Source organism: Oncorhynchus gorbuscha, linkage group LG20, assembly GCF_021184085.1.
Source record: "Oncorhynchus gorbuscha isolate QuinsamMale2020 ecotype Even-year linkage group LG20, OgorEven_v1.0, whole genome shotgun sequence".
In the NCBI taxonomy this organism is placed as follows: Eukaryota; Metazoa; Chordata; class Actinopteri; order Salmoniformes; family Salmonidae; genus Oncorhynchus; species Oncorhynchus gorbuscha.
Genome location: NC_060192.1, coordinates 30,007,362 through 30,067,809, shown reverse-complemented (window position 1 = coordinate 30,067,809; position 60,448 = coordinate 30,007,362). Strand labels below are relative to the sequence as shown.

The 60,448-nt window shown below is 43.5% G+C and overlaps 2 protein-coding genes and 1 pseudogene across 3 annotated transcripts in view; 2 read left to right on the top strand and 1 right to left on the bottom strand.

Moving 5' to 3' along the window:
• LOC124007236 (fibroblast growth factor 13-like) overlaps positions 1-1,857 on the top strand; it is a 14,400-nt gene extending 12,543 nt beyond the window's left edge. For both annotated transcript variants that reach the window (XM_046317653.1, XM_046317652.1), the window contains exon 5: positions 1-1,857. This exon is cut by the window's left edge and continues 56 nt beyond it. In XM_046317653.1, coding sequence (XP_046173609.1) covers positions 1-87 — 87 coding nt within the window. In that variant the 3' untranslated portion in view covers positions 88-1,857.
• A 23,058-nt stretch (positions 1,858-24,915) lies between these two features.
• Positions 24,916-26,530, top strand: LOC124006888 (zinc finger protein ZIC 3-like). Its single transcript, XM_046317079.1, has 2 exons — positions 24,916-26,118; positions 26,346-26,530. The coding sequence occupies exons 1-2, from the start codon at positions 25,398-25,400 to the stop codon at positions 26,528-26,530; spliced, it is 906 nt and encodes a 301-aa protein (XP_046173035.1). The 5' UTR covers positions 24,916-25,397.
• Positions 26,531-32,581: 6,051 nt separating this feature from the next.
• LOC124006887 lies at positions 32,582-38,515 on the bottom strand (annotated as a pseudogene).
• Between the last annotated feature and the right edge of the window lie 21,933 nt (positions 38,516-60,448).

The following is a 60,448-nucleotide window of genomic DNA, read 5'->3' as shown; positions in this document are numbered from 1 at the left end:
AGCGGCACTCCCACTAAGAGCCGTAGTGCATCAGCCCTGCTGAATGGAGGAGGGAAGACACTGAGCCAGAACGAGCAGTCCACATAGCTGTGGTGGTCAGTGTCAGGCAGAGGGCGGTTCTCACTGTAAGCAGACTCAACTGATCCTCATCAAACTGAACAGGTGGAGAGGAAGCAAAGTAGCTTAGCTTAGTGTGTACTGAAACCACGGTGACAGACTATGACATCATCAATTAAATAAATCCATGAGCGAGCTTCTGCGGGTCAACTTTGCTATGAACTTCCATACGAAAAGCCATTTTGCTGGTCTGGAATTTATATTCTTCCTTGTATTCTTGAGCATATGTAGTGTATTACCAATGTATATCTCTCTGAAGGTCTTGAGAGGGAGAGTTACTGGTCAGTATTTATGTGGTCCATCAACTGTTGCTTTCATGCCTCCTAAAAAAAAAAGCTTTTTTGTGCGTTTGAGTCCAAGGTGTACATATCTGCAAGCCTTCTGCCTCGTCTACCATATAAATTGCTTGCCAGCTATACTGATTGCGATCATTTGTTCCTGTGTACCAAAGAGTCAAGGGTGTTTCTCTAGTTTTACTCAAGGCAAAGAAAGAAAGGAAGAAAGAAATCAAATCACAAGCATAGGCCATGTCCTAAATCTGTCTTATCTACTACTTTAATGACACACTGTGTAGTGTGTCCCAATCGTACTACAAACTGTGTTGTGTGTACCAATCGTACTACAAACTGTGTTGTGTGTACCAATCGTACTACAAACTGTGTTGTGTGTACCAATCGTACTACAAACTGTGTTGTGTGTACCAATCGTACTACAAACTGTGTTGTGTGTACCAATCGTACTACAAACTGTGTTTGTACCAATCGTACTACAAACTGTGTAGTGTGTACTAATCGTACTACAAACTGTGTAGTGTGTACTAATTGTACTACATACTAATTAGAACGTACTGTTTAGTAAACATTTATGCAGTAAGCAACAAATATCGACATACTAGGCTCACCCATACTGAGAATGCATCATCTAATGCACAATTGCGTTGTTTTCCGACATTCATTCGTTTTGGTACAACCCATCCCCCCCTTTCTGATTATCAGCTGATATGTTGTCAAACACACGTGGGCCTAAAAAGACAAAATCTCTTCCTCAATAGCATGACATCCTGGCATTTAAAGCATTTTCAAAATGTGTGAAAGGCTCTATTTTGGCATACCCATCAGTCTACGAGTTACAACACATGGAGGCGAGGGGTAATCAGACACGGACAATGTGTGGTCTACAGCAACTTGTTTTAATAATACAATAGAGAAGCAGAGTAGTTGTTTAAACTTATGTCAACCCTTTTACAGTATTGTGTCATTAGTAGTCTCCTTTGACAAACTATAAACAACATTTCATATGGTATTTAGATGTATTCAGTCATTTGTTTGCGTGTGTGTGAAAGGATATTAACATAATCCTAGATTTTTTTTATTTTACCATCAAATGGGGATTATTAGTGAAATTGAGGGCTCTTACAGATTAAATGATTGTTTGTATTCTCCTGCATTGTTTTTTCCCCCTGGAGCCAAATAGATGCTTATGTCTATAATTTTGATTGATTGATTGATTGATTGACACTATTATTGCATGGAAGACTGTGGACCTCTGGGAAATAGCAGCATGATGTACTGTAGGTCTACTATGCCTATTATCTACCTGTTTTGGACACTGTGCTCCAGTCTATACCAGACTACAAGTGAATGATCCACAGAGCACAGATACACTTTTAATCTGGTACCTTCAGTAGGTTATTTGTTGTTCTAACGAAAATGCACTGAATAAAATGTTTATAAGGAAATACGATTTTTGTTAAATTGTGCTTTATTTTTGTCCTTCTTTCCCACCTGTTGATATTGGCTCCACCCCAGGCATGAAAGGGTTATTCATTAATCCACCATCATCAACACCTTCATATGGATGGTATAGCTAGATCATCATCAATTAATCCCTAGGGAACTGAGCCCATACTCATTCACAAAGCATCTCAGAGTAGGAGTGCTGATCCAGGACCAGTTTTGTATTTTAATCATAATGAATAAGATTATATGGGCAGGGGGGACCTGATCCTAGATCAGAACGCTTGCTCTGAGATGGTTTGTGAATGAATGTGATTAGGCCATTTTGCTGTGGTGCTAGCTAGAGGCTGAAAGGCCAATAATATTGATCGTAATGATGCCTCACATGTTGAAATACAAGGCCTTCTCAACAGAAGAGTGACTGAGCCAATCAGAGTGGAGCTCAACTCTAGAGCTCTGCTTGAGATGGTATAGACAGTACAAACACTATTATAAATGAGAGAGAGGGAGGAGAGAGAAAGGGTGCAGGAGAAATCGTGCAGTCCAAAGAACATTTGGTTGAGCATGTCTATTCGCCATAGAAAGAAAGAAATGCAGTACAAATGTGAGGCGAGCTCTTCAGTGCAGGGTGGGTGGCGAAAGCATAGCAGCACATGGCAAAAAACACAGCAGTAGTGGGCTGCGGGTCCTGACAGAGATCATTATAGCGTCTGTATTTGTAATGCTGCGGGTGGGAGAGGGCGGTCAGACCGACGACTGGAATGACAATATATTTTGTTGTCCCGCAGTTTATTTGGAAACGGTTGTCTTCCTGATTTGTATCCGTTAGCCTACGCCTATGTATTGTATTAAAAACACACCTTTGTCGCAATTATTCACACACTCAGAATTCGCTGCTTCAACTTCAATAGCCTACCTCTCCTCTCAATGTCGTCTCTATCTCTCCTAGTTGGGCGTGCGAGATCAAGTGCGCGTAGTAGTCTATATGTGTGGTCTCATTGAAATAGAGTAGGCTGCCTATGCATGGGCGGAGAATCACGTGGCACTTACCTTTCCAATGAAATTCACTTAAATATGATTAGACTAGTTTACTACAGTGTCTTAAATGTTGATAATGGAAAGAAGTGCAGGGCGCTCAACCGACGTGCAATCCAAAAATGTGATCATTTGAAAGGAGAAGTCGCAGGGCGCGCAATGACCACCATAGTGAGCGAGCTTTGGCCCATTTATTTGTCTCTGCCTGCAAATCGTCCCGCTCCTAAAAGGTAGGCTATATCATATAGAGTTGAAGTCGGAAGTTTACATGCACCTTAGCCAAAAACATTTAAACTCAGTTTTTCACAATTCCTTACATTTAATCAAAGTAAAAATTCCCCATCTTAGGTCAGTTAGGATCTTATTTTAAGAATGTGAAATGGCAGAATAATAGTAGAGAGAATTATTTATTTCAGCTTATATTTCTTTCATCACATTCCCAGTGGGTCAGAAGTTTACATACACTCAATTAGTATTCAGTAGCATTGCCTTTAAATTGTTTAACTTAGGTCAAACGTTCCAGGTAGTCTTCCACAAGCTTCCCACAATAAGTTGGGTGAATTTTGGCCCATTCCTCCTGACAGAGCTGCGGTAACTGAGTCAGGTTTGTAGGCCTTCTTGCTTGCACACACTTTTTCAGTTCTGCCCACACATTTTCTATAGGATTGAGGTCAGGGCTTTGTGATGGCCACTCCAATACCTTGACTTTGTTGTCCTTAAGCCATTTTGCCACAACTTTGGAAGTATGCTTGGGGTCATTGTCCGTTTGCGACCAAGCTTTAACTTCCTGACTGATGTCTTGAGATGTTGCTTCAATATATCCACATAATTTCCCTTCCTCATGAAGCCATCTATTTTGTGAAGTGCACCAGTCCCTCCTGAAGCAAAGCACACCTACAAAATGATGCTGCCACCCCCGTGCTTCCCGGTTGGGATGGTGTTCTTTGGCTTGCAAGCCTCCCCCTTTTTCCTCCAAACACAAAGATGGTCATTATGGACAAACAGTTCTATTTTTGTTACATCAGACCAGAGGACATTTCTCCAAAATGTACAATATTTGCCCCCATGTGCTGTTGCAAACTGTAGCCTGGCTTTTTAATGGTGGTCTTGGAGCAGTGGCTTCTACCTTGCTGAAAGGCCTTCTAGGTTATGTCGATATAGGACTCATTTTACTGTGGATATAGATACTTTTGTATCTGTTTCCTCCAGCATCTTCACAAGGTCCTTTGCTGTTGTTCTGGGATTGATTTTTCATCTCTAGGAGACAGAACGCGTCTCCTTCCTGAGCGGTATGACGACTGCGTGGTTCCATGGTGTTCATACTTGCGTACTATTGTTTGTACAGAGGAACGTGGTACCTTCAGGCGTTTGGAAATTGCTCCCAAGGATGAACCAGACTTGTGGAGGTCTACAATATTTTTCTGAGGTCTTGGCTGATTTCTTTAGATTTTCCCAAAGAGGCACTGAGTTTGAAGGTAGGCCTTGAAATACATCCACAGGTACACCTCCAATTGACTCAAATGATGTCAATTAGCCTATCAGAAGCTTCTAAAGCCATGACATAATTTTCTGGAATTTTCCAAGCTGTTTAAAGGCACAGTCAACTTAGTGCATGTAAACTTCTGACCCACTGGAATTGCGATACAGTGAATTATAAGTGAAATAATCTGTAAACAATTGTTGGAAAAATTACTTGTGTCATGCACAGAGTAGATGTCCTAACCGACTGGTCAAAACTATAGTTTGTTAATTAACAAGAAATTTGTGGAGTGTTTGAAAAACAAGTTTTAATGACTCCAACCTAAGTGTATGTAAACTTCCGACTTATCTTTCCAAGGAAATGTACTTCCTAAATATGATTAGGCTATAGTTTACTACATTGGCTAGAAATACATATTGATCACCCATATTTGTCTCCGTCTAACAATCGCCCATTCTTAAAATGGAGGCTATGAAAATAACTAAAAAGAAAGTGCAAGTCTCTCCAACTCTGCTCTCTTCAAAATATGTCTAGCATATTGGCTGATATAGCCCAGTAATACAGATAGCATAATAGAATGGGCCACTTGAATAGCCGAATACAATGGGCCACGTGAGGATCTCTGGTAACTTAACCTATTTGTTAGTTTTTTGCACATGAATGATATTGCCTATAGGGCGCAATATTGCAGGGATCATGGCTGGCAAGTGACATACGCCTAAAATAACATTGCGGGTATGCGTTTGGGTTGGGGACCAGTTCTTGCGTTTATGGGGTGGGAGTCGCACAGAAAGCCTGTGGATGCGGATGCGGGCGGGAGCGAGATGAAGAAGTCGGTCCTGCACAGACTGAGACTCTGGGCTTATAGACCTGCATTGGTAACGATTATGGTATTGATGACAACAGAGAGAACAGCGCACATCCTTGACAGCAGTCAATAGATGGATCTATAGCCCTGGTTTGAAGAATAAGGTAAACATGCAACACATGCAAGAGCAATGAATAATATACCACCCTTATCAATCACTCTTGAGGGGTCAAAAAAAGGGTCAATGGTAGGGAGAAGGGAACGTTATTTATCTGTTATATTTCTCAGCCGATGAGAATTCCATCTAGATAGCCATTACTATTAGGAGATACATATCACATGTCATGTAATTGATATCTAAATGGCCTACTCATTGACAGCTTAAGAGTGACTGATAAGAGTGGGATATTATTCACTGCTCTGGCCTGTGTGGCATGCTTGCCTTATCCTTGATGCTCATGACAATGGCTAACTTCCAACAATAATTGCATAATTGCAGATGAAGGGCCATGCTGTGGTACTTGCTAAGATCCTAACCCCTAAACCTCTGATCTGCTACTGGCCATTCATTTGACCCCTGTTGTCATGTTTGTTGGGGAATTTTTTCATGTCACACACACTCAGCCTCAGGATTAAATACAATAATTGAACTCTCCTTACTGTCTGTGAGGCCAGCTCTTAGATCATGTGTGAGGTCAACTCTTAACTCATGTGTGAGGTCAACTCTTAACTCATATGTGGCCTCCTGAGTGGCGCAGTGGTCTAAGGCACTGCATCACAGTGCTAGCTGTGCCAATAGAGATTCTGGTTGAGTCCAGGTTCTGTCGCAGCCTGGATTCTACACCGGCTTCGACGCTCGTCTTATGTGGCAGGCCTTGCAAATTATTACAGACTACAAAGGGATGCACGAGCTGCCCAGTGACACGAGCCTACCAGATTAGTTAAATCACTTCCATGCTCGCTTCGAGGCAAGCAACACTGAGGCATGCATGAAAGCATTAGCTGTTCCGGACAACTGTGTGATGATGCTCTCCGTAGCCGACGTGAGTAAGACCTTTAAACAGGTCAACATACACAAGGCTGCGAGGCCAGACAGATTACCAGGACGTGTGTTCCGGGCATGTGCTGACACACTGGCAGGTGTCTTCATTGACATTTTCAACATGTCGCTGATTGAGTCTGTAATACCAACATGTTTCAAGCAGACCACCATAGTCCCTGTGCCCAAGAAAACAAAGGCAACCTGCCTAAATGACTACAGACCCGTAGCACTCATGTCCGTAGCCATGAAGTGCTTTGAAAGGACGGTAATGGCTCACATCAACACCATTATCCAGAAACCCTAGACCCACTCCAATTTGTATACGCCCAAACAGATCCACAGATGATGCAATCTCTATTGCACTCCACACTGCCCTTTCCCACCTGGACAAAAGGAACACCTATATGAGAATGCTATTCATTGACAACAGCTCAGAGTTCAACACCATAGTACCCTCAAAGCTCATCACTAAGCTAAGAATCCTGTGACTAAACACCTCCTCTGCAACTGGATCCTGGACTTCCTGACGGGCCACTCCCAGGTGGTGAGGGTAGGTAGCAACACATCTGCCACGCTGATCCTCAACACTGGAGCTCCCCAGGGGTGCATGCTCAGTCCCCTCCTGTACTCCCTGTTCACCCACGACTGCATGGCCAGGCGCCGACTCCAACACCATCATTAAGTTTGCTGACAACACAACAGTGGTAGGCCTGATTACCGACAACAATGAGACAGCCTTTTGGGAGGAGGTCAGAGACCTAGCCGGGTGGTGCCAGGACAACAACCTCTCCCTCAACGTGATCAAGACAAAGGAGATGATTGTTGACTACAGGAAAAAGAGGACCGAGCACGCCCCCATTCTCATCAACGGGGCTGCAGTGGAGCAGGTTGAGAGCTTCAAGTTCCTTGGTGTCCACATCACCAACAAACTAACATGATCCAAGCACACCAAGACAGTCGTGAAGAGGACACAACAAAACCTATTCCCCCTCAGGAGACTGAAAAGATGTGGCATGGCTCCTCAGATCCTCAAAAGGTTGTACAGCTGCATCACTGCCTGGTATGGCAACTGCTCGGCCTCCGACCGCAAGGCACTACAGAGGGTAGTGCGTACGGCCCAGTGCATCACAGGGGCCAAGCTTCCTGCCATCCAGGACCTCTATACCAGGAAGTGTCAAAGGAAGGCCCTAAAAACTGTCAAAGACTCCAGCCACTCTAGTCATAGACTCTTCTCTCTGCCACCGCACGGCATGCGTTACCGGAGTGCCAAGTCTAGGTCCAAGAGGCTTCTAAACAGCTTCTACCCCCAAGCCATAAGACTCCTGAACATCTAATCAAAGGGCTACCCAGACTATTTGCATTGCCCCCCCCCCCCTCTTTTACACTGCTGCTACTCTCTGTTGTTATCATCTATGCTTAGTCACTTTAATAACTCTACCTACATGTACATATTTCCTCAACTAACTGGTGCCCCCCCCGCACGTTGACTCTGTACTGGTACCCCCCGTATATAGTCTCGCTATTGTTATTTTATTACTGCTCTTTTCCGTATTTTTAAACTGCATTGTTGGTTAGGGGCTTGTAAGTAAGCATTTCACTGTAAGGTCTACAACTGTTGTATTCGGCACATGTGACTAATAAAATGTAATTTGAAAAGAAGGAATCCTGTACAGAATACAAATATTCCAAAACACACATCTGTCACCCCCCTGATCTGTTTCACCTGTGCTTGACCATTCTCTTGCCTGCCCCTTGGATACTAATAAATATCAGAGACTCGAACCATCTGCCTCCCGTGTCTGCATCCGGGTCCTTGTAGGATCCTTTTTTCAATAAGGCACTAAAGTAAAACTGCTAAAAATCTGGCAAAGAAATTAACTTAATGTACTGAATACAAAGCATTATGTTTGGGGCAAATCCAACACAACACACCACTGAGTAACACTCTTCATATGTTCAAGCATGGTGGTGGCTGCCTCATGTTATGGGTATGCTTGTCATCGGCAAAGACTAGGGAGTTTTTATGGTAAAAAGTAACGGAATAGTGCTTAGCACAGGCAAAATCCTAGAGGAAAACCTGGTTCAGTCTCTTTCCATAAGACTCTGGGAGACAAATTTCCTTTCAGCAGGGCAATAACCTAAAACACAAGGTCAAATGTACACTGTAGTTGCTCACCAAGTCAACATTGAATGTTCCTGATTTGCCTAGTTACAGTTTTGGCATAAATCATCTTGGAAATCAATGGCAAGACTTGAAAATGGCTGTTTAGCAATGATCAACAACCAACTTGAGAGAGCTTCAAAACTTTTACAAAGAAGAATGTGCAAATATTGTTCAATCCAGTTGTGCAAAGCTTTTATACTTACCCAGAAAGACTGAAATCTGTATTCGCTGCCAAAGGTGATTCTAACACGTATTGTCTTAGAGGGTTGAATACTCATCAAGATATATATGTATTTTGTGTAGATCGTTGAAAAAAAAGGACAGTTAAATCCATTTTGTAACACAACAATTGTGGAAAAAGTCAAGGGCTGTGAATACATTCTGAAGGCACTGTAAATTTAAAAAGACAAATGTAATCTCATTTACATTCTTATGATATAAAATAATGTTATTTGAAAGATTCAGACAAAACATTTGTGACCACAATGTTATCACCACAGACATGGCTGGCTTCCAGTTTGAGGGGATAGAGCACAACTAGCTTTTACTGGAGGCATTTTACTGGAACCTGAGACACAATCAGTGCAGGGATTGGCTATGGTGGCTATGTTGTGGACACTGATTGGTTCACTCCAACTGGTAGGAATGGAATGTGTCTGAAAGGTATGTTTCTGGAACCTATCTTCACATGTGTTGTCCCCTTTGTTTCAGTCAGATGGAGCAGATTCAGACCGCCATTAAGGTGATGAGTCTATAGAGTATAAATAAGCTACTCTATCTACACAGCAACCCAGTGAAAATTAATTCCTCTAATGGGAGGAAGTGCAGCGTCTGTCTTCCTCACTGCCTGCAGCTCTTTCTGGGAGAGAGATGGAGAAGGCGTATGATTGGTTGTTGCACTCATTTTAGGGTCGTGATTAAAAGCTGCCGAAAAGCACACACTGAACTTTGGCAGACCAGACTTTCCAGGAAAATTACAATTAAAAAGCTAAATTAAAAACAAAACAAAATATTGTGATCTAACTTAAATCAGTATATTTTATGTTCTCAAAAGGGAAACAGTGTTCTGTTCTTCTCTGACTCAGCATAAAATGCATCTGCATACGGTTAACGGAATAAGTCATGTTTATTAGCTGTGAGCCCTGATTACTCCAGAGGGTTGCAACTGGTACTGTAGTGTCCACAAGCACATCCACCATGCTTTCATAAGTACAGAAGGATTATAGCAGTAGGCCTAGCCTTCATTACCAGGCATATACAGGAAAACAGTGTTCTTCCTAGTTGTTCCGTTTCCCCTCCAGTAATACCTCTATCTATTAATATGTTACAAATTCAACATACTGCATAGAGGTCACAGGTAGCCGAGCAGTTAAGACCATCAGGCCAGTAACCAAAAAGTTGCTAGTTCAAATCTCTGAGCCCGCAAGGTGGAAAAATATTGATTTTCTCCCCTTGCACAAGGCAGTTAACCCCCAACAACTGCTCCCTGGGTGCTGATGACATGGAGGTTGATCAAGGAAGACCACAACACCTCTCCGATTCAGAGGTGTTGGGTTAAATGCGGAAGACACATTTCAGTTGAATGCATTCAGTTTTGCAACTGACTAGGTTTTCCCTTCATACTGTGACTGTTGTCCTTGTGTGTGTTCCTCACCACGGCTTCTGTATTGTATAAAACATCACCACTCCAGGCAGGCCCGTGGCACTCTTTCACCCCAGCACCCGATGAGCTCCATTACCATGCAGCTCAGGCCCTCTGTCTGCAGAGACAGAGACAGTACTCTGGAATAGAAATGACCTTGTTGACTCTCTTCCCTCATAGAGTGGACCTTTTCAGATACTGAATCCATTAATAGAAAAGAACCGCAATGTATAGGGACCCAATGCATTGCTACGAACTAGTAGACAGAGATCACAGGGACATTAGGTAGAATGTCTGATATATCAGAGGCTAAAATTTCATCACCAGGGGTTCTGTCAAGGTCAACAGCAATGTGCCTCACTAGAAACAAACATCCTACCTTGATATAACAAATTATTGGTTTTGAGTCATTGATCGTATTGAAATTGGTCCAATAGGTTCAAATGAAAAGGTCGGGGTTAACCAAGGCTCTACATATTCAAGGTCTCAGGCCTTGTGTTGGGGATATGAAAATAATTTATTGTGAATGAGGTGGAATTCTCCACTGGACACACACTTTGAACGAATGCAGATGTGTAGCCAATGAGAGGAGTTCTGCAGCAGCCTCTCCATCATCTGTGAGCACTGGAGTCGCCATCTACTGGTGAACAAAGGGAGACACCTGTCCATTCAGCCTGGTCTCATAGACTAGACATAACATGGTAAATGTAAATCTGTGACACTCAAGTTAGGGTGATATGTTACGTTTGGTATGGTTACATAAGACAGACAGTTACTTAAGGCAGTTGTTCCCAAACTGTGGGGCGCGAGGGGTCGGCAGGGGGGGGCGCGGGTGTAGTGCATCATCAGTTCCTCTTGTGATGTTAGTCAATGCATACCTAAAAGAGCTATTTATAACTTGTCAGACATGTCCAGATCAGCTATCCCATGTCAGCTAATGTTTTTTATATTGTTTTGTAGCCCATGGATAATGATGTATTTTTTTGTCAGTCAAATATGCCATGAATACAAATTAGACATGGCAAAATGTATAGAATTCCAATAAAATTTGCTTAAAAACTGCAAAAGATGGGTGTGAACTGTTCGTGTCATGAACTGTGGCGCACGCGCGGAGGGAGGGTACTGTCTAAGCAATCCAAAGTTTGCGTGTTCAAATTTCATAATGGAAAACTTTAATCATTTTACAACTACTTAGCATGTTAGTTAACCCTTCCCCTAACCCTAATCCTAACATTAACCTTTTAACTTAACTCCTAACCATAACCTTAACCCTAACCCCTAGCTATGCTAACGTTAGCCACCTAGCTAACGTTAGGAAGAACAAATTGGAATTCATAACATATCATATGTATTGCAAATTCATAGCATATTGTAGGAATGGCAATTTGTAAGATATCATACGAATTGGAATACGTAACATGCGAAATGTAACATATCACATATCACACAAAAGAGTGTCTTGGATTACGTACATAATAATATGAAATACTCTGAGACCAAGTTGTTCCATTTAATGTGGAGAAGCATGCTGACTGGACAAGGTATTGTCATCTGTGCACTTCTACAATGTCCAAGCTCAACTAATTAATTGCTTCAGTAATACAATACAATTACTGATAGAACAACATACCGTAAGTGGTATTGGTCTTTCAGAAGAATATGGAGACTTGAGGATTTGTTCAAGCAAACAATACATTTCTGCTGAAAGCACTTACACTGTCCTGCCTCTCTATTGTTAATGAATTATTAAACAATGAGAAAACAACACCTTTCAAACCTGATCATATGACACTATCCCTGTCGTCTTGGTTTTAGAAAATATTATTTTTAAATAAATGAACGGGTACCTTTTATATCATCTTTGTTTTAGAATAGGAACATTAACCTGTCCAATGTGTAAAGCCCCATTGGTTAACCTCTCTGGCTCTCCTCTGGCTCTCCTCTGGCTCTCCTCTGGCTCTCCTCTGGCTCTCCTCTCCTCTGGCTCTCCTCTGGCTCTCCTCTGGCTCTCCTCTCCTCTGGCTCTCCTCTGGCTCTCCTCTGGCTCTCCTCTGGCTCTCTCTCCTCTGGCTCTCTCTCCTCTCCTCTGGCTCTCTCCTCTGGCTCTCCTCTGGCTCTCCTCTCTCCTCTGGCTCTCCTCTCTCCTCTGGCTCTCTCCTCTGGCTCTCCTCTCCTCCTCTGGCTCTCCTCTCCTCTGGCTCTCCTCTCCTCTGGCTCTCCTCCTCTGGCTCTCCCTCTGGCTCTCCTCTGGCTCTCCTCTGGCTCTCCTCTGGCTCTCCTCTGGCTCTCCTCTCCTCTCCTCTCCTCTGGCTCTCCTCTCCTCTGGCTCTCCTCTGGCTCTCCTCTCCTCTGGCTCTCCTCTGGCTCTCTCTCTCTCTCCTCTCCTCTCCTCTCCTCTCCTCTCCTCTCCTCTCCTCTCCTCTCCTCTCCTCTCCTCTGGCTCTCCTCTGGCTCTCCTCTGGCTCTCCTCTCCTCTGGCTCTCCTCTGGCTCTCCTCTGGCTCTCCTCTCCTCTCCTCTGGCTCTCCTCTCCTCTGGCTCTCCTCTGGCTCTCCTCTGGCTCTCCTCTCCTCTGGCTCTCCTCTGGCTCTCCTCTGGCTCTCCTCTCCTCTGGCTCTCCTCTGGCTCTCCTCTCCTCTCCTCTCCTCTCCTCTGGCTCTCCTCTCCTCTCCTCTCCCTCTCCTCTCCTCTCCTCTCCTCTCCTCTCTCCTCTCCTCTCCTCTCCTCTCCTCTCCTCTCCTCTCCTCCTCTCCTCTCCTCTCCTCTCCTCTCCTCTCCTCTGGCTCTCCTCTCCTCTCCTCTCCTCTCCTCTCCTCTCCTCTCTCTCCTCTCCTCCTCCTCTCCTCTCCTCTCCTCTCCTCTCCTCTCCTCTCCTCCCTCCTCTCCCTCTCCTCTCCTCTCCTCCCTCTCCTCTCCTCCTCCTCTCCTCTCCTCCTCCTCTCCTCTCCTCTCCCTCTCCTCTCCTCTCCTCTCCTCTCCTCCTCTCCTCTCCTCCTCCTCTCCTCTGGCTCTCCTCTGGCTCTCCTCTGGCTCTCCTCTGGCTCTCCTCTGGCTCTCTCCTCTGGCTCTCCTCTCCTCTCCTCTGGCTCTCCTCTGGCTCTCCTCTCCTCTCCTCTCCTCTCCTCTCCTCTCTTCTCCTCTCCTCCTCTCCTCTGGCTCTCCTCTCCTCTCCTCTCCTCTCTCTCTTCGCCTTTCCTTGCAGTTAGTCAGTGTGATTATGAGGGCTCATTCGCTTGTTCAAAGTAGCAGTAAATGAGCGTATTTGACATCTGGTTGTTAAGGATTTCTGATGTAGTTTTGGAGTGTGCAGTCAGGGCTTGATTCATGCCATCTGGGTAACTGTCTGTAGGGTCATTATCTTAATGCTATGGAATCTCACTGGACAGCCATATCATTCTGGTTTGAGATGTGTCAGTGCCACAAGCCCCCATTGTTGAAAACAACGGTAGAATTAAGTTGGGCTGAATCAATTTTCACGGCAGAACATAGAGAAAGAAACTCTGGGGTTTTGTTTACACAGTCACACAGCCATGATTGTTATTTCCTACACAGTGTGATTAAATAAAGCAGCAGGTCCTCCAGACCAGTGGTTCCCAACCAGGGGTACGAGGACCCCTGGGGGTACTTGGCCTATCCACAGGGGGTACTTGAGAAGACTCATGAGACCATAGTCCTACTGGTAAAATGCACATGAGGGGGTTATTCAGGGCTACTCTGGGCAGAGCAAAATTCAGTTGGTAGTATAGTAAACCGAAGAAGTTTGGGAACCACTGCTCTAACTCCTCTCTCATCTGCCTCACCTCAACACTTACATGGAAACATGGACACTGCTTGTGCTATCCTCCCAGCTAAAGGTGCTTCCTCCTCAACACGTTCTATAGGAAAGTGCTGATGGATTTATCAGGAACCATTTTGACAGGACAGAAAATGTGTTAACGCCTTAAGCTTGAGTACAGCACTCAAGATTAATTGCTGCGTCAACCATGGTGTGCTGCCGTTACCTACGCAGCAGAGGGCACTCTCTTCCAATGTGAATGCTATTGTTCTGATAAACCTTTTCCTACTACGATTTTGAATAGCGCAGGATATATTGAATATAGATGAGATGAAATGATACGTGCCATCATGTAAATGTGACGACTTCATTTATTTATATTGAAACCAAACCCACAACTTGGTTGGACTACTAAGGGTTTTATCATAGTAAGAGTGCTGCGAACAGCATCGTCATCCTCTCATCATAACCATTCAAGGAAAAAGATACAGAAAGTAGAGTAGCCCACGGGAGGCATAAGGCTTTGTCTCTCTAGCCACGTTTACACCTGGTTCTAACATGTGTCCTTTGTCCTGATATTGTCAACATTCTGATTGAGCCCACATTTTTAGACAGGTGTAGACAATTAAAAGACACATTGTGATTTGATCAGATCTTATAACTGTAAATGGACAAGATCGGGACAAGATCAGGACAACATCGGGACAAGATCAGGACAACATCGGGACAAGATCAATAAGAAGGTTGCATGTTAGCGGCAGGTATGAACAAGGCTTTTCCCTCCTGTTGTGTGTTGGAAGAGGCTTCTAATCTATGTGCCTTCTCTCACATCTCCCATTTTCTTCTGTAAAATGACAAACAACCACCTATTCACTCTGTCATCCATTTTACTCATCTATTCTCTTCTGTCAATTACATAAAGTGCTTCTAAGTTGTAAGTATAGCTAGTAACTCTATACCTTCTATACTATTGTCAAAGAGTCATTAATATGGATTCTAGGGCTCAATATTGATGCTGCTTCTGCTTTCTGTTAAATACTAAAACACACAGTGACACGGAAAGATAAACACTGTACTGTAAAATATGATATTTATTTAACGCAACATGTGAAGTGTTGGTCCCATGTTTCATAGCTGAAATAAAAGATCCCAGGAATGTTCCATACTCACAAAAAGCTTATTTCTCTCAAATGTTGTGCACAAAAATAGTTTACATCCCTGTTAGTGAGCATTTCTCCTTTGCCAAGGTAATCCATCCACCTGACAGGTGTGGCATATCAAGAAGCTAATTAAACAGCATGTTCATTACGCAGGTGCACCTTGTGCTGTGGACAATATAACAGAACTCTAAAATGTGTAGTTTTGTCACAAAACACAATGTCACAATTTTGAGAGAGTGTGCAATTGGCATGCTGACTGCAGGAATGTCCATCAGAGCTGTTAACAGAGAATGTAATGTTCAGTTCTCTACCATAAGCCATGTCGTTTTAGAGAATTTGGCAGTACATCCAACCAGCCTCACAACCGCAGACCACGTGTAACAATGTCAGCCCAGGACCTCCACATCCAGCTTCTTCACCTGCAAGATTGTCTGAAACCAGCCATCCGGACAGCTGATGAATCTGAGGCGCATTTATCTCTGTAATAAAGCCTTTATGTGGGGAAAAACTCCTTCTGATTGGCTGGGCCTGGCTCCACAGTGGAAGGGCCTGGCTCCAAAGTGGGTGGGCCTATGCCCTCCCAGGCCCACTCATGGCTGCACCACTGCCCAGTCATTTGAAATCCATAGATTAGGGCCTAAATAATGTATTTCGATTGACTGATTTCCTTTTAAGAACTGTAACTCAGTAAAATCGTTGAAATTGTTGCATGTTGTGTTTATATTTTTGTTCATCATATAAAATGTATTGAGAGAATGATTGTAAGGTTCAATTGAGAAATGGCACAGAAATAAAACAAAAATTAGACATAGCCACAAACAGTGTGGGAGATCGTTTGCTCTGTTACATTGACACTACTAGTATTGGAGTAGTTTAATTTACAAATGTTCTTCCATATCATAGGTTGTGATAACATAAAACTATTTTAAAAACCTAAATCACTGTTGTGAATAATATTTCAAATCTGTCTCAGTGACAAAAAAATAAACATTATCAGACTCTTACACAACATGGAGGACCCAATTGACGCAACCTCCTACCAGAACATGTCAAAATGGCTACCATTCCTGAATCCTATTTTTATTAACAAATTGATGAAGCGCATAACAGCTCATAACATAATCTCAGCCTTTATTTACATATAAAGACATTCAAAAAGGAAAAATGGTGGTTGTGTACATTTTGGGGTGCCTCCATTAGATCTATTCCATCAATTTGGCCAGTGAACGAGGAATTTGCACTGATTCGGTCATTCAAAACTTTATTTGTCACGTGCCAAATACAACAAGTATAAATACAACCTTAACATGAAATGCTTACTTACAAGCCCTTAACCAACAGTACAGTACAAGAAGAGTTAAGATAATATTTACCAAATAAACTAAAGTAACATTTTTAAATAATAGTAACACAATAAGAATAACAATAATGAGGCTATATACAGGGGGTACCGGTACCGAGTCAGTGTGCGGGAGTACAGGAGATGTTGAGGTCATTTGTACATGTAGGTAGGGGTGAAGTGACTATGCATAGATAATAAACAGTGAGAAGCAGCAGTGTACAAAACAAATGGGGGGTGTACATGTAGTAGTCCGGTAGCCATTTGATTAATTATTCAACAGTCTTATGGCTTGGGGGTAGAAGCTGTTGAGGAGCCTTTTGGTCTTAGACATGGCGCTCCGGTACCCCTTGCCGTGTGGTAACAGAGAAAACAGTCTATGACTTGGGCGACTGGAGTCTCTGACAATTTTATGGGCTTTCCTCTGACACCGCCTATTATATAAGTACTGGATTGCAGGAACCTTGGCCCCAGTGATGTACTGGGCCATACGCACTACCTTCTGTAGTGCCTTACGGTCAGATGCCGAGCAGTTGCCATACCAGGCGGTGATGCAACCAGTCAGGATGCTCTCGATGGTGCAGCTGTAGAGCTATTTGAGGATCTGAGTACCCATACCAAATCTTTCCAGTCTCCTGAGTGGGAAGATGTTTTGTCTTGCCCTCTTCACGACTGTCTTGGTGTGTTTGGACCAAGATGTTATTCTTGTTGTTATTCACTAGGGTTAATGTTTAAATAAGATAGTTAAATTCAATCAAAAATAGGTGTAATTTTGGTATAGAATTTTGGATTTTTTTGTTTGTGTATAAAGTATTTGGCAACAAGAATAAAACAAGTCACAATCATTTCAATGATCTTGTTATCATTGCAATAGTAACATATTATATCCTTCATGTCAAAAACACGGGTAGTGTTCATAATGGTAAATAAGTATTTTGCAAGGTTTTCCCAAAATTCTGACACAAATTTACATTCAAAGAACAAGTGAGACAGATGGTCACCTTTTTCACAGAAAATGCATATATCATCAATAGCCATACAGTGGGGCAAAAAAGTATTTGGAAAGATTTGGCATGGGTACTCAGATCCTCAAATAGCTCTACAGCTACACCATCGAGAGCATCCTGACTGGTTGCATCACTGCCTGGTAGGGCAACTGCTCGGCATCTGACCGTAAGGCACTACCAGCCAAAATACCAGCAACAGTGTGTGAAAACCTTGTGAAGACTTACAGAAAACATTTGACCTCTGTCATTGCCAACAAAGGGTATATAACATATTGAGTATTGAGATAAACTTTTGTTATTGACCAAATACTTATTTTCCACCATAATTTGCAAATAAATTCATTAAAAATCCTACAATGTGATTTTCTGGATTTTTTTCCATCATTTTGTCTGTCATAGTTGAAGTGTACCTATGATGAAAATTACAGGCCTCTCTCATCTTTTTAAGTGGGAGAACTTGCACAATTGGTGGCTGACTAAATACTTTTTTTTACCCCACTGTATATGTGGATAACATAGAATTACATGGATATATCTTATGTAAAACTTTAAAGTGCACTTAACTTTGTTTGGTATACAATATTTGTACGGCCTTAATCATGCATTTTTCCAGACAACAACCACAGGTACAGGTTGTTTTCCCCTGGGACTATGGGTTGACGCACTAAGCCTAACTTTTCCAATCCTTCCAAACTGTAAATTGGAGCTCTGTTTTCAGGAATTAAAAAAGTTTACAGACCAGGCTACCTGGATAGTTAATTCATAATTTTATTAGTTAGACTCGTGAAAGCAAAAGTCTCACATTAAATCATGTACAACATATTTCAGACTTTTTCTTTCAAACGCTAGCGAGGTATGTTGTCACACTGTTTATGCAGTCCAACATCCAGAGCGGCCAGAGCCGCCCGTCAGTCCGGAGGCGCCAGAGCCGCCCGTCAGTCCGGAGGCGCCAGAGCCGCCCGTCAGTCCGGAGCCGCCAGAGCCGCCCTTCACTCCGGAGCCGCCAGAGTCGCCCTTCACTCCGGAGCTGCCAGAATTGCAGCCCCTCAGTCCATAGGCGCCCCTCAGTCCAGAGGCGCCCTTCAGTCCAGTGGCGCCCTCTACGAGGGTCTTCAGTCCGGGACCCGCTGCGAGGATCCCCGCTCCAGAGGCGCCACCTAAGTGGGCCAAGACTGAGGTGGACCGGGGTCCACGTCCCGCACCCGAGCCGCCATAAAGAAGGCCCACCCGGACCCTCCACTTTAGAGTCAAGTTAGAGTCCGCAACTTTGGTCACGCCCTGGCCATAGAGAGGCTTTTTATTCTCTATTTTGGTTAGGCCAGGGTACTAGGGTGGGCATTCTATGTTATTTTTTCTTTGTTTTTGGCCGGGTATGGTTCTCAATCAAGGACAGCTGTCTGTCGTTGTCTCTGATTGAAAATCATACTTAGGTAGCCTTTTCCCACCTGTGTTTTGTGGGTAATTATTTTTCTGTGTGTGTTTGTGTGCACCTCGGTTGGGTTACGTTCTTTGCTGTTTACGTGTTTGTTTTTGGTTGTTTCGGTTTCACTTTCATTAAAAGATGTGGAACTACATGCACGCTGCGCCTTGGTTTGAGGATAGCGAGCGTGACAATTACTGCATAGTCGGAACTAGAAGCACAAGCATTTCACTACACTAGCATTAACATCTGCTAACCATGTGTATGTGACAAATACAATTTGATTCGATTTAAACACATTAATGCACTAATGCACAGTTTTGTAACAGCCTATACGACGTACATCCATATCTGACTCATCAGACTCCTCTTTAGAGTCCCAGTTCTGGCACACACAGATTGCCTGGCCTGAGGTGCAAGCATCATGGGCCCATTTGTTGCATCTCACACACTTCACCCAAGTCTCCTTTGGAAGGCTGATTAAAGATGTCTCCACACAGACGAGGCAGAAGCTCCTCTTCATCTGATGATGACTCTTCTATGCTTTTTCATTTTTTCAGCTGCCTTCTTGTTCTTTGCAGATCCAGATTTTGACCCTCCCCCCCTTGCTTCCCTTTCTTCAGAAACAGCCTTTTGTTAGGTTGTGCCTTATTCTTTTCCATTTCTAGTGCCTGGTTCACTGGTATGTCAGTTAGAATTGCTGTTTTGCACCGTTTTTTCCTTTGCAAGCTGGTTTTCGAGCTGGTTTTCGAGGGCCAGCTTTTGGATATGGCCGGATGTCCTCTGGAGTTGGTAGTTTGCTGTCAGCAATGGCGTTGCTGGGCAAGGGTGAGCTGGTGCTAGCATAAGAACTGGGCAGGTCTGTGTCTGAGCTCGTGCTAGGCAGGGCTGGAATGGTGCTGGGGCCTGGCAGGGCTGGAATGGTGCTGGGGCCTGGCAGGTTGGTGCTGGGGCCTGGTAGGGCTGAAATGGTGCTGGGGCCTGGCAGGGCAGGCTTGGTGCTGGGGCCTGGTAGGGTTGGTGCTGGGGCCTGGTAGGGTTGGGTTCTGAATGGGGCAATCTGTAACGTAGGATGTCGCAAACTCGGTTTCCAGACATACATCCCTGTCGTAAGGTTGTACCCCAACCACCCTAAAGCCTGAATGTTCAAGGGGGTTGCAGCCAGAGGATAGGCGATTGCCACAATCCCAGGAATATCATAAATTGACAGTCTTCCTCATCCAGGCATCACACGCGGTGTTGATGTGCCACTTTAGCGGCCCGTAGACAGACCTGTCTAAGGGTTGAAGCCGAAGAGAGCAATGTGGTGGGAACGACAGCATAGTTATGCCATTTTCTTTGGCATAATTGAGTCCATCAATGGATAGATGAGACTCGTGGTCTGGTCCAAAAGGAGTAAACAGAATATTTCAGGAAGTCAACAGAGTGCACATCTTTCATCCACCCAGAGGGATTTGTCCCTGCTTTGCTGCCAGGTGGCCCATTGATTAGAAAGTGATCGCCGAAGTTGACACGGGGGAATATATAATATGGAGGAATACTATTCCCTGTGGCTGACAGCACAGGCCAGTGTGACGAGGGTTCCCCTTTCAGAACAGGCCAGTGTGACGAGGGTTCCCCTTTCAGCACAGACCAGTGTGACGAGGGTTCCCCTTTCAGCACAGGCCAGTGTGACGAGGGTTCCCCTTTCAGCACAGGCCAGTGTGACGAGGGTTCCCCTTTCAGCGGAGGTCAGTGACCCTACTTGTTTGAATCCACGTCTGCCCACCACTTTGTCAGGTTTATGTACAGTGGTCACCCCAGTTTCATCGACATTCCATCTGCCTCCTGGTCCAAATTTATATTTCTGTAGCACTTCTGCTACATTGTCGAAGAAAGCATTAACATTTTCTCTGTTGAAGCTACTTGCCCTGGCAAGGCTAGTTGCCTCTGGCTTTCTCAGTGAAAGCGTTGGGTGACACTTTAAGAAGCCTGTAAACCACTCCGAGCTGGCCTTCTCTTTTTCTGCCCACATTAGCGTGAACTGCAGCTGATGTGCCACAGCAAACTGGTAGGCAAGTCTTCTGACCTCACTTTGCAACAGACCAAAATAAATGTCAGCTGACCTAGTAATATACTGAACAAGCTGCATCTCCAAATCATGTGAAAAAAACTTCTGTGGCTTTGTATAGCCAACCACTGCTGTTGGCTTGGCTGTCTTTCTGTCAACTTCTTCTCTGGTAACCTTTTGACAATACAGAGTCAGAGTACGGTAATTTATGTCAAAATCCTTCACTGTACTCCTGATTGATTTGTTCTGCAACTTCACCTGCCTCACTGTCTTTAACATTATGGCAGGTGGTGTGCTGCCATTATCTGTCTTTCTTTTATCATTTCTAACCATCTGTCTTTCCTTCCCCTCTTTCTTTCCATCCTTCCTTCCTTCCTTGCTTCTTTCCTTCAAAAAATGATTTCCTCATTGCAATGACATATTCCATTACGGGCTTATTACCCCCATCTCAATGTCTACTATCCTTGTTGCCACAATGCAATTCATAACACCACACTAACATCGTGACACTGTATGGAGTTGTGTGTGTATACTGTCTGATACAGTAGGCAGGTAGTGTGTTAGTAGACACACACACACACCAGAGCCTGTCTTGTGTGGTCCAGGGATATGTCTGCTGCTCTAAACTACACGTGTATATACAATAATCCATTTGCAGTAACATTTCATACTATTATCAGAGCTGATTACACAATGTCACACACGCCAGAGCCTGTCTTGTGTGGTCCAGGGATATGTCTGCTGCTCTAAACTACACGTGTATATACAATAATCCATTTGCAGTAACATTTCATACTATTATCAGAGCTGATTACACAATGTCACAATGTTTCTTGAGCATGTTCTGTGTGTCTATGTATACTGGGGCAAGTTGTCACAAGTGAAGACTTGCCCCAAGGTCATTGAGACAACTTGCCCCAAACTGACATTTGTGCTAATGTTGGCTAATTCTCAAGGTTGGCTCAACATAGGACTGCAGCTGAAGTATCAAAAGACACGTTATTGTCTCCTCTACTCAGTGCAAAATATTATTTTGAACATTCATACCTATCAAAGTTTTATTGCATAACATGTAAAGTGCCAATTCTATTCTTTTGAAGGGGAAAAATAAGAAACTTGTGCTCACCTCAGAGTGACGTTGACCATAAAACATGTAGTCACACAAAGTAGCTATTGGATTTTTGAGATAGCGCCTCTAGTGTTGGAGGTATGAACAGTTTGACAAATCCGGTATTTCTATATCAAACAGTTTTGTTATACTTCAGTCTTCTGTGATGTATATAAAGTGTATTATTGGGATGCAAACTCAAAATTGAACACATTTCTATATCTGACATGGTACAGGTGTCTACTTTTATTTAAGCCCATAACCATGTGTGTGTGGTGTATACTTTTGTTTCAAAGTAGATATGTTTGACTACCAATAATCACTCTGTGTAGCCAGTGCAGTTAAAGGTTAACCTAGAGGGTATCAAATCTGACATTTTACTAATCCATTGATACAGCTGTTTTAGTAATCACATCAACTACATTTTATTTCAACTTTTAGAAACCATTGCTGATTTTGGCCACTTTCCCAAGAACTTGCATAAAGGGTATTTGCTTTTTCCCTCATGAACTTCTACAGATGCACCATCGAGAGCATTCCGTCGGGCTGTATCACCGCCTGGTATGGCAACTGCACCACCTGCAACCGCAGGGCTCTCCAGAGGGTGGTGCGTTCAGCCCAACACATCACCGGGGGGCACACTGCCTGCACACAAGGACATCTACAAAGCTGTGACTGAGATACCTAAAAACAGCTATCTCCAGGCCGTTAGACTTCTGAACATTCATCACTAATCGGCCTTCCACCCGGTGCCCTGCACCTTAGTATAGTAATGTTTACATAATGTTTATTGCTCTGAAATAATTTCTGTAGTTTTAAACATATAAGATTCTCATTCCTGCATCATTATCTTGTTGAAATGTAATTTGATCTTTGAAAATTACGTTAATTGTTTTCTCGGGTTTATATGTAAATACTGTATTCTTGACATAGCTCATCCACATAACTATTGCAGTACATTCCTTTTTCCTACTCGTGTATCTTCCATACTGTCTATATGTATTTATAATCCGGACTCTGATATAGCGTGTTTCCTTTTGGTTGTTGTTGATTATTTGTGCATTAGTATTGTACTGTTAGATATTTACTGCACTGCTGGAGCTAGAAACACAAGCATTTCCCTGCATCTGCTTTAACAGCTGCTAATCTGTGTATGCCACAAAAAAAACTTTGATTCTATTTTGACTTGATTTAGATCTGAAATCAAAATGCAAATAGCTTCTACAAATCCAACAATACAGCTGTTTTAGTAAACACATCAATTACTTTCTCTCCACTTTTCCAACAACTTGAGAAGCAACTTAGAGTGTATGAAATCTTAGTTTGTTTCTCTACTTTTCAAATCTGAAATCAGAACAGAAATATCTTCTATTAAATCAAATTATAGCAATGGGCGGAGCACATAAGACTGTGTCACATAGATCACCCTACTAAACTACCCCCACACTCACTGACCAAACTACAGTAGCGAACCCATTTACTATAGCTAACCCATGGCCTACCTAAAACATTACATTTTACTACTGCATTGTACTGCTACTTGTACTTCTGGGCTACATACTACTATGTAGTCTCCCACTGAAGGCAACTATGTATAAAACAGTCCCTCCCTCTACTACACCAGCCTCCATTGTTCAACACACATATTCCTTAAAAGTGTAATAGTCTGAGTCTAGTTATTCGTGATGAAATATACGATCTAACGCTGTCAAAGTAAAAAGGTTGATATGGTATATATATATATATATGGTAGTCTATCAAAGAAATCAAACCAGATATTTTAATATTTAACATTGACTAGGCTATATTTCACAGCTTCGCTTAAGTAAAACTTATTTCACTGCCACAAATACATTTTCCTTCATGAAAAATGACCTTGTAGTTTATTTATTTGTATTTATTTAGAGCTCCAGTTTGCTGCATCTGGTAGACTACTCCATGTGATTGGCTACCTGGGGAGGGCCTCCACATGCTCCAACCCGATCCGTGACTGATTATTGGCAGCGGCTTCAAACGCCTTGCCAAACCCTTGGCGCTTAAGGCCGTTTGCAAACACATAAGCTAAATGAGGCCTAACCTTCTGTCGCTCGAATCCCCTGTCAAGGAAAGTTATAATAGTTTGAAAGTCTTTGGTTAATTAGGCCTACTTATGACGTGAGAACAACATCTGATTGCCAAGTCGTAGTAATTCTACAGGCGAACCGCATTAGCCCAACCTTTCTTTCGTTTGTTTTCATTTTAAATGTCTGAAAATTGGGTTATAGCCCACCATTGTAACCAATGCTACACCTGGAAGCAAAACCGGATACAATTGTTCTGACACATAAGTGATTATTGAGATAAATATAAGATATAGCCTTCATTCGAAAAGATAATAAAAAAATCCCTGAAACGTTTCAGCCTTTAGGCGCATGTACAGTAGGCAACACAGAAACATTACCGTTCAGTTAGCCTGTTTCAAATAGGCCTACACTACAGTTGTTACGTGACATTGAAGTTTGCCTGTACAGGTCAAGTGTAATAAGCTATTTTTATGCATAATTTGGCAAAGCACGCACATATAGGCTAGTTGTATTATTTTGAGGCATTTACTTGTGCATGGACCATAGCAACCTGCCTGGTAAATCACAGTGCAGGGGAAGCTACGGCCAAAATACTGCAGTGCAGATTTGGTTGAATACACTATAATTAAATTCCCAAACATTGCCAATCTAAAGCAGTATAGTGGTGGTAATTAGGCAATGTCAAGGGTATAGCAACGACGCCCAGGAAAGTCATAGAACCCAGGAGAATAAGGCTACACTTTTTGATAGACAAGAAATACGACAGCTTGACTGACGGGTTTGATGTTACTACAGACGCTTTCTACGTATAGATGCAGTCTGCCAATGAGGAAATGGCTTTTCAATTAATTCACTGTACGAAAATCACGTGCCTAAAGTTTATCTTGGATGTCATTGGTTACTGTTTGGTTGCTGCTGGTGTCGTATTTGGGCGGAGTGATTGACTTGAATCAACCGAATACATCGACTACCCTAGCCTGTAGCCCACGCAATCGAAAAGGGTGGGAGTTTGACTTCCTCTCACATTTTGTGCCCTCTAAAAAACTTGGGATTTCAGGGAATTGTGGTTTAACCTATACATTTAACAGAATGGAAGCGTACATATGATTTTCGCACATTATGGACACTTTGGCCGATAGAACGCTGTAAAAGGTTTATGTACTTCTTTACATAAGTTATATCTTCGGTGCTTCAACAACCAAGCTCATTGTCCACGATGCGCAATTCTCTGCGCTTGGTGTCGGGGCGTTGGAATGCCAAGACATCTTGAACCGGTGGGCAAAGACCTTCGGTTAGGGATCAGCCCGTATGGAGAGACCTCTCACTTAGTAGCCTTCAATCTAAGCACCCCGTGTCAAGACGTTGCCGCGACACAGACGTCCCCGTTTATTCCCCAAGTCTCCGGATACGCAGCTGCGCTCCAAAACCACTACGGCGGTCATTTCGGTTCACATGAATATTAGAGCTATTGACTCCATGGATTTTTCGATCAGGTATCGCACTTCAGACATTGGCGATATAGCAACAAGGGATGCTGAGCACGGATTTTTCAGCCGCACCTCAACAGAAAGTTTGCGAATGCCCCTGATGATCTCTGAAAACCCGATGCACCCTCTATTTCCATCTATATACGACCAGAGCGCATCCCCAAATGGATACACAGCGAACCGCAGGGCGCATGTGGGTTCACAGGGAGACATATACGTGGGAGCAGATCCGCATCAACCTGTCTCCAGTCCTCACCCACACGTCAGTGCTACCCAGCTTCACTTTGATCCCAATGTGGAGATGGGTATGAGAGTAGCAACACAGAATGGTAACGGTGCTTTCTTTCGATACATGCGGCAGCCCTCTAAGCAGGATGTCACCTGTAAATGGATAGCTGAGAATCAGACAAATCAACCCCCAAAAACGTGCAGCAAGATGTTCTGCTCCTTGTTTGAACTGGTTACGCACGTCTCCATGGATCACGTCGGCGGTCCAGACCAGGGTCATCATACTTGCTTTTGGGAGGATTGTCCGAGAGAAGGCCAATCTTTTAAAGCAAAGTATAAATTAGTCAACCACATTCGTGTACACACTGGAGAAAAGCCATTCCATTGTCCGTTTCATGGTTGTGGGAAAATATTTGCCAGGTCGGAAAATTTGAAAATACATAAAAGGATTCATACAGGTAATGAGCCAGCCCTACATTATATTAAATCAACAGGCCTAACACAATATGTAATGTATTATATGAAACTGGTTGAAGTTACAATGCTCTCTGTTTTAAGACTGCTATGGGTCTAACTTTGACTAACTACCAGTCAATAGGCCTATCCAACTGCAATTTTGACGCACAACGCAATTGCAATTTATTAAATTAATTTATACATTAAATTTACTAATTTTCTTTGGCAGGTGAGAAGCCCTTCAAATGCCATTTCGAAGGCTGTGACAGGCGGTTCGCAAATAGCAGCGACAGAAAAAAACACATGCACGTACATACCTCAGACAAGCCATATATGTGCAAGGTGTGTGACAAGGCCTACACTCATCCCAGCTCTCTGAGGAAACACTCGAAGGCAAGCCATCTTTTCTGGTGAAAAATGCCAGCGTATATGACCTATATTTATATGACGTAGTATATATAAATCAAAGGATTCTACATTGTTTTATGTAATTGAAAGAAAACACACATAATATAGGCTATGGAAAAAACTGAAGGACTCGGCTACATATCCTGTGTTTGTAAATTTGAGCAATCAAAAAAATACCCTTTTGAGTTATCCCATCTACAATAAATGTTCTCACTTTACAGGTTCACGAATCTCAAAGCTCAGGTACCTCCCCAACAGGAACCTCTGGATATGAGTCATCCACGCCACCTGCTCCGTGTAGACCTATGTCCTCAACCATCGAAGACTCGACAAAAATATCCATGCTGGTCAAGCATCATACGTCAATATTTAAAGAGGATCTCTCATCCAATTTGATTGAATGGTACGTTTGAAACGGTGAGAGTTAACAGTCCAAGTGGGAACACTAAATGTTTATAGAATTACCCACTGGGCACACTGGTTGAATCAACGTTTTTTTCCACGTCATTTACATTCAATTGTGGCTGGTAGAGAATTCAGGCCCATAGCATAGGTTTGCTGAGTTTTCAACAAAAGTTCAGAAAACACAGCGTAGGCCTATGCATTGCCTTAGTGTTGAGGTGTAAATGCACCTTCATAAAATGCAGAGCAAATGCAATCAAATTGGAGTGATGTTTGTTCTATAGCCTCCCTAATGTTAGGAAAAGTCTGATCCTTGGAAAATACTGCACATTTACTACTGATTTACAGATGAAAATGTGGCCCACTGCACCAAAGCCTTTACATTCATAGATAGGCCTCCATATAAGCCTACTGATAAATGGACAAAGACACCCCCCCCCCCTTTATTTTGGCCAAGATAAAGCAAAGCAGTACGACAAAAACAACAACACAGAGTTACACATAAACAAACGTACAGTCAATAACACAAATTAAAATTAAAATAGAAAAATGTATGTACAGTGTGTGAATGTAGAAGAGTAGGTTAATTCTGTAGCTCAGTTGGTAGAGCATGGCGCTTGTAACGCCAGGGTAGTGGGTTCGATCCCCGGGACCACCCATACGTAGAATGTATGCACACATGACTGTAAGTCGCTTTGGATAAAAGCTTCTGCTAAATGGCATATATTATTATTATTATTATTATTATAATACATGAATGGAAGAAAGACATACGAAATGAATCATCAATAGCAGCACATAGAAACCACAAAGTTCATAAAAAGAAAGGAAGTAACTTTAGAGAGAAAAAAGGAAACAGAAAAAGGAGGTAATGAATTATTAGAGTAAAACAGTATTTTCATGTGTTGCTAGATTTGAACTCTGATTTCAGAATCCGTTTTAAGACAGAAAAAGATGGGCCTACTGTCATCCACATGGAATGTTGCCTTTTGCAAAGAACAATATAAAAATGTATTTCTTAATTTCTCTATCTTAAAATGTACTGTTTACAATATAATTCATACAATTGTATTTTTGTTGCAGTTTATTGTAATGTTGTTGTATACATTTACGGATATAAGTGGTTATATATAAATCAATGTGATTTAGGCATGCAGCTTTAGTCAACACTTCAATGAAAAACATGTTTATGGACATTTTGTACCTTTTTATTATGAGTGATGTTGAATCTAATAACTAGACACACTTGTATAGATTTGGGGGCTTTTATTTTTTAGATGTTGGATTTTGGAGTGGTAGCCTACCCTTTGCTAAATGATTTACAAGATCCAGCATTTGAGGACAAAGTAAAGTTGACAATCCTTTACGGCCCAGAAGACACAACCTATTCTTAAAGTGTTCAGTGGAACATCAAGGAAAATATTTTAAACAGGCAATTTAAACACATCTGGTATATGTTGTTCAGTTAGCCGAACTAGCATCAGATTCAGATATGTTTTTTAATGAAAGCTAAATGTAAAAAAAACATAGATCAAGGCAAAGTGAAATAAATAACAGAAAGCATAAAATAAGTTACATAAATCTGACCTATATTCAAAATGTGGCATTTAATTCACAGTTTGTTGATTTGTTGAAATTGATACTATCTATGTACTGCCTTGTATCCCAAAGGACCAATAAATTGGTAAGACTTTGAGTTTTCCCCTGTTTATTTATCATGATGATGCTGTACATTATGTGTGGATCTGTACACAAATCTGCTCTCAATACAGGCTATTAGATATCACTGGCGTAGCAAATGAACAAATTGTGTTGAAATATCAGTGTATCTTTTATCAGAATAACCGTCACGCTACCAACATATTTTACATACTGTACATCGATTACCAACTGGGGTCATTTTGACCCCAAGAAGAAACTATTGAAAAAGGAACAATCACAGCCAAATATCAATGTATTAGTTATCAAAACATCCTTAGACATGTAAATAATGTTATCTGAAACAAAACAATGACCAAAACAGACTGTTATTTTAGCAAAATTACCATTCATTTTCAAATTCTGTCATATGAAAATAGGAATGTTTTCTTCTTATAATGTGCAGCTTTTTCCCAAAGTGCAATCCACATTAGAACTAAGAAGGGAATTGACCATAATTTGATTGTATCATTACAAGTAAATATACATGTTTTTTGGTAAAAACGACTGCCTATGTGAAATATACTTAATTATATTTACAAAAAGGGATTCTGATAGACATTGACCAAAAATATGGCTTAGTTTTCTTTATTTCCTTAACCCACAGCCAGCATTAGCATCGCTGTTGGTGAAACAATGAGAGTGGGATGGGCTATGGCATCATGCTTAAAAAAACATGCACAAATTATTTTAGTGACTTCAAAGTGACTTAAAAGATTTTGTATACCATTGGCAGATTTTTATATGAACAAAAATAAGGTTTGGTTTTTGTACACAGTCATAAGAGAAGTACGACCTTAGGCGAGTACATGGGGCGTTATATTGCTGCAGGTGATCTGTCTATCTGATCAAAATCACTATCCTCTCCTGGTATGGATAACATGTAATTCTGTCTCCAGAGAAACCTAGATTCAAATAAAGGTAATATAATTGATCATATTATATAGGCGGAATCAGGAGCATTTTTATTGATACAGTTCAAATTGATACAAAAACACTAAACAATGATTTAGATTTGTTAAGAACAAGTTGATTGACAAAATCAGGAAACATTTGAAGAATTGAATAAACCACCTTTGCACTATGATGTTTAAAAAATGCCTCTGGGGTCAAAATGACCCCAGTCGGTAGCTTGAGGATTAATAAAAGGCCCTGTGATGATAAGCATGGTGGCAGAGAGAACCTATATTTAAACCCATGCACTGCACCACTCATATATTGTCTTTTGCAGGTATTTATTTTACTGTGCGCCATGAACGTGCACACAACACTCCTCACCTTTTCAGCCTACCCTTCAGCTCTATTAGTCTATATCTGCTGGCTTAGCTACGACTACGTTCTAAGAGGATCAACCCATAAGCAGTTTCCAACGGCCCTTTGTCACGCAAATGTCTGTGTCATCTTTGTGAGAGTCTGGTCCTGTGTTGTTTTCTACGGAGAGCCATGTCAACTGACTTCCGGTCCACTCTTGCCCTGCTTATTGGTAGATACCCTCACCAATATCAAGTTCTCCCCTCAGTAATATCACACCAATTTGGTTCTCATATTTTTAACAGATCATTTTTTTTTCAAAATGCCGCATAATCTTCATCTTCCCTGTTCTCCACCTTCGTCTTCACCACAATCATCCTCTTGGCCCTCCGTAGCACCCTTCTGAGGACACCCGTCATATGAGCGGAGCCATCAGCCATGGTGGTGGTAGTGGTGACAGGCTGGAGCCTGCAGTAATTGTGCCCCTGCTGAGATGCTAGCCTGTCTGGGATCAGGGCCCAGCAGGAGGGGGGGGGCCCATCCCCGCAGCCATGGGAACAGCCAGGGAGGAGGAGGAGCCTAACCTGTCAGAGATTTAGACGTACTGGTTGATCTCCTATCCCACATACTCACTCAGCTGAACAAAAATTAATCTTCCACCTCTTTGGACAATTTGGGAGAGGAGAAACTGATGAACAAACATACATTCCACCTACAATTGGGGTTGATAAGGAGAGGAGGGAAGTTAGAAGTTACCTTGTGTTCACAAAACCGTTTATAGTCTCCTTTAAGTATTTTATCAGAAGAGATATGAGACTGAGAAACAAACTATTTGTAGAAGATATATAGGTAATCATCAGATGTTTATTAGCAAAAATCTGTCGCTACGCTTTTCTGATTCCAGTCAGTCCTTTTTTCTGTATGTGTGTGCGCGCCGGGCGTGCATGCATGCGTGTGTGTCTACTCCCATTCATTACTTTTCCCCCCCAGCAGTCTCTCCTCTCAGTGCCAGACCAAGCTTCTTGCCCAGTAGGGTACACATCTACCCCTGATCACCTGCTGGGCTCAGAGCCCGGCCCCAAGCATGACTCTCCATCTCCTTCCCGGTCCTCTCCATTCCCTCTACAGACTTTTGCTTTGTTCCCTATTTTTGTCCACTTTCTTATCTTTACATTTAGGTCATTATGGTCAGCCCCTCTTATAGTATGTGTATGCAGAAAGCAGAGGAAGACTCGACCACAGGACTTTCAATTAAAAAGGGGGTGGAGTCATCCTGAATCATATGGGTTTGAAGTGGCTTAACTCTAGTGACCTCCCATTGGGTTGTATTTGTGAGGTGTGGTACATTGAAGAGAAAAAAAACAAGTTGGGCTAATGATGCCATCCAGAGACACATATTTAGAACGTTAGGTTAACTTTTAGAATTTTAGTCATTCAGTTAAATAGCGTTAAATATTCCCCATGTCATGTTAATGAGGAGCTAACATGGCTGCCATAGAATGTTGAAGTGTCATGCAAATGCGTCATAATGCAGAAACCACTTTGGCCCAAGTCTCTAAATATATATATATATATACTGAACAACAATATAAACCCAACATGTATTTCTGTCCCTTTTGTGGAAGAAAAAAAACTCATTCTGATTGGCTGGGCCCTGGCTCCCTAGGAAATGGGCCTGTGCCCTCCCAGGCCCTCCCATGGCTGTGTCCCTGCCCAGTCATGTGAAATCCGTAGATCAAGGTCTAATGCATTTATTTCTATTGACTGGTTTCCTTATATGAACAGTAACAGTGAAATCGTTGCATGTTGCATTTATATTTTTGTTCAGTGTGCATGGCCCTGGTGCCATCTAGTGGTGAAGAGGAGATACATTAAACAGCATTTCAACAGGGTGGTGGTCAAAATAATACTGAATCTTCCCTTTAACTTTCTAAAACATCTTTATTGAACAGTTCACTACATCAATAATGACCTAATGTCAAAGTCAGAAGAGCCTCCTGGTAATGTGACAACCGTCTTGGTGATGTTCGACATGAATAGCGTTGTGAATGTTACTGTGTTTGAACATGCAAACACAAAAAAAAGCATCAGATTTATAGTAACATACGAAAGAGAGAACCCATCATGATGAATGGGCTTTTTTTCTCTGGTTCTACACGGGAAAACAGCAGGTCAAGTTCTGCAGACCCGTCAATTCACAGACTGCTTAAGACACAGATGATATCACATAAATATAATGATATTTCTATCAATGATATACAGGAGATCTTCCATCTGCTGGGAACAAGGGGCTGGGCTAACTAAGAGAGATGACTGTGTTTTTTTCTCTACATTGGCCATGTTAAAGCAGGCTGCTAAAACAGGACACATTCAGCCACAGGGGGAAGGGAAAGGTTGCTGCAACGTAGCTACTGTTACATTATGATGGCAACTCTAAATGGCATTTACACATCTAGGTGACAACACATAATCTAATGAAAAGGGAGATCGTTTGTTACCGGAAGTTCACAGCAGCCTAGACAACCTCTTATAATATTTCAGTGTGGGCACCATGCGTCTTGGCTCCTGTGAGCAGTGGAGTGGACTCTTGGCCAAAAATACCCCCAGCTCCTAAGGAGGTGTAGTGCACAACCAGGTTGTCAGGTTTCTGACTCGGCTGCTGGGCAGGGTGCAGAGGGTGCAGAGGGTGTGGCTGCCAGTTGGCTCTTACCCACAGCTCATGAAGGCCAGGAAGCACCTGTAAAACTGTGACACGTGACATCGTCAATGCAATATATCCTGTGTGAAAATGGAATACTGATGTAAACGTTTCAATTTCATCATCAAATCATTGACAAGTAAGAACAATGGCCAGTGTGTGTGCCACTGACAGGCTGTTACCTGGTTGTTTAACAGGATATATATGATAGGGTTGAGAAACGTGCTACTTTTGGTGAGGATGGAGGGGACAATGCTTGTTGTGGGGCCGACCAGGCCAACCTGGCCGAAAGCAGCTAGCAGAGCTACTACCCCGTAAGGCATCCAGCACAGCAGGTAGCAGGACACCATGGAGACACATGGGTCTCCCGCCGATGTGCAGACAACTGGTTGGTTTTGGCGACCTGAGGAGATATGACATTTTATAATATAATAATATATGCCATTTAGCAGACACTTTTATTCAAAGTGACTTTCAGTCATACACTTTTCATACATTGGATATATGGGTGGTTCCAGGAATCAGCCCACTGTGCTGGCGTTGCAAGTGCAATGCTCTACCAATGGAGCTACAGACACATAGGAATATTTTATTCAAGTTACTTAAGCTGACTAATTTCTCCAATCAAACCCCCAACCAAACGCATCACTACCATCTGAAGAAGGCCACTACCATCTGAAGAAGGCCACTGCCATCTGAAGAAGGCCACTGCCATCTAAAGAAGGCCACTGCCATCTAAAGAAGGCCACTGCCATCTAAAGAAGGCCACTGCCTTCTAAAGAAGGCCACTGCCATTTAAAGAAGGCCACTGCCTGGCCTCCCGAGTGGCGCAGTGGTTAAGGGCGCTGTACTGCAACGCCAGCTGTGCCACCAGAGACTCTGGGTTCGAGCAAAGGCTCTGTCGTAACCGGCCGCGACCGGGAGGTCTGTGGGGCGACGTACAATTGGCCTAGCGTCGTCTGGGTTAGGGAGGGGTTGGCCAGTAGGGATATCCTTGTCTCATCATGCACCAGCGACTCCTGTGGCGGGTCGGGCGCAGTGCGCACTAACCAAGGTTGCCAGGTGCACAGCGTTTCTTCTGACACATTGGTGTGGATGGCTTCCGGGTTGGATGTGCACTGTGTTAAGAAGCAGTGCGGCTTGGTTGGGTATCGGAGGACACATGACTCAACCTTCATCTCTCCCGAGCCCGTACGGGAGTTGTAGCGATGAGACAAGATAGTAGCTACTAAACAATTGGATACCATGAAATTGGGGATAAAAACGGGGTAAAATTCCATAAATAAATAAATTAAAGAAGGCCACTACCATCTAAAGAAGGCCACTACCATCTAAAGAAGGCCACTACCATCTAAAGAAGGCCACTACCATCTAAAGAAGGCCACTACCATCAAAAGAAGGCCACTACCATCTAAAGAAGGCCACTACCATCAAAAGAAGGCCACTACCATCTGAAGGCCACTACCATCTGAAGGCCACTACCATCTGAAGGCCACTACCATCTAAAGAAGGCCACTACCATCTGTAAGCCACTACCATGGAAAGAGCCACTACCATCTAAATGACTTAAATCTAAAGGCCACTACCATCTAAAGAAGGCCACTACCATCTAAAGAAGGCCACTACCATCTAAAGAAGGCCACTACCATCTAAAGGCCACTACCATCTAAAGGCCACTACCATCTAAAGGCCACTACCATCTGAAGGCCACTACCATCAAAAGAAGGCCACTACCATCTAAAGAAGGCCACTACCATCTAAAGAAGGCCACTACCATCTAAAGAAGGCCACTACCATCTAAAGAAGGCCACTACCATCAAAAGAAGGCCACTACCATCTAAAGAAGGCCACTACCATCTAAAGAAGGCCACTACCATCTAAAGGCCACTACCATCTGAAGGCCACTACCATCAAAAGAAGGCCACTACCATCTAAAGAAGGCCACTACCATCTAAAGATGGCCACTACCATCTAAAGAAGGCCACTACCATCTGAAGAAGGCCACTACCATCTAAAGAAGGCCACTACCATCTAAAGAAGGCCACTACCATCTGAAGGTCACTACCATCTAAAGGTCACTACCATCTAAAGGTCACTACCATCTAAAGGCCACTACCATCTAAAGAAGGCCACTACCATCTAAAGAAGGCCACTACCATCTGAAGAGGCATTGATAAACCCCCATCAATTGCAATTTAGAAACTCGGATGTATAATATCTAGTAACTAATTTTGTTGTATGTTTCGTACAAAAAAAAAAAAAAACATGTCTGAAACTAAGATATCAAAGTCAAATAAATCTCAATTTGATAATATCAATTAAAAGTAATCTCTCAACATGCTTATGTACTGTAGATTATTGTTGTTATTCAAACTCGTTGTGTCAGCCACCTACAGTGCAGTCATGCGGTCATTATAGACTCCTTATTTGTCGAAGCTGTGTTGAAGACCTCCTAATCTAATGCATAAAACCACAGTAGGTCTACAGTGTATAATGAGCATGGAAAAACTGATGCTCAAAATTTACATTTACATTTAAGTCATTTAGCAGATCATACCCAGTATCACGCCTACTCCCACTCCCACTCTCTGGCACTCTCTGGCGCTAGGCGGCCCATCATTACGCACACCTGTCACCATCGTTACGTGCATCAGTGATTCACGAGACTCACCTGGTCTCTATTACTTTATTGATTGCCTCCCCTATATCTGTCCTGACAGAATGCAGACACCAATATTGGAAGCATCAGGGAGTTTTTTTTGGGGGGGGGGGGGGGTGACATCGGGTCCGAGTGCCCCTGCCTAAGGTACCGCAGGTGTCTCAGCTGGCTCGTCTGGCTTCCATGCCTTAGCTCGCTCGAGTGGTTTCCTTGCCTCGGTTGGCTCGACAGGCTCCCATCCCATGTCATGCCTCAGCCGGCTCGTCGGGCTCCCCCGCTGGTCGGCTCCCCCGCCTCGTACGCCTCAGCCGGCTCTTACGCCTCGGCCGGCTCTTACGCCTCAGCCGGCTCTTACGCCTCGGCTCTTACGCCTCGGCTCTTACGCCTCGGCTCTTACGCCTCGGCCGGCTCTTACGCCTCGGCCGGCTCTTACGCCTCGGCTCTTACGCCTCGGCCGGCTCTTACGCCTCGGCCGGCTCTTACGCCTCGGCCGGCTCTTACGCCTCGGCCGGCTCTTACGCCTCGGCCGGCTCTTACGCCTCGGCTCTTACGCCTCGGCCGGCTCTTACGCCTCGGCCGGCTCTTACGCCTCGGCTCTTACGCCTCGGCTCTTACGCCTCGGCTCTTACGCCTCGGCCGGCTCTTACGCCTCGCTCTTACGCTCGGCTCTTACGCCTCGGCTCTACACCTCGGCTCTTACGCCTCGGCTCTTACGCCTCGGCTCTTACGCCTCGGCTCTTACGCCTCGGCCGGCTCTTACGCCTCGGCCGGCTCTTACGCCTCGGCCGGCTCTTACGCCTCGGCGGCTCTTACGCCTCGGCTCTTACGCCTCGGCTCTTACGCCTCGGCTCTTACGCCTCGGCTCTTACGCCTCGGCTCTTACGCCTCGGCCGGCTCTTACGCCTCGGCTCTTACGCCTCGGCTCTTACGCCTCGGCCGGCTCTTACGCCTCGGCCGGCTCTTACGCCTCGGCCGGCTCTTACGCCTCACACATTGGCCGGCTCGTCATGTCTCGGCGACCTCGTCACGCCTCGGCCGGCTCCCACGCCTCGGCGCCAGGCAGCCCATCATTACACACACCTGTCACCATCATTACGCTCATAAGCACATCCTGTCCTCACACCCAGGGCATGCATTTGTGGCCCTACACTCAGGAAACGTGTTCCTAAATGAACACAGGGAAAATCTATCTGAATGAAAGGAGAGTGAATAAGGAGTTATGTTTATGTTAGGGCATAATACAGGCAATGTGGGTATATGTCCCACTACTGCACTAGTGGCAAGGGGGACTAGCCAGCCTGCCTCACCTTCAGAGTGACTGCAGACCTTCAAGCTGGCAGAACTGAGCATGAATGATGGTGGCCCACTGGAATTGCAAAGCTGTCTCAACATGATAAATGGTTTCACTGTGTTGAATGTGTAGTGTTAAGGATTTCCAAAGGGGGCATTTTATTGCTATTATCTTTAGTTAAGGTCTGCTGTACATGTCACAGATTTAGGACATACATTGTGACATTTCCACTTCTTGCTTTTTCTATTTTTGTCACTGTCTTGCATATTTCACCATAGTTTATCCTCCTTTGTATTATTACCAAAACATCGTTGTTGCCATCTTCATGTACAAGCATGCCCTCCATCATCGTCAAAATACTCACCATCATCAATATAACTCGGTTTTAGCATTAACCAATCACACTGACTCACCCCACGGATGAAAAAGAGGATCTTCCCATAGCAGATGACCATGAGCAGCAGGGGAAGCAGGAGGCAGAAGATGAAGAGGCAGGTGACATAGGAGATGTTCCCAGAAGAGCGCTGGTGCCACTGCACTGAGCATATGGTGCCTGGGCCCTCAGGACCGTAGCTGCTCCAGCCAAAGAAAGGTGGCACCGTCCACACCAAGGAGTAGAGCCAGGCGCCCACGATGGCCAGCCAGGCCTTCTTGTAGTCAGACGGGTCAGCCTTTGTGGAAGACAATATCGTGGAGTAGCGCTCGTAGGACAGGACGGTCAGAGATACTAGAGAAACGATGCCTGCACAGAGAAATGGATGGAGGTGCCCCAGTTTCTGTGCGTTAGAGATGTATAAGATAAACATGAAGTGTCTCCTCTCTAATCGGAGTTTGAGTCAGAGCTACCTGGGTGTTAAAGAGGAGACACGGCATACTCATCGTAGACATACCTAACACACAGATAGTGGGTGAGTGTGGAGGTAGAGTAGTAGCTGTGGTGAGAATAACAGAGGAAGCAAAAGTGTCCACATTGTACACCATAACTCATAGCATTGCAGTTAGAACCTATAACATACATTATACTCTGCCTCCAGATGTCAGCCTTCTAATCCACAATCTAAATCGTGGACAAGAGGTCTACTCCGCTTGGTATATGAAAGGCATGCAGAGCATACAAGAGGGCAATTTATATCATTTCTGCTGTGGACAAAAATCCAGCTAATGAATAAGATGTAGGTATTATTCTACTGGTCAGCAGACACCATAACCAAGGTGACAGTTTGTATATTGTTGAGCCAGGGACAAGATACAGTGAAAGCTTACATAAGAATAAAATACTAACAGTCATCAAGAAACACTGGTTTGACTTGAAAGTTTGACTCAAAATGTGTCTCTTTACCAGTCAAACTGACTGTGTAGCGAGTTTCAGAGATCAAACATGTTATTTGCTTATTTACTGTTCAAGACTAGGATGCATGTGGTATGTATCTCTCACACAGGACGGAGAGCATGGCGTGAGGGGACCTGTTGAAACTTGAGATTGACATGCAAGTTTCTTCCTCGGTTTTCAGTATCTCTAAAACTTTACCATTATGAAAAGGATAGGAAGCGTATAGGTTATCAAGTCAACTAACCGAAAAGCGTGTTGGTGAAACCGTACCACTTGCACCCTTGGTCTCCGATGAGCCATCTGCCGTAGAGGCTCGCAGCAAAACTGAAGGGAGTTCCAAAGATACACACCAGCACGTCCCTCACGCTGATGTTGAGCAGGATGAGGTTGATGGGCGTCCTCAGCACCTGGAACCGTGCGAAGAGGAGAAGGACGAAGAAATTGCGGATGAATCCTAATAGTAAAATGACACCGAGGAATACTGCAACCACTGTGTGCCCTGTCCTGCTGAGCTCGGACTTCTCGCTGTATACGAGAGAGTCACGGACACCGTCATTCGCGTTGGGGTTCGCCGCGGAACTGTCCTCGGCACTGAAATTGAAGTTGCGGCTTTCAACAACTATTGTAGCGCCTTGCGGAGTCAATGGTGGTGGATGAGACATTTCAAGGGGCCGGGGAAGATTGTTCTGGACCTTAGCTCTCACTCACACGTTGTCAGTGCAGACATGGGCAATACATCTAAGACTCGCCTGCAGATTTCAGTTTCCACTGCTCTCGCACTCGCTTGCAGGCTATCGACGAATCGGCCCCAGACGGCTCAACGCCAACTCTTTATTTATCTCCCATTCCCATTGGTTTTTTCTTAGTTTTAACTGAATGTGCCACGCGATGAGGAAGTCGGCGAAACACTAAAATAGTTGAATTAACCAACAAGGGTAGACTATGTCTAATAGACTAATTAGATAAGCACCCACACCAGTCTCTGTTCAATGAATACAAAGCACACTGACGTAACACAACGAGTGCTTTACACAGACAGGCCAATTACAATAGTTGTCCACTAATTAGTATTTTGACCAATCAGATCAGCTCTTCTGCCAATAATTGGGCAAAGGGTCAGAATTGATCGCAGCCAAACACTTGAGTTGCATTTTCCAAGGACAATAGCCCCCTCAACATACTGTACTTTCAGACTGCTTCATTAATGTGTGTCGAGCCATGGTCCATGACTGAATACAATAGGTTCTGTTGAGTGGCTATTATGCTGTTAGTCAAAAAAAACCTGCTCACTTGTATATGCCATACTGTTCACTGTTAGATAATGTTACACCAATGTTCTGGTAAATATTGAAATAGCTGCATGAAGATCTGGAGCCCAAGGCTTATGTTTAAATTGAGCTTTTCTTCCTGTGGTTGAAAGGGCCATGATATTGTTCCATATCCCAGGGGGTCATCTCACTTCCCCCATACAGAGACACACAGAACTGCATTTCAGCGTAAACAGGTGCTATTAGCCTATAGCTTTGAGTATGTTGGTCATCTAAAGAGTAAAGAAAGCATGTATTTACAGAGCCTGAGAGTGTGGAAATTGGACTGCTCAAAAGCTTTTCAGATCGTTATCTGTGAAAATTGAATTATTCGAACCATAACTCTCTCAAGCTGTATCCAAAGTTTGGGATGTAACCCTTGGAGAGATAGTTTGATCTCATCAATCTCAGCAGTCTATAAGACTCAGCAAAGTGCTCCCATTGAGGGAGCAATCGTAAATAGGCCGGATGTCTCACTGGAGCAGCTTCTAGATCACCTCTACTTTGTTCTTCCTCTGTGGTAATGAATTGTAAATCAAATAACATTTTATTGGTTGCATATGTAGCCGATGTGAAATGGCTAGCTAGGTAGCGGTGGTGCACGCTAGTGGCGTTTCAATCGTGATGTCACTTGCTCCGAGACCTTGAAATAGTGGTTCCTCTTGCTCTGCAAGGGCTGCGGCTTTTGTGGAGCGATGGGTAACGATGGCTACATTTTCTACATTGTAGAATAATAGTGAAGACATCAAAACTATGAAATAACACACATGGAATCATGTAGTAACCAAAAAAAGTGTTAAACAAATCAAAATATATTTTATATTTGAGATGCTTCAAAGTAGCCACCCTTTGCCTTGATGACAGCTTTGTACAATCCTAGCATTATCTCAACCAGCTTCATAAGGTAGTCACCTGGAATGCATTTCAATTAACAGATGTGCCTTGTTAAAATGTTGTTGGATATCTTTCCTTCTTAATGCATTTGAGCCAATCAGTTGTGTTGTGACAAGGTAGGGGTGGTATACAGAAGATAGCCCTATTTGGTAAAAGAACAGCTCAAATAAGCAAAGAGAAACGACAGTCCATCATTACTTTAAGACATGAAGGTCAGTCAAGAACTTTGAAAGCTTCTTCAAGTGCAGTCGCAAAAACCATCAAGCACTATGATGAAACTGGCTCTTATGAGGACCGCCACAGGAAAGGATGACCCAGAGTTACCTCTGCTGCAGAGGATAAGTTCATTAGAGTTAACTGCACCTCAGATTGCAGTCCACATAAATGCTTCAGAGTTCAAGTAACAGACACATCGCAACATCAACTGTTCAGAGAAGACTGCGTGAATCAGGCCTTCATGGTCAAATTGCTGCAAAGAAACCACTACTAAAGGACACCAATAATAAGAAGAGACTTACTTGGGTCAAGAACCACGAGCAATGGACATTAGACCGATGGAAATCTGTCCTTTGGTATAACATATATTTTGATTTGTTTAATACTTTTTTGGTTACTACATGATGTCTTCACTATTATTCTACAATGTAGATTTTTTTTCTTGAAAAACCCATGAATAAGTCAGTGTGTCCAAACTTTTGACTGGTACTGTATATATCCTGTATTTTTATGTGACCTGTGTCATCATGCACAGACTTTTATCCACAACAAGTCAATTTGATGGAAACAACTCTGGTGGGAAAAATCTATTTTTTTTAATGCAGAATTTTGAAAATGTCTATGAAAATATGTCACCAATTGGATGGAAACCTAGATACAGAGATCTCTTCTTCTTGGAGGTGGTCTGGGACGGTGTGTCACACCTCCTTCTTCTTCTTCTTCTCTTCTTCTAGTCATTCTTCTAGCTAGCTTTCCATCCAATTGATGACATGATTTTCATGGAAATATATAAAAATATGCATAAATCAAATATGCACATTTCCCATTGACTTGTTGCAGATAAAACTCAGTGTGTGATGACGTAGTGCACACAAAATGTACTTTTCCGCTTACCGTATGTTTTCATGTGCCTAATACAAATCTAATGTTTAATGTGTTTCCATCCCATTTTCAACTCTACCAATAGTTTTGTCACAAACTGTTTTGTTAAATAGCAGATGTGCCTACTCTGGTCTTGGCACTTACTCTCTAGCCCAGGGTTTCCTAAACTTGGTCCTGGGCCCCCGGGTGCACGTTTAGATGTTTACACAGCTGATTGATTTTTGTCCCTGAACAAGTGCGGGTCGGCACTGGGGGTTAAAATCAAAAGTAATAGTCAGTACTTAATTGGTGTGGAACCACTTGTCAGTCTTAATTGAATGGAAAAACATTGCAGTAACCAATTGCATGGGATGCATCTCTTCCTCATGGAACTGATTTACTAATATATACAGTAGATTTGTCAGTTATTCCTGTTGATTAGATGTCATGGATAATGCCTAATAAACCAAACACTCTTCTAAAATAAACTCCAAGGCATCTGAGTTTATTTTCAGCAAACTTAACATGTGTAAATATTTGTATTAACAAGATTCAACCAACATAAAGGTTCCACAGACATGCTCAGAAATGGAATAATGATCCCTGAACAAAGGGGGTTAAAATCAAAAGTAATAGTCACTGGCCATGGCAGCATCTCTTCCTCATGGACTGCACTAGATTTGTCAGTTCTTCCTGTGAGATGTCACCCCACTCTTCCACCAAGGCATCTGCAAGTTAGATCCAACAGGTCACAGACATGCTCAATGGGATTGAGATCCGGGCTCTTCACTGGCCATGGCAGAACACTGAAATTCCTGTCTTGCAGTATGGCTGGCTGGTGGCATTGTGATGCTGGAGGGATGGTCATGTCAGGATGAGCCTGCAGGAAGGGTACCACATGGGGGAGGAGGATGTCTTCCCTGTAACTCACAGCTTTGAGATTGCCGGCAATGACAACAAGCTCAGTCCAATGATGCTGTGACACACCGACCACCTCCAAATCGATCCCGTTCCAGAGTACAGGCCTCGGTGTAACGCTCATTCCTTTGACGATAAATGGGAAACCGACCATCACCCCTGGTGAGACAAAACCTCAACTTGTTAGTGAAGAGCACTTTTTGCCAGTCCTGTCTGGTCCAGTGACGGTGGGTTTGTGCCCATAGGCAATGTTTTTGCCAGTGATGTCTGGTGAGGACCTGCCTTACAACAGGCCTACAAGCCCTCAGTCCAGCCTCTCAGCCTATTGCGAACAATCTGAGCACTGATGGAGGGATTGTGCGTTCTTGGTGGAACTCTGTCAGTTGTTGTTGCCATCCTGTACCTGTCCCGCAGGTGTGAGGTTCAGATGTACAGATCCTGTGCAGGTGTTGTTACATATGGTCTGCCTCTGCGAGGATGATCAGCTGTCCGTCCTGTCTCCCTGTAGAGCTGTCTTAGGCGTCTCACAGTATGGACATGGCAATTTATTGCACTGGCCACAGCTGCAGTCCTCATGCCTCCTTGCAGCATGCCTAAAGCACGTTCACGCAGATGAGCAGGGACCCTGGACATCTTTCTTTTGGTGTATTTCAGTCAGTAGAATGGCCTCTTTAGTGTCCTAAGTCTTTTGTGACCTTAATTGCCTACCGTCTGTAAGCTGTTAGTGCCTTAACGACCTTTCCACAGGTGCATGTTAATTAATTATGTATGGTTCATTGAACAAGCATTACAATGAAGATCTGTGAAGTTATTTGGACTTTTACAAATGATCTTTGAAAGACAGGGTCCTGAAAAAGGGATTTTAAAAACTTTTTTTGCTGAGTTTAGTTATTGTCTGACTTAAAGTCATGCATTCCCCATTCCCCACAGAGCATGCAGAAATGACGGACAATAAGGCACTTCCCGGGTGTCAGTATCACATTGTCCCCCTCCTCAGTAGGTCTGGGGGCAATGTGTATGAGGAAAAGGAACTCTCGTTTCACACTGAGTTCCCCTGTCCTCTTTTCTTCATTGACCTTGCAGGACTGTGACGCAGGATTCCATGTGGGCTCACATCTAATCAAAAGTATTGAGGAATAGACACTTTCACGCTACTGTAATTGGTTGACATTCTGAAATACTTGACGGTGGGCAAGGAGTGTCGAGGATACAACAACAACAACTGATATCATGTTCACAGTCTCACCAGGCACGCTTCCCATCTACACACAGTGGAGGGGGATTGTGACATGAATTTCTGGCATCTTAGATAAAGGTTGCATTCCCAATGGTTGTATGCCACATCATTGACTGAGTCAGACTGGCAGATTGCTATAACGTGGTTAGCTGATACTTAAAATACCTATCCAGGCGTTGCAATATCTGGCATGCGTCAGCAACCCCTGGGCAGAGGAACACACCCATTGTGGTTAGCTGATATGTAAGACACCTATCCAGACCAGATTTAGTAAGACCTGGCATGCGTCAGCAACCCCTGGGCAGAGGAACACGCCCATTGTGGTTAGCTGATATGTAAGACACCTATCCAGACCAGATTTAGTAAGACCTGGCATGCGTCAGCAACCCCTGGGCAGAGGAACACGCCCATTGTGGTTAGCTGATATGTAAGACACCTATCCAGACCAGATTTAGTAAGACCTGGCATGCGTCAGCAACCCCTGGAAAGCGCAATGTGCCCAAAACCATGACTTGGAGGTGGAAGATCTGTTACAGTTAGAGGATGTTTGCAGCAGAGTTTTGTGTGTGAAAGACAATGTGTGGGAGTTGATGGCTATTGGTATAACAGCACCTTAGTGTCACGAATATTACCGAAGGTGACTCCCCTTCTTGTTCGGGTGGCGCTCGGCGGTCGTCGTCGCCGGTCTACTAGCTATCGCCGATCCGTTGTTCTGTGTTCGTTTAGTTTTGTCTATTGGTAGCACCTGTTTCTAGTTTGATTGTTAGGATAGGGTATATATAGTCTGTTTAGCCCGCTTCTGTTTCGTGCGGGCTTGTTCGTCTGTTTTGTTGGTTGAGTGTATTTTGTTGTATTTTGGGTTACACGCTGTCCGGTTATATTTCTGTTCATTTGTATTTTCACTTTGTACATGTATTGTTTCGGGACATTAAAGCGTGTTGTTTTTCCCACATCTTTGCTCTCTGCGCCTGACTCCACACCTCTTCACTCATAATATTGACACTTAGTGATAGATCTGTGCACATGATTAAGAGGCTGGACGTGAGCTTGTCTGGAAGTTGGATGTGTGTGGGTGGCCTGGACGTAAGTGAATCTACCGTCCCCAGAGGACTTAATCCAGCACAGCCAGCTAGCTACGGAGAGTAGGCGAATATCAATCTTTCCCTCCCACACAAATTGAAACGTCCACACAGGCTGAAACGTCCACACTGCACTGGCGGAAACGTCCACACAGGCTGAAACGTCCACACAGGCTGAAACGTCCATACTGCACTGGCTGAAACGTCCACACAGGCTGAAACGTCCATGCTGCGCAGGCTGAAATGTCCACACAGGCTGAAATGTAAACACTGCACAAGCTGAAACGTCCACACTGCACATGTTGAAATGTCCGCACTGCACAGGTTGAAATGTCCGCACTGCACAGGTTGAAATGTCCGCACTGCACAAGCTGAAACGTCCACACTGCACAGGTTGAAACATCCGCAATGCACAAGCTGAAACGTCCACACTGCACTGGCTGAAACGTCCACACTGCACAGGTCGAAACATCCGCACTGCACTGGCTGAAACATCCGCACTGCACTGGCTGAAACATCCACACTGCACTGGCTGAAACGTCCACACTGCCAGAAACACTTCCCACTACTTCCCCAGTCTCTGCTGCTTTTTGAACATTCCACAACTCTCCCACTGGGCACACGCTGGTTGAATCAACTTGGAAAAGATGTCTGTGCCCAGTGGCTCTAATGTGTGGTTACTTTTTCACACAAACCAATCTGCTGCCTTATGGCAACATCTACAAGCAATCAATAATACAGGTGAAAGAATAAACACAATATCATGCATGGTTGCCATTGGTCAAATTGTCAAATTGATTTTCCATCTCAAAATAAATCATATGACACGACAGACACTTGAGTTTTAGTTTTAAAGTTGAAATCGAGTCCACTACGAGAGAGCCAACGAGAAACACCGATGTAAACCCTTTCAGTTTTACACTTCTCCAAGGCTTAGTCCCGAACTGTGTTTCCATTCCAGATGACTCATATCAAGACCAAGATAATTTAGTTCATTACACAAATTCTTAGTATAAAATACATTAAAGCGATGTTGCACATTTTTTATGTGTTTTTAAGGGAAATAATAAAAATTTATAAATCACTTTTATTTATTTTTATTAAAATCGCCAAGTATTCAAGAACAGAGTGTCACTTTCCACCAATCAAACTGGGAGGTGTGGGGCAGTTCAGCAGTGTCCTTTGTATATCCTGAACAAGTGGGGTGTAGACAGACATCTCTCTACGTGTCCTCTTCATCACTTCCTGTCAGGCTGTTGTCATTGGAACCTACTTCTGAGCCCTCGGAGGTCTCTGGTTCCACCCCTGGGTCTTCTGCTACCTTCACCCCTGCTTCCTGGCTCTGAGAGCTGGAGGTCTCTGGTTCCACCCCTGGGTCTTCTGCTACCTTCACCCCTGCTTCCTGGCTCTGAGAGCTGGAGGGCTCTGGTTCCACCCCTGGGTCTTCTGCTACCTTCACCCCTGCTTCCTGGCTCTGAGAGCTGGAGGTCTCTGGTTCCACCCCTGGGTCTTCTGCTACCTTCACCCCTGCTTCCTGGCTCTGAGAGCTGGAGGGCTCTGGTTCCACCCCTGGGTCTTCTGCTACCTTCACCCCTGCTTCCTGGCTCTGAGAGCTGGAGAAAAATTTACCTACCTAGGAATTGTAGTTACCAAACAATACTCCTTACTATTTAAAGAGAATTTCCCCTCTCTGATACAAAACTCAAAGCAAACATACTATTTTGGAGAACTCTCCCAATTTCACTGCTCGGAAGAATTAATGAAAAATGGTCTTCTCCAAAACTCAAACTCCCAGTATTCATACCTAAATCCTTTCATAAACAACTGGACTCAATTATCAATCCTTTCTGGGATTATAAAACACACAGGATAGGTAAAAAAACACCTCCTGTAAACCCAAGAGGAAAAACAAATTTTATATTTTAATACTCATTGTTACGTTTCTGTTTGATGACGTACTCCCGGCATCCAGCTGGCTTAGTATGGAGAGAATTTCTCTATTGGCGCTGTGATTTTGTCGCTGGTTCCACCCCTGGGTCTTCTGCTACCTTCACCCCTGCTTCCTGGCTCTGAGAGCTGGAGGTCTCTGGTTCCACCCCTGGGTCTTCTGCTACCTTCACCCCTGCTTCCTGGCTCTGAGAGCTGGAGGGCTCTGCTACTCCAACTACTCACTCAGTTTCAGGTTGGGTGGTGTCCTCAGGTCTCTGCTGTCTGTTTGCTAGAGCACCCTCCGTATAGCTTGTAAAAGGAATCCTTGGTACCAGTAATCCCTCCAGGTAATTTTGTCCAAAATTAGGTTGTAGGTTTGGAATTTTGATCTGGAGTGAATGCCATCATGTGGGGGGTAGCATCCTGTATATGTCTCTGCCAAAACATCCAAGTTTAGCTAACTCCAAATCTATTATTTTGTTTTTGAAAAACAAGTTGAAAAATGTGAGAGCTCAAATGCAGCTGTGTCTCTCTCTTTATCCCTCTAATGCTCATCCACATTGTTGTTGAGTGGAAATGCCTGGCTCATTGTCTCATATGTGCAGGAATGGTTCCACCTGATCACGTCTGCCATCCATCCTTGAGGACATGTATTTCCATTGTTAGTGTGGTCAGGCGAATATCTTGTCAAAATAGGCTAATAGATCATATTTGCCCATGTAGATATTTAATGTAGCAGCAAGGGGCAGTAGAGAGCACCAACCCGCCACAAATCAACTAAATATCTGGTGTCAGTGCTCCCATCCAAAATACTCAGGCGCATACTTGTATTTTTCATCTCACATAATACTTTGATGCTGACACAAATACTGATATTTAAAAAACGATCGCAGTCTATCCCATTTATTGTCAGTTTTACACACGTTTACAGACTAGACTTATTTGTCACACCTTAATTAAGTACAATGAATAGATCAGTAAGGATGAACATCAGGACACCACTCATCAGATATAACTGCATTTTTATGCGTTCCAATGTAAGAAGAAATTAAAAACATAATTCATAGTATGACCCAAATCATTTGCTTTATCATACTGTGCATATGCTACTCTTTAGGGAGACCTTGACAAGTGCGTTTATCTCCCATTCAGATTGAGTCAAAGCACAAGCTGCCATGTTACACAGAAGCAAGCTATGTCAGATATTTCAGATTACACACACTGACTGTTCACTTACAATCTTTGTTTTTCTATTCATTCATTTGGCACAACTGAAAAGGTGTTCCTCCTTGCTGATTTTGAAAGGTGTTAAGGGATGGGTAGCCGATGTCTTGGGTGAGATCCGTCTTGCCAAGTGGGCCCCTCGTAGTTCCCCTCCTCTGGGAAAGAGGTGCTCTTGTGAGGAAGAGGAGTGTGGTTGAGTTGGACGCGTGGTAGTGCCAAGCAATTCTCATACACGAGGTCTGCGAACCAGGAAGAACCAGGAAGAACATATCATTACAACATAAGCACCTTCTCTCTAATCACTCATGATAATGTACTAATAGGAGTCATAGAATAATGATAAATCAGAATGATTCTTACTTGGAGAAAATGGGATCTCACCCAAGTTAGGTCTTCTGATGGAGACTTGTCGTTGACTGGAGTCAGAGGTGCTATCTGTGGCACTGGACTTGATGGACCTCACTGAGGGCCTGCGCACCAGAGGGCTAGGCCTGGATCTGGCTCCAACTGTGGCAATTTGGCTCCATTCTGAACAAGACAAGTTATACATTTATAACTTTTTATTTTCACATCGACATCAACATTTATTTTTTGTATATATTTAATTGAATATGACAATGGTCAAACTGAGTAGTTTCATTTCTAATTTGGGTGGTAGGAAGGTATATTGATATGTGGTTGTAAATACCAGAGTATTCTTGGAGTCTTAAGCTGCCAAAGCACAAATGGATTCTCCATTGTTTCCTCACATTCTCCTTCATCAGACAGTGGAACAGAAAAATAAAGAACCCTGAAACACAGTGGTGAGACTGGCGTTAGGTTATACCCTATATACCCAATAACCTATAACGTAGCCCTTTCCTGTAGTCAAACACAAGCATTTCACTACACACGCAATAACATCTGCTAAACACGTGTATGTGACAAATAAAATGTGATTTGAGTTGAATAACAAAAGCACCCTCTTTGGCCTCATGGGTGGAATGTTAGTAATATTTTTCATAATTGCATAATTAATAAAGATTATTTAAAAGAAAACAAATAACATCTGGTGTTTCTACGTCAAACAGTTTCGTTATAGTTCAGTCTTCTGTGATGTATAGTATATAAAGTGTAATATTGGGATGCAAACTCAAAATGGAATACATTTCAACTCTATATCTGACATCGTATATGTGTGTGAGGTGTAAACTTTTGTTTTCAAAGTAGATTTGTTTAAGACTACCAATAATCACTCTGAGTGACCCTGATTTAGCCCACTGCAGTAAAGGTTAAAAGGATGAACTGGCATTAGGTTATACCCTATACCTTATACACTATGACTTAAACAGACAAACACCTGTTGCTTGGCAGGAGTCACTTACCTTGCAGACCGTTCAGGACACAGAAGACGTAGAGAAAAGGAACCTTGGCTGGCCCCCAGGCGAAGAAAGCCACAGTCCAGGTGAGACCCAGCAGGAAGGTGAGACTGGACACCCCCTTCAGGTCCTGCAAAAGGAGTCCGCTGTGGACGCCGGCTGGCTGATTGACCCGCATGTGGCGGATCTGGACCAGGACCACAACGAAGGTAGCTATGTTGCAGAGCAGCACCAGCAAAATGTAGCCCACCACAGACACATAGAAAGCCACTTCATCTTGGATCCAGCAGCTGATAATAGGAGAGAGTAGGATTTATCTACACATCTGAATAACAACCTCAGTCCAGAATCTACAATACACAGATATACTATACAGACACTAGTACCACACAATGGTCATCCATTATCTACACATATCACAATTTAAGTGTATAACGTTTTGACTGAGTTGACATTGAGAGTGTCAGATACATGTCATTCAGTGTCATTAAAAAAATAGCGCTGATCATCTAATGACCGGGAACGATAAACTACCGCAGGATGAATCTAATACCCACAATGCCTCAGAGTTGTCCAATGGTTCCATGGACTCACTGCCGAGGGAACTGCCATAAGAATCTCTCTTCACAACCAGAACAAGGCAACACATAACCAGGGGGGTTCCTGCAAGATGGAGAACAGGTGATGTGGTTCAATTAATAAAAGTAACAGGGAATACTCATAACTAGTCAAAATATAGATATAAAGAAGTATTTTTTACTGATGTTCTAAATGAACTGAGAGATTGATCTCACCCCATCCCAGGGCGCAGAGCTTTAGGATGTAGGAGGGTACATAAACATTGAAGACTTTGACCAAGGCAAAGTACATGTGCACAGCCTCCAGGCCCATCCAGGTGAAAGAGGCCAGCAGGAAGTAGTGCAGTGTGGCAGCCACCACCACACAGAGCCCATAGCTGCCAAAGGAGGAGAGCCAGGAGTTGACCAGGAAAACCATGTTGAGTCCCAGCAGCGCCAGAGACAAGTTGATGAGGATCTTGGATGGATAGTCTCTGCGGAGCTTCCTGTGAGGGAAGAGGGGGAGGGGGTGAGACAGAGAGAAAGTAGAGAGGGCAAGAATCAAGTAGACTGTATAAAGTGTATGAAAAGAGGAGGAGGCTGTGGAAAGAATAAGTTCATTTACAAAAGATGAAAATATGATACAGTGTGAAAACAGGAAGAAGGTAACACTCTAAAAAAACGGAGGATGCCGGGTGTACAGTATTTCACTTGATTGATTCATACTCAAATGCTGTGTATGTCAACACAGTGATTCCCAGGAAGAGAGAGGATACACCACAGCCAAGATAAGTTATGATGGTCAGAATTTCCTCATTTGGTACGTCGATGGGTGTCCTGGATACGTCCTACAATACAAGTGAGGACAGTGGGGTAGAGAATGACATCATAGTGACAACAAAGCTTCTGTAAAGTTTTGTAAGGTGACTGGCCTTGGTGCGTTTAAAAGAGGGTCATTACCAGAAGTACTCCAAAATGAGTGAGGTGGTCACACAGGCATGTGGTATAGTCAGCACTGGTGTTGTGCTTCCTGCATCCATGCTGTTCCCATCCTCCCTTTCCATCTGTAGTAATATAAACAAAATACTCCATCTACCTCTGCTATAACACACACACAAATCAACTTGGAGTATACTCTTTCCAAAATGTTCTGATTTGATTTGTTTGATAATTCTTCAGTGATTTATAGTGGGACCCACCATTTTGATTGAAGTCCCAGTAGACACACTGCACCTCCTTACCAAGCTTCAAGAGAAAATATCATTGGATCAGGCAGTAAAATATGGGTTTGATTGATCATTTTACAAGTGGTTGTTCAATTGATTTCTTGTCACCCTTATGAAAATGGACTGCAGTTAGAGTGCAGTATAACTGTTGTCGTGTCTTTAGTATCCTTAATGTGAAGATTGTTATTTTATCAAATCAATTCTCTGTGTAATTATTATTACTACGTAATTCAACTAATCATGTAAAACTTTAATTAACTAGGAAGTCGGGGCACCAGGGGAAAAATGTTTATAGTGTCTCTATTTCCCGAATCGACTCTTCAGATATTTTCATATCTTATCAATTAGTCTTCCATAAATTATTATTAATTGTTACCTCATTAATCTCATTCCAAACATCGTAAAATGCTTGGTTGTCTGCACGACCCCTAGTTTCCATAATGAGTCAGCAATATACAAATTGGCTGAATTATTTATTTACTAACTAACTAATCACACAGAATTACATACATACATACAACAGGATAAATTATACATTGATTACTAGTCATGCCATGAAAAGTCCCTAGTGGACTAACCCGATATGACAGCTGGTTACACAAAGGGTGGAGGAAGAAAGAGCGGGGTTAGGAGAGACAAAGGAATGAGTCTGATTCGTGTCTTGGGAAGCTATGCTCACGTAAATACAAAAGCATATGCATTCTAATAACCGCCCATTCGGGAAAAATTAAATATATATATATTTATGATTGAGCTGGGCTTCGATAGATGGGTTGATGATGTAAAACTCTGGTTTGCCCAGTAGAGATCGCCCGTTTCCTTTGTAAAAATCTCTCTGGTCGTAGTGTTGATTAGAGCGGATACGTTGGAGTACCCTGTAGTTCTTAGAGGATTGTCTGTGTCCTCGTCCTAGGCCACGTACGTTCTCAGCTGCAGACTGATAACCGTGATGATTAGGATTTGATAACTTATTTTATGTAGTGAGCGATAGTTCAGAGTTCATACCATTTTGCCATATTGAGGCTGAGCTGCATTCTGGCTGGTGTAGTAGAAAATTAACCATTTCAATGTGGGGTTCGTCACCTCCACGTTATCTTGTCTCATGTGAATTTCATGAGATAGTATTGTAGTTCAACCATTTGCAACCTCAGTTTACACCGTGGTTTGCGTGGTCTTAACCATTCGAGACATCAGGCTTACCGTGGGTCTCTTTGGCATGAAATGTACATTTCATCACGGGTGGTTTTACACATTTCAGAGAAAAGGGCGGGTCCATGACGCCTAATATGATGTCTGGGCTCACGGGGATGGGCCACTAACTAGTTCATCTTTATATGAAAATCCACACTCTCATTTAGAAGGTTAACATCACATTACATCTTTTCACAAAGAGTTTCATGTTTAATGACGTTTCACAATATTTAGATATACACCTGACAGCTGGGAAATGTACACTTTAAGAGATACAGTTATGTGTGTTTCCTGTCCTTCACGAGATCACCAAATGAAACACACTCGTCATAACTGTGCCTTAAGTGTCCATGATCTACACCCAGAAAGGGCCATGTCATGACACTGTAGTTTGAGTGCAGTACAACTGCAGTATGCTGCAAATACTGCATCCAAAAAAAAACTGTTTTTTCTGGAGTAATTTTGTAGTGTAACTGCAGTTAGAGTGCAGTATGACTGCAGTTCAACTGCAATACACTGCAGTTGTTCTGCAATTACTGTGTCCAGAATACCACAGTCGACTGCAGTTACTGCACTTCTTACTGCAGTTTCAAAGCGTACATATTTTTTTGTAAGGGCAGTAAGTGTTCCACATACTGCATTGGACATCAGGTGATGCAGTGTCACCTCAACATCCTCCTCTAGGTCCTTGATGGGGCCACTGCTATTGGTGACACTGGCTGAGACCACATACGTGTTCAGGATCTTCCCACTCGGGTTGTTCTGAAAGCGAAAGTATACAGGATTGGGATTTACTTCTGTTCTTGAATACAACACAGTTCTGACATCATAAACCCTGCTGTGGTGCAACTCTGTTACCATGAAGAGAGTTGGGACTCCATAAAACTGAAACTGAACCCGCGGCTGGGCACCACTGTGTTGAGGAAAGCTGTACTTCAAGGCCGAGGGTAGGGAGATGAATGCAACCGTTCCTTTGAATGGATCCTTGTTGATATAAATCTAAAACACCAAGATGAATTAAGGCCATGACCAGAATGCCATCTCAATATCAATGACAGTACAGGTCAGGTCATGGTTAAACTGGCTTTATATTATATTACCTTGTGTTTAGAAGGATAACGCTGGAAAACTATTGTTATGTATGGAATTTAATTAGTGCTAACCTCAGGGTTCAGGCCCCCTGCAGCAGACGAAACGCCAAAGGTGAGGCTCTGAAACTGGTCAGGGTCAACATTCACCACAGAGATCGCCATCGCAGGAGCAACCAAAGTGCAATTTGTCTGGTAAAAACAAGACATCTTGTCCCCGACCATCTCTGTAATGTTCAGTATTCTACAGAGCAAAGAGAAGGAGGCAGAGAAGAGGACACAGTGAAGAGTGATGGCAGAGCATACAGGAGAGAGAGAGAGGGAGGGAGAGAGAGAGAGAGAGAGAGAGAGAGAGAGAGAGAGAGAGAGAGGGAGAGAGAGAGAGAGAGAGAGAGAGAGAGAGAGAGAGAGAGAGAGAGAGAGAGAGAGAGAGAGAGAGAGAGAGAGAGAGAGAGGGAGGGAGAGAGGGAGAGGGAGAGGGGAGAGAGAGGGAGAGAGAGAGAGAGAGAGAGAGAGAGAGAGAGAGAGAGAGAGAGAGAGAGAGAGAGAGAGAGAGAGAGAGAGAGAGAGAGAGAGAGAGAGAGAGAGAGAGAGAGAGAGAGAGAGGGAGGGAGGAGAGAGAGAGAGAGAGAGAGAGAGAGAGGGAGGGAGAGAGAGAGAGGGAGGGAGAGAGAGAGAGAGAGGGAGAGAGAGAGAGGGAGGGAGGAGAGAGAGAGAGAGAGGGAGGGAGGGAGGGGAGAGAGAGAGAGGGAGGGAGAGAGAGAGAGAGAGGGAGAGAGAGGGAGGGAGAGAGAGAGAGAGAGAGAGGGAGAGAGAGAGAGAGAGAGAGAGAGAGAGGGAGGGAGAGAGAGAGAGGGAGGGAGAGAGAGAACATATTATCAATTCGTACAGCTTCAATAGACTAGGGCTATAATCCAATATCCATACTAACATTAGCCCAGTACATTCCTTCATTCTAAGTGGTATGTTAGTGTGGATACTGGACCTGGTCCAAGGTCTATCGTGTTCGTCGGTGTGGTTTTGAGAAAGCCTCCTGATCACCGCTCCATTTCTTTAACCACCTGATCTGTGTGGTTGGGCTGAGTGGAACAGAGAGAAAACACCCACTGGTTGGTGACATGCTGCAGGTAGCTCTTAGACTCCAACATGTCTGAGATGATGTTGATGATAGCTTCGCCCAGAGGTGGGGTCATCCAGCTGATGAAAACAATTGTTTTGAGTTTCTGCAGAACGGTATCAAGTTCAGTGCAGTTGAGTTCTGGATGGTCCTGCAGCAGGCTCTCTATAATCTCTACCACATCCATTGCGTTCTCTGAAAACATCAAAAGCATAATACATTGATTTTCATGGCCACAGACAAAAGCCGAAAGGTAGACGGTTTCTAATCCTAGGCCGGGCCCCTGTGGGGGGGGGGGGGGGTAACATAACATATGGACAGTAAAGTTGTGTTCTAAATGGACATAGCAGAACTATTGAGGAACCCACCAGGAGTGACATCAATGTTGTCTAGGTCTGGAATGGTCTCAACCACAAATGGGCACTGGTGCAGATCTGGGATGCCCCAACTGACTGGTATACCCAACAGACTGTAAGTAGGAGTCATCCGCCCATGGTCCAGGTGTGGCAGGAGTCATCCGCCCATGGTCCAGGTGTGGCAGGAGTCATCCGCCCATGGTCAAACAGATGAGAGACAGGAAGATTCAAGTCAATGAATGGAATATATTTGTGTTAGCTGCCTCGTAATTCAATCCACAAGGCATTTTAGAAGGCTCAGTAATAGTTATACAGTCCAGTGTTGTTAGCCATCACATATTTATCTCAATGGAGGCAAACAGGTGTCTCAGAGACAAACAATATCACATCCCTCGCAAACAGTAAGGCTCCGTGCTTAACACACACAATAAAATGTATCATGGAAATGATTTAAATATTAGCTCTGCTCATGATGTCTAACAGATTCATGTTTTTATTGCAGGGCAGATTCCAGATGTAGTCATCAATTGATTTGGTTATAATCGTTCAATGCAAATATCCTTCTTCCAGTGTGAAAGAGAGACAGCTTGGTCAGTATGTTTCAGACAGCACACAGTCTCTGACAGCAAGATGAAATAGGCTATAAAATCAATGAGCCAGAAACAACAGAACTCTAAAACTAAACTGTGGGATGGCACGAGAGACAAAAAACTCATTTGAGACCACAAAAGCACTTCATCATTGGCAATTTGTCATAAATAATCATAATGGACTACAGTATGTCAACTTGACAGCTCGTCTCACCAGAGCCTACTAGCTGTCTTGCTGGGGTCTCCCTGACATGGCAGCGTGGCAGTCTGGGGGGCCCAGGTGACCGGCCACACAAACAGGCCATGTCTGGTCTGGTGACGGTGCTCCAGACAACTCCCTGGTGGTGGAGCAAACAAGGAACACAAGGCATCAACGCCTGCACAATTCATAGGAACACGTGCTATGTTTTCACATCAAATAAGTTCAAATCATTCATATCAAAGGGAAAAGCCAATCTCGACCGGTTTCTTTCTTCAACCTCAAGCCTCTTTTTTTCCTAGACAGTAACAGAGACCTTTCAGTTGAAGTTTATGGGTCTTGTTTCATTCAAGCAACGCTTACGTATATGACGGATCTCCATGTCCTTGGACTTGGTTTCTATGGTTATAAGGCCATTGGTGTATATCTTCTCCAGGAGGGTGCGGATCCTTGTCGTTGTCGCCTCTTGACTTGATGACGTTGTCACCTGCACTTGGAACAGGCAGCCGTGTCTGTGGATGGATAGGGAAACTTCTTAGTTAAAATCCTCCAACCAAATAGTTACATATTGTTCACTCAATTTTGTTATAAATTACATGTCTGACTTGTCTGACTCTCTTGTAATATTATTTCTATGTTTCCGTGATTATTTTCTGTGATCGTACCTTGCCGTTTTGAGCAAGGAAGGCTGCAAGAAAGAATGACAGTGTTAAGTGCTAACAGACCCTGAATATACCCGCAGGTTAAAGTCGTTTTCATTTTACAATGTGGAGATGTTAACCTCTTCCAATTACTTTTCTTGCTGCCTCAACTACCAGGAGAGTCATTTGTATGTCCTTGGCCGATACATACCCTATCAGAATGAGTCGTGTTTGATCGTGGAGATGGATGGTGCACACTGAAACACAGAACACCTACTGATTTAGCTGCAACTTTTGTATTCACTGTATCTGTTTATTCTTTAAAAACCTCTTAAGCATAGGACCTTTTTTTCCAATTTTTGCCTAAAATGACATGCCCAAATCTAACTGCCTGTAGCTCAGGACCTGAAGCAAGGATATGCATATTCTTGATACCATTTGAAAGGAAACACTTTGAAGTTTGTGAAAACGTGAACTTAATGTAGGAGAATATAACACATTAGATCTGGTAAAATAGAATGTTTTTTGTTCCATCATCTTTGAAATGCAAGCAGTGTATGTGCAACGTTTTAGACTGATCCAATGAACCATTGCATTTCTGTTAAAAATGTTGTATCAAGTCTGCCCAAATGTGCCTAATTGGTTTATTGATACATTTTCAAGTTCATAACTGTGCACTCTACTCAAACAATAGCATGGTATTATTTCACTGTAATAGCTACTGTAAATTGGTCAGTGCAGTTCGATAAACAATAATTTAAACTTTGTGCCCATATCAGATACGTCTGTGTCCTGGGAAATGTTCTTGCATCCAATGTTACTTGCATCCTCATGCTAATCACATTAAGCTACATTAGCTCAACTGTCCGACACACACACACACACGCACACACACACACACACACACACACACACACACACACACACACACACACACACACACACACACACACACACACACACACACACACACACACACACACACACACACACACACACACACACACACACACACACACACACACGACCAATCCTGTAGAGGTTAAGACGTTTGTATTAAGAGCTAGACAAAATCTCCCATGATTCCATTTACGGGATATAGTGAGCGTTTTACTGATACGTACCTGTATGCCTCTCTCAAAAGCTGGAAGGTCAGAACAGACATCTCAGCAGGTAGAGTGCCATGCAGCTGAAAGTGTCAGAAAACAGGCAGAATAATTAGTAACCTGGATTAATCAGGAAAACAAGCATTTGAATGAAGAAATGCTGTCCTATCAGCACACATACCCAGTTCCTGATGGTCTGTCCCGGATTGTCACAGGACCCAATAAGAGTCACGTTCGCATCAACCTCAAAATATATGTCTGTAATGAAAGACAGTTTACGCCTCATGTCCACCAGATGCATCAACTCGTTGCATTCCGGTGGTAGTCATTCATTGTCAATGGAGCAGCTCTACATTGGGGGTGCAGCACTAGGCTGCAGTGTGTTCTGTGTACCATACAAGTTCAATATTTTCAACTCTTGTTTTGCTTTATCGTGTTGTGGTACAAATGGAAGTACAGACACACAGACTCCAACGAGCTAGCTTTTAGCTAGTTGAAAAGCGAAGCACATGTGCATCAAGTACGGAAAAGGTATATACATCTGGTGGACGGGAGTCATTTTAAAACAACTATATTTCAAGTCAAAAATCCTACCACATGCAGTAATTAGTTTGGTTGTGGATGGAAGAAGGGATGGACTGGATCCTTTCCTGAAACAGATGAGGAACACACTAACCTGAGAGTTTGCCACCAGTCGTGACACTAAGGTCTGTGGTTTTGTCAGAAGAGGCTTCAGTGACTATGTCAACGGGAGGAATGAGTGTGGCTTGGGGGAAGTCCTCTGTGGAAAAAGACAATCACTCTCCTCATAGACCTGTATTGGTTCTCCTCATCACAGTGGAACCATAGAACATTTACATCACACGTCTAGATCATCTATAAGACCAAGAGTTTGTCCTCCTGATAAGGAAAAACTCAGGGCCCTAATCACTTAGCAAATGACTCTTTAGTCGTTATTTTCTCATCAGAGGTGGGATTTATTTTGAAATGCTTTGTGTCTTACCTACAGCGTTCACTTGGATGCTGTGGGGGTCAGCCATTAGTGTGAGATATCCAGAGTTCAGATGGGTGGTCAGCAAAAAAGAGACCTGTTTCTGCACTGTACTGACATCAGAGCTGGGGATCACGTTGAGGTGGACCAGGCAGTCAAAGCTGTGTGGTGATACGACAATGATTAAACAACAACAAGCACACGTCCTTTTAGTCCCAAACCTATAGCTTCAATCAGCTCCCGGAAATGTGAGGTAGTAAGTATATTTCTTTGTAAATGTAGTGTCATAGAGACCATTTTCAAAAAGTGAAACTTATGAATAACAGCAGAATAAAGTATTTCTTACTTGTTAACACTGAATTCAGCCCGTTCGTCCTGGGGAATTAAAATCGTAATACATGCTATCATCTGTGCTCAAAAAGGTGCACTAATCATCATCAGAATAAATGTTTAACTTTGTAATTGTTGTTACTGTATATTGTCGTATCATCATTCCATCGAGTTCAACACTTACCTGGACCTCTTCCTCGTATGTCTCACCAACACTGTCAACCGTGTGATATGGCCTGCAGTGGAGATTACACATGAGAAGAAGAGATGATATACTTGTATTGCATAAATCAATCCATGATATACCTGTAATAAATGTGTAATTGGGTCTTTTCTTACCCGGTTGACACAGACACAGAGACTCTGTACAAATAATATTTGTTGGATGGTAATATTTGTCTGAGCTGCAAGTAGATAAAGGTAATGGATCCATCAAAATAGAGCACATTACATGTGGAGAGTAATACTGGAATTATTCTAAACACTGTGCAACAGGAAGTGAAATGTGACCCAGTAGCTTACCCAATGATGTGCAAGGTCTCTGGCTTTGTATTTATCTGTACTGTTTCCATCGTAGCAGATGATGGCAATCTTGACTTTAACTTCATACAGAGACCAGGCTGACAGAAATGATGAAAATGATGTAATTGATCAGAAGCAATGTATAAGATAGAAAACATAGCTTTGGTGTTTAGACCATTTACCTTCTGATTTGTGACTACTTGTCATCTACATATCTACCGAATGCACTGTAGAAGGACCATCTCTAACGACCTGAAAGTCACTGCAGAGAGCTTTGAGTTTGATGTTTAACACATGTTTAATGATGCACCCTGTGTTTGCACCATTGGATACGAGATCAACATTTGAACTTGGGTCCAGATACATAACAGGAACAGCAGAGGACACCGGAGAAATACAAAATGGCTGCTCATAGCTGACACCAATCCGTTTTTCCATAGAGAATTACATTAAAAATAAATGTACAGACAATCAAAATCTATATCAAATATATATGGTCTCCTGTCTCACCACACTGTAGACGGGAGTCTGGGACTGGAGGACACCTCAGGGTAAGCCAAGCGATAGAATCCCAGCGCACCTCATCCCCCTCTGTGCAGCTCAGGTCAGACACCTGTTCAGGGGTGCGTGCATGTCCCCACATGCGGAACAGAGACAGACTCCCATTGAAGTTGGTACCGTTCTTCACATGCATCTCCCCTTGAACTACGTAGTGTGAGACGCCCAGCGTGAGCGTCCCGTGCGCGGCCAGCCTGCAGCAGGAGGGGGACAGGGGGTTTCCCTTAGCATGGGCTGTAACATCCACACTGGTCCCATTGACGTAGAGGGCTGGCTGGTGAGACGCCCCAGACCAGGTTATACAGATGTAGGTCCAGTGGCCCAGGGGGAGGTGGAGGGGGGCTGACCACCTCATCCCAAACAGCCAGGTGTGGACCAGGCCCTTCTGACCCGCCAGGCCCAGCTCAGCCTGCAGCCCGTCAGGGTGGCGGTACATGAAGGCCGTCCAGGCCGGCGTGCTGATGTGCTGCTGGAGGTGGACACACACACTGAGCTCCTCCAGGGCAGGGATGGAGAGGTCGGGACTCAGCTGCCAGTAGCTGCAATCCCCTGTAAAGTCAGCCATATTCCCCCACAAGCTCACGCTGGAACACTCTGGTGTACATAGGGCACATGGACCACTGTCAGCAGGCACTTTTTATTTTGTCAATCGTTGTTGGTCGTACTTATCTTCCATATCTCCATTCATATCTTCACTCTCTTCCAGATACAGTATTTCTCCCCGAAGATTGGCAGCATATGGCTTGTTATTGATTAGTTGTGTGTGTAATTGAGTGTGAGTGCAGTGCAGTGTTGTGGCCAGCTGTTTACCTGGGTCCTGGGGAGAGGCACAGCTTAGTAGAGACACACTGAGAAGGAGATGTAGGAGTTTCTTACAAACGTTCATCACAGCTCTGAAATAAACATCAGTAACAGTAAGACCTGCACTCAAGCTTCTACTCTGGTGTTTTATATACATCTTTCAAATGTCATATTTGAAGATCTTATTTTGTAGAAAGGCAAAATGTTCTTCTGTGTAAAGTCTATCAATCATTGTACACGCTTTACACTTGGACAAACACTTTCCAAAGGACAGTTTTCTAAGCTGCTATTAACCAGCA

Excerpts from the sequence above, each read along its gene's own strand:
- LOC124006888 (XM_046317079.1), top strand. The coding sequence starts at position 25,398 with ATGAATATTAGAGCTATTGACTCCATGGATTTTTCGATCAGGTATCGC. Across the intron at positions 26,119-26,345 it reads ACATAAAAGGATTCATACAG|GTGAGAAGCCCTTCAAATGC; the intron begins GTAATGAGCCAG and ends TTTCTTTGGCAG.